Source organism: Mus caroli, unplaced genomic scaffold, assembly GCF_978045245.1.
Source record: "Mus caroli unplaced genomic scaffold, Mus_caroli_1 scaffold_3, whole genome shotgun sequence".
In the NCBI taxonomy this organism is placed as follows: Eukaryota; Metazoa; Chordata; class Mammalia; order Rodentia; family Muridae; genus Mus; species Mus caroli.
The window spans coordinates 123,495,533-123,567,621 of NW_028227258.1; the positions used below are offsets into that span (position 1 = coordinate 123,495,533).

The following is a 72,089-nucleotide window of genomic DNA, read 5'->3' on the forward strand; positions in this document are numbered from 1 at the left end:
TGTGATGCTCCTGTGTGCAGCTCCTACAGGTCATGGTTGATGCTGTGTGGGTGCCAGAAAACTTTGCAACAGATGTGCTGTGAACTCCTGCTATACTTTAGGGATCCTCTTGGCCTTTTAATACATCAGTCTCCTTCCCTAGTGACCAGTAAGGACCTAGTGACATTATTGTATAATGTGCTGTGGAGATCTGAATATACCAGGATGTTCCAGTCCCACCAGGAGCAGCTGCTGCAGAACAAGTGACTTAATCATGGGCAGGAGGAGATAAATTCTCTGGCAATCCTTGAACACATGCTAGTAGGAATGGCATATTAATTTCTTGTTATGGGAGTTGGAGGTGCAGAGAAGTACAGATGATCTGGGAAGAGGAGCTCCAGTAGGGAACTGTGACATTGGAAGACTCTGGAAGCAGCTATGAAAGGCGCTTCTGGGTATGGGGATTATTGGAGGTGGGAAGACCTGCACTGAAGGAAGATAGCACCATTCTCTGACTGGGATCCTGGAATTCATGAAAAGGAGAAAGTGAGCTCTAGCCACCATTCCCTCTTTCTCTGCTTCCTGACCCCAGTAACACATGAGCAGCTGCCTTGGGCTTCTGCTATTGGGACTTCCCCTACAGAGGCTATGTCCTCAAACTAAGCCCAAATGAAAACTTAAATTGCTTTGTTTCAGGATGTTTTATGACAGCCAAGGGAAAAGTAGTGAAGACAGGGACAAAAATCTATGCAAATGTGGAAGACGGTGTTGACACAAAATTGTCTATCTGTAAGTGCTAAAACTCTATTATGCAAGTGATAGAACAAAAGAAAATTCAAAAGCAGTTTCGATCTGTTTCATGAACCATGCTAGAGCTCATGATTCACATGGGCATAAAATCCTACTGCCAGCTCAATGAGCAGACGAGAGTTGCTGTGTCCTGAGAAGGCACTAGTGGATCAGGTCACCAAACAACTGGCAATTCAATCTTCAATTGTGGAATCATGGATGTGACCATCTGCAGACAGGAGATTTCTGCAAGGCTTCAAAAATATGTGGACGTGCTTCTTAGAACATAAAAATCCAGATGTCTAATGTTAGCAGATAACACACACACACACACACACACACACACACACACACACACACACACTGCAAAATAACCTTAGTATGGATTTCAATATTTTTGCTCTTGAATGAGTGAGGGTTTAAATTTTTAATTCAAAAGGCATTCATAAATAAGCCCCATGAAACAGCATTTCCATGTTGTTTCTTTCTATTAATGGAAATAAATTATTTCCTCATATAATGTATCCTGATTACAGTTTACCCTCCTTCTACTCCTCCCAGTTCCTTGAAACCTCCTTTTCCCTCTGGATCCACTCCCTTTCTGTCTCTCACTAGAAACAACAACAACAACAAAAACAACAGCAACAACACCAAGAACAAAAACAGGCTTCTAAGAGACAACATCCAAACACCACAAAGTAAAATATAAAAAGATGGAGCAAAAACGTTTATATTGAAGAGTTACAAGGGCAAGTACTACAGTTAGCTAGAATTAAAGACTCACTTCTTCTCATTGGCAGGAATCTGATAAAAATACTAACGGTGTAATATATATTCAAAGGACTTAGTAATGATCCATGAGTGCCCTGTGCTTGATGCTTTTGTCTCTATAAGTTCATACATGCCTTTTTCGTTGATTTAGTTGTTGTATTGGTACCCTTCATACACTGTGGCTCTTAAAATCTTTTTCCCCCTCTTCTGAGAGAATGCCTGGACTCTGAGGGGAGGGATTTGATGAAGACCTCCAATTTAGACTGCCTTTCCAAATAATGCCTGACTGTGGCTCTATATTTGTCCCCATCTGCTGACAGAGGAAGTCTCTCTGAAGATGACTAGTTAAGGCACTGGTCTATAAGTATAGCAGAGTATCATTAGAAATCATGTTACTGATTTTTTTTCAAGATCAGTCATGTTTGGTTTTACCCTACATCTCTCGGTTCTATAGTCTCTTGTTCTTGGTTACCCAAGCAATGTTGGGTATGGGTTACTTCTTGTGGAGTGGGCTTTAAGTCAAATCAGGCATTGGGAGGCTATTCCTGTTATGCCCAGATCACAAGGTCCCCAGAAACTACCAGAGACTACCAGGTGTCCAATTCATATGCAAAAGCAAAGAGTCTTTATTCATGCTGGATTTTGGACCCTTCAACCTCTTCAGCACAGTGGAAAGTGTGAAAGGTCCTGAGCAGGTCCAAGCTTTGCCTTTTTATCATGGTTTCTGTAGCAGGGTGAGGGACTTTGCAACTTGGCAGTTACATGATTGGTTGACATTTGCTTGGTGTACTTCTATTGGCTAGTAATGATTTTAGCTTGGTATGAACAATGGTTATTAGCTTAATCAATCTACTCTAATAAATCCCTTCTACAACTGATTGGTTGCTGCTAGGCATGGAGTAGCTATTTGCTCAGGGGAAATTTGATTGTTACCAGGGTGACATGGCTCCTGGAACTAGTTGGAATTTTTCCAGTAGCTGAGTTCATTCAGAGGGCAAGTTAATCATAAAATGGAATCTGAAAGCAAAATGGAGTTTGCAATGTTAGGCTGGACCCTTCAATTCCCACAAGTACTGTGCCACTATTGCCTAGAATATTTTGCAGGCAGGATAGATTGTAGGTCAAATGTTTTTTGCTGGGTAGTGTCTATGTTTCTCTTTTGGTAGCCTGCAGAATACCTTCCTGCATAAAATAGACTAGAATATAAGGGTGAAGGCTCCATGGAAGCACCAGCTTTCTTCTCCATATTCAATGGAGTTGTGAGGGTGTTGTCATTGGCAGTGGGGTCCCGCCATCAGTTTTCAGAGAGCAAGACTCTGACTTAGCATCACCCTGGATGGTTTGGGGGTTTCCATGGGACCCTCTTGGAAAACAACTCAACTGAATACAACCCAGTCCTGCCACTCAAAACCTGTCCTAGAAACAAGAGATGGCCAGCTAAGACTCATCCACCATCCCCAATTATGAGGAGTCCTCACTAGGATCACCTTCACAGACTCCAAAAAGGTTCCTCTACACTAGGGTTCCACACTGGCCCCCCAAATGCCCAGTTCCAGAAATCTTTCTCTGCACTCCCCACTCTACCCCATTTCCCCTCAGAGACTAGATCCCTCCTGCTGCCATTCCCATCTTCCACAAGTCCACCCCCAAATTCTATTCTATTTCCTTTTCCCAGGGAGGTCCATGCATCCCACCAAGCACTCCCTCTACCTAGCCTCTCTGGGTCTACGGATTGTAGCTTGGTTATCATTTCTTCTGTTGAGGCCTGCCCCAGCCCTCAGCATAGCTGTAGCCATTTGTTCCACACCTGCCAGCTATTTCATATTGTTACTATAATATGTCTGACAGTTATTAACACAAAAAAAGAACTTGACCCAGAGCAAGGCCATGCTGGTCATATATCCTGTTATGTGCTGTATCAGATTTGTTAATCTTTTTTTTTTCCTGCTCTCTTTTTGGTTTTTTGAGACAGGGTTTCTCTGTGTAGCACTGGCTGTCCTGGTACTCACTCTGTAGACCAGACTGGCCTCAAACTCAGAAGTCTGCCTGCTTCTGCCTCCCAAGTGCTAGGATTAAAGGCATGCACCACCACTGCACAGCAGTGAGGTTTGTTAATCTTAAGAAATTCCATAAAGCTTTATGAAGGACCCATCAAATTAAAGGTGAATATGAACTGTTATGCTTAAAATGGCTTGAGTCAGAGCTAACCACCAGGCAGCACTTCCTGTACCTGTATATAAGCTCATTGTGGATTTTGAGGTTTTAGGCTTTATAAGCTGACAGGGAAAGATGTTCCATGACTTCCAAATTCTGAGCTATGACCCTGATCAATCAGCTTTAAAGGTGTGCATCCAATAAAGCATCCCTGTCAGTGTTTGTGTGGTTTGTGGGCTACCCTCGGACTCCAATAGTTTAACGGCTAGTGTCCACTTAGAAGTGAATACCTATCATATTTATCTTTCTGGGTCTGGGCTATCTCACCCAGAATGATTTTTTTTTCTAGTTCTGTCCATTTGTCTGCAATTTTCATGATATCTTTTTGTTGTTTTTATTTTCAGTTGCTGAATAACATGCACCACATTTTCTTTATTCATTCTTTAGTTGAGGGACATTTAAGTTGTTTCCAGTTTCTGACTCTGATGAATAAAGCTGCAAGGCTTAGAAATTTTCCTTGTGGTAGGATGGAACATGCTTTAATTATATGACCAAGAACATTTACACAATGGAGTACTACTCAGCTATTAAAAAGAATGAATTTATGAAATTCCTAGCCAAATGGATGGACCTGGAGGGCATCATCTTGAGTGAAATAACACAATCACAAAAGAACTCACACAATATGTATTCACTGATAAGTGGATATTAGCCCAAAAATTAGGATACCCAAGATATAAGATACAATTTGATAAACGCATGAAACTCAAGAAGAATGAAGACCAAAGTGTGGACACTGTGCACCTTCTTAGAATTGGGAACAAAACACCCAGGGAAGGAGTTACAGAGACAAAGTTCGTAGCTGTGATGAAAGGATGGACCGTTTAGAGACTGCTGTATCCAGGGATCCGTCCCATAATCAGCTTCTAAACGCTGACACCATTGCATACACTAGCAAGATTTTGCTGAAAGGACCCAAATATAGCTGTCTCTTGTGAGACGATGCCGGGGCCTAGCAAACACAGGAGTGGATGTTCACAGTCAGCTATTGGATGTATCACAGGGCTCCCAATGGAGAAGCTAGAGAAAGTACCCAAGGAGCTAAAGGGATCTGCAACCCTATTGTTGGAACAACATGATGTACTAACCAGAACCCCGGAGCTCTTGTCTCTAGCTGCATATGTATCGAAAGATGGCCTAGTCGGCCATCAACGGAAAGAGAGGCCCATTGGACTTGCAAACTTTATATGCCCCAATATAGGGGAATGCCAGGGCCAAAAGAATGGGAATGGGTGGGTAGGGAAGTGGGGGGCGCTATGGGGGACTTTTGGGATAGCATTGGAAATGTAATTGAGGAAAATATGTAATAAAAATATTAAAAATCAAAAAAAAAAGAAAAACAAAAGAAAAGACTAAGTGCACAAAAAAAAAAAAAAATTATATGACCAAGAGTGGTAAAGCTGGCTCTTGAAGTAGATTGAATCCCAATTTTGGAAGAACAACCATATTGATCTCCATAGTGGCTGTACAAGTTTGTTCTCCCACCAGCAGTGGAGGAGTGTTCTCCTTGCCCCACATCCTCACCAGCTTGTGCTGTCACTTGTGTTATTGATCATAACCAATTTGACAGGTATTTGATGGACTCTGAAAGTAGTTTTGATTTGCATTTTCCTGATGGCTAAGGATGTCGAACATTTCTTTAAATGTTTCTCAGCCATTTGAGATTTCTCTGTTGAACATTCTCTATTTAGATCTGTACCACATTTTTAATTGAATTATTTAGTTTTTTAGTATCTAGTTTCTTGGGTTTTTTTATATATTTGAATATTAGTTTTTTATTGGATGTGGAATTGGTAAAAATCCCCCTCTGTAGTCTACCATTTTGTACCATTGATGGTATCCTTTGCCTTTCAGAAGCTTTTTAGTTTTGCTTTTAAGTCAGGTATGGCTGTATGAGGTTTTAATCCCAACTCAGAGGAGACAGCGACAAGTAGATCCCTGGTGATCAAGCCTGATTGGTGAGCTCTTCAGTTTTACACACACACACACACACACACACACATACATGCCTCCACACACATGGACTCACACACATACACATTAATACAAAAGCACACATGTAATGTACACACACACACACACACAGGCACCTATGTGCCTACTCACAAACACAAAGGAAAAATAAATCAAAGAATTTTGCTCATTCACTCCTTTTGTATTTTCTATGTTGAAGGTACTGTGGGAAAGGCAGAGAAGACATAAGTTTACCTTTGATAGCTCTCTTGTCTAGTGAGAAAGAAAGGATTTTTTTTTAATTGATGTATTACCACATCATAGGGTGCACATTACCAAAGAGGTATGAGCTATGTTATGAAAATACAATGTGGAAAACAACAAGGTCCTTTTGGAGAAGTCTCCATGTGCCCAAAGAATTTTCCAGATATATCTTAAGGTATGAGGAGGAGTTGGTCTTTCAGAGAGAAAAAAACAAGTGATGGTGATTGGAAGGTGGGAAGGGACTTTCTGAAAAAGGCCAGTGTGAGCACATGCCAGATGATGTTGTCCACATGTTGGCTTCCGGCTGACAGTGATCAGACTACTAACCAGGGAGAAAGGTGTGTGTGTGTGTGTGTGTGTGTGTGTGTCCCACTACAAAAGTTTTTATAATTAAATATTTTTAAAATTCCAGCTTCTTGTTAAACTTGTTAACTATTTAAACGTTCTCTTTTTTCCCCCCACAGCAGATCCAAGCCTTTTCAACTCTGTCCCCACATTGTACTCATTGAGAATTGCGTGCAAATCTCTTACCACATGTCACAAATTGCAAGAGTAAATAAGACACCAGAAACAGTTGGGCAAGGTCTTCAGGCTGTGTCAGAGAGAAATGGGTTCCGTCAGCTCAGGTTGGAACATGTTTCCACAAGAGGAGCCTTTAACCATTTAAGATTTCACTCATCATCATAATTACAATTCTGCCCGCTTCTGAAAGCTTTATATTCCAGCCCTACATTTTGCTCAAGGCTGACACTGGGGTTTCCTTCAAAACCTCATAAGAACTAGAATCGGGTTAAACCAGTTTAGCGGGCTTCTAGGAGGCTGAGTTACATGCTCCCACACTGCCCTGTTCTTCAGACACTTGCCTCTAAATTGATGGGTGCTTGGGCTGCAATGTAGACATTCTCAGAAACATCCTGCAACAAGAAGTCTGGCCTCTGGGAACTCAAATGTGCAACCCAGTGAGCTGCTGCCCTGCAATAAGACTTCTCTAGAGCTGACTTTGGAATGATAACCATAAAGCCCTGTGTGATCTTTCTCATCTGGCCTCTCAGAATGGAACCTCTCAGAGCACTCTGCATTGATAACACAGTACGTGTTTCTTAAATACTCTAAATGTCATTGGCCAAATGAGATTGATTAGGAGAGAGCCTTGTGCCATGGCAGAGGCACTGGAATGCCTTGAGATGGGAGAGTAAGCTAAGGGGACTGAGCATCATGTAGCAGATAATATGATGAGAACCTAAAGGGAGAAAGGAATGTTTCCTTTCAAAACTTAAAGAGAGGCTCAACTAAGAGAAATGATTTAAAGTACATTGTAAAAGAGACTGCTTCCATTATAGGGCAGAGCATCAGCATGATCCATTATGGCCAAGAAAGGCTTTGATTCAAATACCCTCACGCACACTCAGAAGCTTCGAGACAGGAAGATGTGGCTAAAACACAGTTATGCACCACCATTGAGGAAGGACCAGGGAGGACAGGTGTCACTTTCCAGCTTGTGCAGCACAAAGTGGCAGTGATTTCTAAATGTCATGGTATCTTCAGTGGATGGAATTCTGTAACCAGAGCCTAGGTGTCATTGTCACTGCTGGTGACCCTCTTGGGGAACTGTGGGAGTGTTAAGAGTTCTAGCTCCTCAAGACATAATATGTGCCTTGAGTCAAGGACTCTCGATGAGGCTGTCACATCTTACATGGGAACACTGAGGCTGAGCAGCGACTGGAGATCAGTCACATGATGGAGATAGGGAGAAATGGGTCTCTAAGAGTCATCAGTCTGGGTAATTCTTTGCATTCCTGCACATAAAGTCCAGAAAACAGAGTGAAGTCTGCAGCCACAGCTTGAGCAAACCGATCCACGGGGCTCAGATTTCTCAGAAATGATGGTTAGGTCAGGTATCCAGGGGTTACTAACTTCAGATCCAAAGACTCTGAGGAGAGAACAAGAGAGCAATGAGTGTTGGGTTTGGCCTACAGTCAGTCTCAAAGGAGCATTTCAGAAGGTTAAAAAAAAAAAGGCAGGTAGCTGAACTACTGGTTCATCTACTGGTTGACAAGACACAGCAGTCAAAGTCACTTAAACTGGAATTTGTTCCTGTGTTAGGTGGCTGGAATTCTGATCTCTGGAACAGGACTGCATCTAAAGTTTGTGGTGGAAAGAAAAGTAGGCATGCTTCCATCTTCTACATTACTGAGGGTGTTAGCGTGGTAATAGAGTTGCAGCCATGCGTGCTTGCTCATATCTTTGTCTGTCTGACTGGGGAATCTTCAACAAAACACACACTCTATATTGTCCCAACAATCAAAAGGACACCCACACAAAACTGTTGTATTAAAAAAAATAAGCTCACAGAGTTCCTCTTTTCTTTCAAGTGTTTTTTTAAGTGTGTGATGAAAACAAAACAAAAGAAAACAAAACAGCAGATCACATCTCCAGGTACTACAGAGGTCAGCACGTTGGAAGTAGAAAGGACTCCAGTTCCCCAGCAGAAAGCTCTTACCTACAGAGGCTGAGCTGCAGAGCGCTCTGGCTGTCATGAATGTTGCTGCTCAGAAAATTACCTTAAATGTCCTAGAGCTTACTTTTTATCTCCCTACTCCTCCTCCCAAGACTCCAGGACCATTACAGAAGACAGGTCAGAAAGATTGTAGCAGCCAGAGTTGGGTGTGGGGGAGGCGGGGTGGGGGTGGGGTAACAAGCAAACTATTTTTCAGACACAGCAGGACTGTTGCACATTTAAACTCAGAGTGGTTGTGACATTATGCACAGCACCTGCACACACTCAAGCCAGACCCACAGCACGGAGTGGGGAGGTGAGAGGAAAGTCCTAGCTGTGTATAAGGAACTATTGTACCTGATAGGTGCTGGGAGATGGAGCATCAGTTAGTTGTCTTTAAAAATGTGGACTCTGGAACACTCCTCCATTGTTGGTGAGATTGCAAGCTGGCACAACCACTCTGGAAATTAGTCTGGCAGTTCCTCAGAAAATTGGACATTGTACTACCTGAGGACTCAGTTATACTATTACTGGGCATATACCTAAAAGATGGTCCAACATATCACAAGGACACATGCTTCACTCTGTTCATAGCAGCCATATTTATAATAGCCAGAAGCTGGAAAGAACCCAGATGTCCTTCAACAGAGGAATGGATACAGAAAATGTGGTGCATTTACACATTGGAGTACTGCTCAGCTATTAAAAATGATGAATTCATGAAACTCTCAGGCAAATGGATGGAACTGGAAAATATCATCCTGAATGAGGTAACTCAGTCACAAAAGAACACATGGTATGCACTCACTGGTAAGTCAATATTAGCCCCAAAGCTCAGAATACTCAAGATACAATTCACAGACCATATGAAGCTCAAGAAGCAGGAAGACCAAAATGTGGATGCTTCAGTCCTTCTTAGAAGGGGGAACAAAATACTCACTGGAAGTAGAGGGTGGGAGGGACTTGAGAGGAAGGGAGGAAGAGGGGGAAAAGGGGTGCAGGATCAGGCATAGGAGGAGACAGTGATGATATACAGAGGGATGATTTGAACAGAGGTGTGTAGCAATGGGGGATGGCAAACTCCGGGTAGCCACCAGCAAGTCCCAGATGCCAGGAAAGCAAGAGGCTCCTAGGACGCAACAGGAATAAGATTAGTTGAAATGCCTAACAAAGGGGAGGGAGAACCTGAAGAGACCTTATCCAGAGGTTAGACCAAGGCCCCTGGTTGGAGGATAGGACTACCCACTCATCTCCAAATTCTTAACCCAGAAGGGCTCCTGTCTAAGGAAATACAGAGACAAAGTGTGAAGCAGAGACTGAAGGAAAGGCCATCCAGAGCCTGCCCCTCCTGGGGATCCATCCCATATACAGTCACCAAACCCAGACACTATTGCAGATGCCAAGAAGTGCTTGCTGACAGGAGCCTGTTATAGCTGTCTCCTGAGAGGCTCTGCCAGAGCCTGACAAATACAGAGGTGGATGCTCAAAACTAACACTTGGACTTAGCACGGGGTCCCCAATGAGGAGTTAAAGAAAGGACTGGAGGAGCTGAAGGGGTTTGCAACCCCATAGGAAGAACAACAATATCAACCAAACAGACACCCCAAAGCTCCCAGGGACTAAACCACCAACCAAAGAGTACACTCGGGGGGGGGGGGGGACCCATGGCTCCAGCCACATATGTAGCAGAGAATGGCATTGTATGATCCCAATAGGAGGAGAGGCTCTTGGTCCTGTGAAGGCTCGATTCCCCCGTATAGAGGAAGGCCAGGTGGTGAAGTGGGCATGGGTTGGTGGGAAGGGGAGCACCCTCATAGAGGCAAGGGGAGGAGGATGGGATAAGGGGAGTTCTTGAAGGGAAACCGGGAAAGGGGAAAACATTTGAAATGTAAATACATAAAATGTCCAATAAAAAAACCACTGGAAAAAAAAAGAATATGGAATCCAGTATTACTAACAGGGAGTATTTACTTTACAGTAATAGAATTTGATGTGTTAAAAAGAGTTGGCACAAACAGGTAGTGTGGAAATAGGGGGGGTGGATTTGGGAGGAGATGGGGACCATTGAAAATAAAATGTATAACAAAATCAGATAATTAACAAAAATATTTTTGAAGAAAAAGTGTAATAAACAAGATAAAAGTAACTAATAAAGTTTTAAAAATTAATAACAGACATTGTCCCCTCAATCTTAGGATCCCAGTAATAAAACTACCAAGACAGCTGAGAAATTAACACCACCACCAAGCACAAGGCAGTCCAGCATATCTGTTGTCAAGAAAAAATATAAAAGTCATCAGAGAAAAAAGACACTTCACGGTATTCAAATGGCAGATACTGTATCCAAGGCTATGCAAGACAAGAGGACAGGACGTGGGCTTACAAATAATGATAGAAAAATTACTTACACCCATAAAGCATGTTTCAAAATGAATCTTAAAAAAAAACATTTTCTCAAATAAAAACTGAGCGAAAACTATCATCAGAGATGTTCTAAATGACAAGCAATGTTAAAGGGCACATCTTAGAGGAGGCCTAATAAATAAAATAAAGAATCATGAAAATGAGTAAAGAAAAACAATTATAAAAGTTGCTATTCATTTGAATCTGATTTAGAGTAAAACTGACTATCTAAAGCTGAATAGGCTGATCACTAAACAACTGTTGTACACACACAGCAAGTGTTAGCATCGCTATGCTGGGCTTCTAACAAGAGCAATGAGAGAAAAGGAAAACCAGCAAGCAGGGAGAGCGGGCTCAGTGGGAAAGGTACTTGCTACCAAGCTTGAGAGCTTGGGTTCTGTTCCTGGGACCCACAGAGAGAAGGAAAAAGATGATACCTGAAAGTTGTACTAAAACCTCTACACATATGTTATAGAACACACACACACACACACACACATATATATATACAAGTAATAATTAAAATGTAATAGATTTTAAAAAAAACAATATCTTGACAGAGAAAACTAAGTAGAAAATCAATGAAACCAAAGCTTATCCTTTGAAACAATTGATAGAATTTACTAGCTTTTATTCAGGTTAAACAATAAAATTAAAAATAAACAAAGCTTATTAATGATAAGAAGGGCAACATCACATGGTCTACAGATATTAAGAGGATAATGAGATATTATGAATCTCTAAACAACTGTATGTCACCACCTAACAAGAAAGAAATAGAAAAACTCTTTAGAATTGTGGCAGAGAAGAAAGCAGCCTCATGTCAGCAAACATGGGATTTTAAGGGGACGAGGAATTCAGCAAATAATATACTTTTCTTTCTGTTGCATTTGAGATCACTGAAGATAAGGGTAGCCTGGATACATGGAGGGCTGGTGGCAAGATGATAAAACGAAGGGTCTTAAGACTATTTAAAAACAAAACGAAGAGCCCTAAGGGTGGAACATCTTTTAATTTGAGATGAGGATGAAGCAGGATGGTCATAAATTCGAGGCCAGTCTTGGCTATGTAGTGAGACATTGGCTCAAAAAGATAAGCACAGGGGCTGGAGAGATGGCTCAGAGGTTAAAAGCACTGACTGCTCTTCCAGAGGTCCTGAGTTCAATTCCCAGCAAGCACATGGTGGCTCACAACCATCTGTAATGGGATCTGATGCCCTCTTCTGGTGTGTCTGAAGACAGCTACCGTGTACTTAGATAGAACAATAAATAAATCTTAAAAAAAAAAAAAGATAAGCACAGATCACAAGATGACAAATTTTAGATTTCTGAATTAGGTAAACTGATACATGTAACATTAGTTACAGAGGTCGTGAATGTTGACTTTTCAGTTATGATTCCATTGAAGTTAAGCAGCAGAGGGATGGGCACAGCTGCCTGTGATTACACATAATTAAGCTGATAAGAGAGCCCAGCTTCTGTCGGCTGAGTGCAGCCAATGAGGAGAGCTGTGGGCAAAGCACAGCCCTCGGGTTGGGCCCCAAGACAGTCATAAAAAATGAGTAAGACAATATAGTTTCTGGTTACCTGTGCACTGTAACAATTTTGTGATCTTCATTTTTTTCTCTATTCAGCTTGATACAAAAATATATTAAAATAAACACCTTGGAAGTTAATTTGATATGTGCTTATCCTACATCCTTGCTAGTTTAGAAATAGCACCTGTGTGTGTGTCTGTATGTGCGTGTGCGTGTGCCAAAAAAGGATGAATGTTCTATCCTTCCCTATCTTACTCTCTAGAGACAGAGTATCTTACTGAACCTAGAGCTAGGCAGGTAGCCAGTAAAGCCTAAAGGTCCACTTGCCCCTGCTCCCCACAGCCCTGGGGGTACAGGCACACATGGCCACACCCTGATATTTTTTATATAAGTGTGGGAGATTTGAATTCAGGTTCTCCTACTTGAGCAATAAGTAAACACTCTTACCCACCAAGCCATCTCCCAAGTCCCATCCCAAAATATTTAACTATGTTTGGCCAACAATAATATAATATGCATCATACTAAAGCAGCTGCAGGAAGTTGGTGAAAAGCAGATTCTTATAAAAACATTATCATACTTATGACTATCGGAGTCATTGGTGGCAAAGATAAAATAGATCTTCCCTTCAGCAGAAGTAGAATGCTGGTGGAATTTTCGAGTTCACTCAGACACTATTAATCTTCTCTTAATGTACTTAGGCAGGATTACAAGGCAGAAACAGACATGAGCACCCGCACACATACCTGTGCACACACAGGCAGGTACATCAAACTGTTCTGTCTTTAAAATCACACATTGAGATTCAATTCAGTTTGTATTCCATTTGGTGGAATTCCTTTAAAAGTTGAAACAGCCAGTTTCAGTTCAGATTCCTTCTAAACAGAGAGGAAGAAATTGTATCTATTCACAAAGTGCACACCATACCATCAAGAGATAAGAGATGCTGGTTTGCAATTTAAAAGTTCTTTTGAAACAATCTAGAAAATGGGCTGTATTGAAGTCACTCCCATTTATGGTGCATTTATATTTCAATATTTCCAGACAGTAATGATAATGTTAAAACACTGTAATTTAATTCTCTGTTGGATTATTCTGAGGAATGGAGTGATGGGCGTAATCCTGAAGTCATGTGTTTTCATGGAAAGAACATCTAAATCTTAATCTCTGTAGTTTGTTGAGCTTCTGAAAACATACTGATTCAGGGGAAACTGGGGCCTCTTGGGGTTCTTAGTCTCATTAATAAAAGAAGTTAATAATGGACCCAAATGGAAGCTCAAAGAGAATTTTATATAGTTTAAAAGACAAGCCCCAGGGCAGGCAAGAAGTGAAACGGCAGCTGCTGCCTGGTGCAGCTGTTGCCTGGAGGAAGAGGACCAGGAGTCAGGAGGAAAAGTCAGACAGTCTAAGCTGGGTGGAGGGCTCTAGAGAAAACGTCAGCAAGTCCAAAGGTTAGGGTGAAAGGCCAGAGGATTAAGGGAAGTATGCTCAGAGGTAGAGGACTTAAAGGAAAGTGCTGCTCTTGTGAGTAATTCAGAGGGCTGAGCAGACATGACCTTTCCATAGCTGTTGTAGGGCTTCTACGCTTCCTAAGCCTCTGTTCTGGGGCTGGGGATTCTGGGAAAAAATGGTGTAGTATCTCATTTAAGGACTAATTTTTCCACCCATCTTTCTATCATGGCTAAAGGAGAGCGTATCTTCTTAAGAGACTGAATGACTCAAGTGGGATGTTAGGTCTCCACCCAGGTGGACAGTTTCACTTTTGACCAGGAACTTTTCTACTCTAACAATACAGTGTAGAAAGGTTTTTTTTACTGGAAAGGAGTGTCTATTGATTATAGTTACAATCTGATATAAAACGTTACAGAATCAATTGGCAAGGTGAAGTTCCCATTAAGACCTTGACTAATTTAATGTCCAGAGTACATGCCTTCATATAAGCCCCATTTTAGCTGAAAACACAGGGACTCAAACCAGGTCTCCAGTGTTCCTCAAATGATTAAAAATCAAGCATTTGATCAATATAAGACTCCCTGTTCTTACAGTTTAAAATTATATCACAGCCTGTAGAGTCATTAGTTAGCATCACGAAAGAATGACTTTCCTGATTTTCTATATTTCAGAATTATAAATTCAGAAAATAAATGTTCTGATTTATACACAAATATAAAATATACATTTGAGTAACAGCCTCTAAATTCTCTGTGGAAAAAAAATGCTGAAAAGCATTACTAAATACATGTTCGCTGGAAATTTACAAATTCTCAAGGAAATTGAGGGTAACTTTTGCATCCACTGTAAAAGATGAATATAAATTAAATTAATTAACAGATTGTTTTCCAGCCCAAATCCCTAAGCACTAACATATTGCTCACTGATTAATTCTCTTAGTGTTCAGCGTGAAAGCAGGTATGACTCTAGTGAGGAATTTTGCTCAATTAAATTTTTAAAAATTTTTTTCTTTTTTTCAATTAAATTATTAAACAAACTCACTTTAAGTACAGCCTTTGGGTATGCAGGTAAAAGGTCAGGGAATAGTCCACAAATGTGACTTGTCAGTAAAAAGTAAAATGTACATGCTAATTAGGTGACAGAGGTTCAACCTATCCCAGGAGGACACAAAGCCTTTCCCTGTGCTGGGGTGCATATAAGCAGACCTCCCTGGGTGCCCGGGTCCCCGTAGCAGGATCAAGGCGTTCCTGCAATAAAGGCTGTTGAGAAGAATCCGACAGTGTTGTGTCTTCCTTGCCGGCCGGCCGAGGTGGGCACAACAGATGCTTATAAACCATTCCATAGAACAAAGTACACTCAAATGTTTTAAAACCAAACAACAACAACAAAAATCCTTCGTGTATGGTGAGCCCTCTGGAAAATGTGGGATACACACATACAAATAAATGCTTAAAAATAACTATGTGCATTCCAAGGTATATAGTACCATAAATGTGAACAAGACCATGAAAGAGTGGATGGGATTTTGTTTCACTTCAAATATTCCAGTACATATGAAAAACTACTGAAAAGGAAAATTGTCAGAATATGACAGAAATCTTGAAAAGTAAGACAAATTACAAGCAAGTAGTTTGCAGTCAAGGAAGCGCAAAATTAACTGCGGCCAGAAAAATGCAGGTTAACAATAGATCTCACTTAGCCATTTATTATACAGACAAAGAACAGGTAGGACTTGTCTCATCAAGGGAAGAAGGCACAAGCTAGGACGGAGCTGATCTCTTCCAAAGAACCATGACTTTGCACAACTTGGCAGCAGGAATTCTCCGCATATTTATCTGAATGTTACATGTAGCAGCTGTGAGTTAGAGGCAACCTGAAAACACAATAGATAAAATATGTAGATGAACACTGGAGCGAATACAATAAAACAGAGACGTGGGCAGGCACGTGTCTATCTCATGACAAAGGTGGATGCCAGAAGCATGATTTTACTTGAAAACACACTGAGATGTACATTGCAACCTTTAACCAATACACCTATATACACTCATACACATACACACACACACACCACACACGCACACACACAGACACACACACACATAAACATGTGTACACACACACACACATACACTGCAAAATATCTTCAATTGAAACACAACAGTATTGTGTCTGTGGTTTTTGTCCTCTAACGATTAACAAATCGCTCTGATACTGAACACTTAAAACAGCATTCTTTTTTTTTCCTCTGTCAAGAATTCAAGCCTGGCCTGAGTAGATATAGTCTCAGTTGGCCACAGAGGTCATTTGTTGGGGATTGACTTGGTCTCTCTTCTGAGACTTCCCCATTCCATTCCCCCAGTCCTGACATCACTAATATGCTGGGGTCTCCATAAGCTGCACCAGGGGCCTCTTGGCCTCTCTTCATTTGCCCTCAATTGGATACCTTGGCCGCTTGTACCCTAAGGCCTCAAGTTCACGTTCTAACTTTAGTGGGGACCCATAATTGTTTCCCAGGCAAGATCACTCCAGGAAGCCATCATCTGTGCTAACATATATGTCCCCTGTGCTAACATATATGTCCCCAGGGCATTGTTCCTTTTAACAAGTAAGTGGGCTCTGGACTAGACTCTTAGTCTTTCCATTATCCTTTACCAAGTGCAGAGACAGAAGGGAACATTAGGACTGCAGTGACTGGATCGTACCATGGACTGACCACTAACATCCCACTCCTCATCCAGGAGAAGAATGAGGCACATCAGTTATTTTCCAGAGTAGTGGACTTTGCACCTGGAAGCATCGGTCTGCGAATCTTCCAGATCACAAGCACAGAATTCAACCAAGGATCAGCTTAAGGTATGTGCAGGGACTAAACCAAGGTTTCCCAAGTTCTCTAAGATTACCCAAGGCCAAGAATACTGGGCTGTGCTTGGTCCAAGGATTAGAATTGCCTTTTCTTTCACTCTTGCAAGTCATTTTACTCTTGAACTTATATCCAGTTCTAGTAAAGATGGTAATAGCTGCCATTACAAAATATTCTGCTGGCAAAATATAAAATGTCTAGGATTTTAATTAAGCAGTTTCTAGAATTTCAAGGAAGAGTGGCTAATATAGTTTAAATTGTCTTTAAAAATAAATCAAAGCAGAGCTATGCTTTGTGAAGGACAGTCAGTGGTTGGCATGCCTCTTCCCTGAAGTCTAACATGGAATGTAAACACATACCATTGTTTTGTGTTTGGCTTTACTTTTGGGAAATAAAGCATTATTCATGATTGGAGAAAGATTATAGTTTATAAATACCACAACACAAACACAGCTAAACCCAGACGTTCATGCTGAAATGTTACGAAATCACAATAAACAGCCTCACAAAGGAATTCATTGCCATGAAAGATACTTAAGAGTAAATCAGCATGTGTGTGTCTAACACGTATCTCCCTGAAGACAACCTTTCAAAAGCTCTGGAATCTGCAACTATGATATTATCTATCACATTAAATGCAATATATAATACAATACATTATAATGTTAGGATATGTACTTAAGCTTTTCTTTATAAAAAACTATTTTCTCATGTATGTGAGTGTGTGTGTGTGTGTGTGTGTGTGTGTGTGAGAGAGAGAGAGAGAGAGAGAGAGAGAGAGAGAGCTTATTGCTCACTGAACCCAGAAGAGGACAGTGACTCCCATGGAACTATAATTACAAGTTATGAGAGCCTGATACGGATGCTGTGGTCTTCTACAAGAGCCTAAAGCACAGTATCAATGAGCCATGACTCTACTTCCATTCAAGTTTTTAATTTATAATTGAACTTTGGGTTATGAGTCTCCTTTTACTGTTTGAATACGAAGTGTCTCCTCCGTGATCTTGTGTACTGAATACTTGGTCATAGCTGGTACTAATTTGGAAGGCTCTGGATACTTGATGAAGTGAGTCTTGGCTGTAGGAAGTAGGTGCTGAGGGTCATGCCTTTGAAGATCATGCCCAGTCCCAGTCTGTCTGTCCTGCCTCTCTGCAGTAAGTCATATCTGCCACAGTCTTCTGATGTAACATTTCTCTATCTCACCGTGGGTTCTGAATCAATAGAACCAAGGACTGTGTACTGAAGCCTCTGAAACTGAGCTTGTAACAGGCTCACAGACCTCTTCCAACTGACTCTATGATGAAAGTACCACTCCGATCTTGGAAGCCAGCATGTAGGCAGCACCACCTGCCAAAAGGAGAACAAAGATCGAATCCATCAAAGTCATAGTTCTGGGAAAGTCCCTACATGTACCAACTTTGCTTTTTGGCTTCTGTAGTTCTGCTTCTGGCTAGCTGTTCTTAATAACTGAGGTATGTCACCCCAGGATGTGCATTTTGAGCTTAGAAGTGCACCCTGAGAAAAACTTGGGTCTGCACTCCCGTCCTGAATACCCACTGTAGTCACTGACCAGCTAGTAAAGACTTACTATTGAGTTGAACCCATGTCTGAGCAATCTTCTCTGGTGGCTACCTCATAACAGGCTGAGGTACGTAACCCACCTCCTTATGTTGTTTGTGTGAAATATTTGATCAGAAGAGCAACACTAACAGGACAGCAAATGATGTAGAAGAAGTGGAGCAGCCATCGTGACTCCATTGACCTAGCAGGTTCTTAGAGCTTTGGAACTTTTTGTAGGAAGACTTTGGAATAGTTTGGGATGCAGGATAGAGAAGTCCTCCTGATTCTGAGAGGATCTCAGGCCAGAAAGCTGACTGAGCAAACACTCCACTCTTGCTATTTCAGATAGGGATAAAGACTGTCAGGGGTCGGAATAGATACAATTCCTCACAGTGCTGAGGAAGATGTCTTCACTCTGTTTACATCCTGAGATGTAATGGGAGTTTACAAGAGATAGACTCAGAATGGGGAGAAGGCTTAGCTGGTAAAATGCTTACATGATATAATCCCAGCACTGGGCAGGCAGAGATAAGGCATTCCCAGAGCAAGCTTGCTAGCCAGACTAGTTAGCCAGAACTAGAGATTCTGTGAGAAACTCTGCTCCAGTGTGTAAGGTGCAGTGTGATTGAAGAAGACACACAATACCAAACTCAGGTGTCCATACACACATGCACACATACCCACAAACACTCACATGGGTGTGTCCTGCCCACACACATGCAAACATCTATACACAGATACACACACACACACACACATGGCACATGCATATACTAAAAGAAAATAGAAGTAATATACTGGAGAGATGGCTCAGCTGTTAAGAGCACTTGTTGCTCTTGCAGAGGAACCTGGTTTAAGTCCTAGCACCCACATGTCAGCCACAGCCCCCCATAACTCCATTTGAGGGGATCCAATGCCCTCTTTTGAACTCCATGAGCCCCAGGCATACACATGGTGCACAGACACATGCAATAAAAAGTAAATAAAATAAAAATAAAAAGTAAATGGAAACAAAAGGATGCAGTAATTAATTCTAGCATCAAAAATGTTTGAAATAAGCTGGGCGTGGTGGCACATGCCTTTAATCCCAGCACTTGGGAGGCAGAGGCAGGCAGATTTCTGAGTTCGAGACCAGCCTGGTCTACAAAGGGAGTTCCAGGACAGCCAGGGCTTTACAGAGAAACCCTGTCTCGAAAAAAAAAAAAAAAAAAAGTTTGAGATAAACTGATATAGCAGACCCCTAGCTCCCACCAACCCAGTAGCTAGGAATGTTGTTAGTGTACCTGATAGAGAAGCAGCCATTTCCCCACTTTGCTGCAACTCAGCTTCCTGCTGTCCCAGCAAGGTATTTGGTAAATGCTTTGGTTTATACTTGAATGTTATTCTGTGACTATAAAATCCACATGACTTCTTCCATGGTGGAACAAGTCATTGGGGCAAAAATTAATTCATTTTTTCTGGGCCATAGTTATTCATATTTGGTTTCAGAATAAGCCATCTCTTATCACCTGTGGAGTGAGGCTTCTGTCAACTTCAGTCAGTGTTACTACACTCCCCAGAACCTAGCTAAGTCACCCTTCTCCACGCATAGCACACGGTCTATGATTTCCTCTTGTTCAGAAGCTAGAGAGGTTTCGGGGTGGACGCTTTCACCTAGGAGCTCTGTCCTTCCTTCAGATTTAAAAATGCCGTATGAAAAGGAAGAGATAAACGTACCAGGGCTATTGTGGTCAAAACATGTATTCTACCCCTGGCTCTGTATGGACATGACATTCTGAACTTCTCCAAGTTCTCTATGACTGGCCCCTCTCCTAAGAGTTACTCTTGTGGGTTTATCGGTTCTCCGGGGGGGGGGGGGGCTCCGTGGAGGCAGTAGCTCTCAGCCCCCTCCTAACCCTGCGTAACTTTCCTTCTTCCTTCAGATCCCAGCCCAGTCCTAACAGACTTGTCCTGACACTTCAGATTCTCAGTGGTCTCAGAAGCCCAGTCCCACCCCCCACCCCCCATACAGCTGCTCTGTGACCTCTGCTGCGGAACGTGCCTGTTTTCTTGGGCACCACTTCAAGGGCATGGCTATCTTCCTTTTACCCTTCTCCCCCGTTCCCCCCACCTCTGCCACCCTAAGTTTCCAAGATCTACAGCATGCCTGCCCAGATGCTGGGCTTTACCCCACTCTAATAAGATGCCCCTTCCCAGTTTCCTTTTGGGTCTATTTTTAGATTCTTTTACAAATGAGACTAAAGAGCCGCGATTCCCATGTACCAGCTATCTCTTCCTAGATGTCCTTTCTCCTTAAACCTACTGAAAAGCTCACAGGAAATGCTGAAAGGCCTGCTGGGAACCCTGCTTCTGAGGACCTTCCCCTCCCTCTGCAGCAGCTACTGTTCTTCCTTAGGGAGCTCTGGGTCTGGAGTCACTGGAGTCCCCATGCACAGGCACGGCTTATGCAGAGCAAGTGTTTCCACTACAAAGGAGACAGGTTGAGAGTCACGTGATAAACCCAAGCTCATCACCCCATTGAATAACAGAAGGGGGTTTTCCCACTGAGACACCAAAAGCATCCACTTTGTTGTTCAGAAACAGTGTATTGTTCCTTTTGAAGACTCAGCCGCTAAAAGGTAAAAGCATCCATTCTTGGTCTTCGAATATTTAAATCTCAAGTGTGACTCATGTCTAGGATAACTCTGTTTCGTTGATCCCTTTCTAATTATTTTATTTAGAAGCATATTTATCTGACTACCAAACATGAACACACACACACATACACACACGCTGCTGTTTTAAATTCAGCCTGTCTTCATCCTGACTGGCTATGCCTGAATGTCAATGTGCTTTCTTGGGACCCCAGATGACTCTGTTGCACTGTGTGTAGCTGACAGCTAGTTGCTAGTTCAAATTTAAATTCTCTTTGCCTGCTCTATTTAAATTATAATTGGCCCTGGCAGCCAGTGGTCACAAAGAGACCCTAGTTACAGAATGTGTATTCTTTAAAAATAATAATGGGGCGAAAAATCACTACAGCAGAAACACCCGGGACCAGAGCTATCATGGTCTGATGAGCATCTAGACACACTGAACGTGACAAAAATTTTATCTTGCCTTGGAAGCAGAATTTGTGAATCTTGCTGATCTTACCAGTGAGAGGGCAGAAACATCCAAGGAGCACGGCAGCTCCTGATGGGGCCTTCAGCTTTGTGGTTACCTCACAGATGATTGGTCGGGGGCTTGGTTTTGATTGTCTCACGGATGATGGAGGGGCTTTGTTTTCATTTATGTAGATTTGGGCAATGCTCAGAAAGTGTTTGGAATTTTGAATATTTGATATGAATGAGCTTCCTATTGTAATAGAAATAGTAACATGTTCTGAACCCATGGTCTTTTATGCTGTGCCTTTTGTGCTGAATTGCGTGTCTTTTATGGAGTGGTCCCTGCACCATGACTTGATTCTGTTCATCAACATTGAAGGGATCCTGCTCCATCCACCCTCCAGGAATTCATCCGAGTTTACTGGAGACTACTCATGCAGAATAAGATTAAGATGAAATGATTTTACTTCTTGTGATAATCCAAATGAAGAAGAGCTGGATTCTGATGAAGGCTCCAACCATAGTCTTTAATTGCAACCTTTTAAATAATTCTGCAGGATTCCAGACACGCACTGAGAAACCTTCCTTCTGCCTCTAGCCATTGTCTGTGCCTTTACCCACAAACATGTGCTGATCCCAAGGAGAATTTTTCTTTGCATGTTGGGATTCAGAGACAAAACAGACAGACATTTAAAAAATAAATAAACTCAGCAAGCTCTTCCTGGCCAGGAGAGAGGCTTCCCTTAGAAGTCTTGAATCTTTGATATGAATTAGTTTTCTACTACTTTGTCTCACATACTGCATAAGGCAATCAATATGTTGTAATGGCTTTGGTAGAACTATCTAAAGGCTATATCAATTAGTAACAATCTGGGGGATTGATAAAGCATTTTGTAATCAGATTATTTTTCCTTTATTATTTGCATAGAAAATTTTATGCTGAGTGTACATTTCTAAGGTCAATGTCTTTTGTCAATGAAATACCAAAGAGTTTTATCATGGTCCTAATGATTAAACTGTCACTGGAACAGTGAGAGGTATGCGTTGAGGAGATACTAGCTCAGGAATATTTCCTAACACCAGGGTAAAATCTGTGTTTCTAGATTTTCACTGCAGGGTAAAGTGAACAGAGTTAATAGCAGCATGGCATAGCATGGCATAGCACCGTGCCGAGGTACAGCCATAAGTACAAGGTCACAAGTGACATCACTGGGACCCAATCAGACTTCAAAACTGTGGCTATCTGAAGTCTGGGAATGTACTCAGAGTTGTCTGTTTTCCTGAGGTGATTATATTACAGCCAGAACATTTCCAAGCAATACATCATCCCAAAGGGCATTCATTCCTCCTTGTGAGATTCAGCACTTTAAAATGAGCCACGCATTTTGACTCATCCTGGAGTCCATTTTGTTAGCATCTGTGTCAGAAAGATGGGGCTGAGGGTCAGTGGACAGCAGGGAGAATACACGTGTGCTTCTGCTTTAAGCTTAGAGATTTAGCTAGCACCAATAATTAACTTATTATCGCAGTTTTGTTTCAAAGCCAAATGCAAAGGCTGGTATGTTTGAAAGTGTTTCTCAATGCTAAAAGCTTTCTTCTCTCCTGGACTCCCCTATACCTCCTCCCACTGCATGTGTGTGATCAAATTCACACACACACACGACACAATCTCTCTCATATACACATGCACACACATGCACGCACGCTTGCATGCACTCACACTTAAGAGTCTTACAGACACAGATCTGCAAAGATAAAACCAGCCTCTGTCTTAGTTAGGGTTTTTACTTCTGTGAGCAAAGCAAGTCTTATAAAAACAATATTTAATTGGGGCTGGCTTATAGGTTCAGAGGTTCAGTCCATAATCATCAAGGTGGGAGCATGGCAGTATCCAGGCAGGCATGGCAGTATCCAGGCAGGCATGGCAGTATCCAAGCAGGCATGGCACAGGCTGAGCTAAGAGTTCTACATCTTCATCCAAAGGCTGCTAGTGCTATGTCCCCTCCCAAATCCCAAAATCAGGACCAGGGAGGACAAAGTTTAAGTACTGAGGACATCACTTAACCCTGATAGGCCTGGAGGTGATACCTGAGTACCTGAATAGCTTTTATCTGTTATGTTTGTCTTTATACAAACTGCTATCCCCACAGACTCAAGGTTCTTTTCTGTTGCCTCTGCTCTCTGAAGTTACTGCTCTTTGTGGAAATGGTTTCCTGCAGTGTCAGGATCATCTCAGGTGCTGGCTGGCTGATATGTGTGTGCAAAACACACACATTCATTCACTTCTGCTTCTTTTCCTCTTGTTAGTCTATCTTTAGTTACAGAGTTCTTTTCTGACTGAGAAACCGTAGCAAAAAATATATATGCATATCATTATATAATATAGAAATAGTAAGGTTTTTAAAAATAATTTGTATTATGTTAATTGAGTGTGTGTGCGTGCCTGTATGTGTATGCTTGTGTATGTGTGTGTATGTGTGTGTGCTTATGTGTATGTGTGTGTATATATGTGCATATATGTATGGGCAGTGCATGTGGGTGTGTGTGTGTGTGTGTGTGTGTGTGTTTGCGGGTGCACGTGCACTCGAGTGTGTTTTTGTGTAAGTTGCTGGAGTCTCTCCTTCCTGTCTGTATACCCTAGGGAGCAAACTCAGGTTGTCAGGCTTAATGACAGCACTTTTATTCCTGAGCCACCTCAACAGCCCTATTTATGTGTGTATGTATGTATGTATGTATGTATGTATGTATGTATGTATTTCCAGAAAGACAGATTTCAAAGGTAACACAGGACTCTGAGCAGTTCACTCGTAAGACAAGTGTCTCATCTTGAATGGATGAGTTATTACCAGGGAGCTTTGCTGTATCTGTATGAGAGGAAATGCATCCAATTTGTTCTTTCGTTTCATTAAGTCCTGTTGGGTGCTTGTCAGGTACTGAGGGTGAAGTTCTTCACAAAGTCTGGGTTCTGGCAGGCTCAAGTTGGGCTTGGCCACCCTGCTGACCTGACTTGCCAGTTAAAGGAACTAGGAATGGTAAAAACTGGGGGTAGGGGAGAAGTTTCACTGTGGTCACATAGGGAAGAGGAAAAACTACAAGGGTCTAGTGACCCCAGGGTGGCTTTGGAAGAACTGGCATGAGTTTAGGTCTAAACAGAGGGCAAGTGGTATGCATATTTGGTCAAGGAGTGGCCCCATCCATGACTGATGCACTGTGTCTCCGTTCTGGTCCAGCAAGATGGTCCAGTAGGCATTAAAGTGTCTTTCTGCTCCCCACCGAGGATGCAGCCTGCCCTGTATCCTGGGAAGATTCGCCCTTCCCTGCATGCAGAATGATTCAGGAGAAACAAAGAAGGCAGAGGCACCTGGCTGCCTTAAGCTTTCAGCTGCCACCTGGGCCCAGGTGAGGGGTTGACTCACAGTGTTATCTCTATCAGATGAACTGTAAGAAAATGAGTAACATAATCTGTGGATCCCAGCAGAGATGGGCTGATTCAGGTATTTATTTTCTGGGATCCACCTGGCACTTTGTTTGTGTCACCTTAAACTAGTTCATGCTATTTTAAGGGATTGGGGCTGGCCATGCTAATGAGGTAACTCTGTGGGGGCTGAGGGGGCTGGCCATGCTAATTAGTGCGGCTTTGAGCTGGCTCCATCTGTGACAAAGAGAGGGGTTGGAGCTTGTGATTCAACCAAAGATGCCTACATCCTACATCATGGAATCCCAGTATATCTGTTTGATGATACTCAGCTACATTTCCTATATTAGCAGTGCTCCGAGCCAAGAGAAACACACATACACACACACACACACACACATACACACACACAGACTGCAGTAAGGCTTTACCTCTGGTCCTCCCTTCTCCTATTCTAGCCTGTGGTTTTTGTTTTTTGTTTTTGTTTTTGTTTTTGTTTTTTTCCTGTGTGTTCTTCGATCTCAATAAACACATCAGTAAACGTAATTGGGTTCAGTCATTTCCATGAGTCTACCTAAGTTATGAAACTGAAACTGGTTTGGGAAGACATAATTTTCTGCAGAAGCAGTGGGGCAGGAGTCAGAAACACGACATGGCTGCAGCAGTTTATTAAACAAACAAACAAACAGCCCAGAGACCTCTGTGCTAGGGTGAAGTCAAGACTCTTCACTCCACTGCAGAAAAGAAGTTCAGGACAACTCATTGTGAAATAGAGTAGGAGTTTATTAAGAAGAGGTTTTAACACACAGGTAAGCACTAGGGTTAAAAGAGAGGTAGGTACTAGGGGAACGATGAGACACATCCAGGCATGGTGGGTTGGGGTTTCTGAAAAGAAACTCTTTACGGTTTTTAACCATAAACACACCTATGATATGGATGGATGTTGAGCTCATAACTCAAAGAGTGGCTAAGAAATCCACATGAACTCATGCAGAGGCCCCCGTGCCACACTGAACAGGTCTGTAGCTGATGAGGTAAAATCCTATCTCAAAAGAGTTTCATGGAAGGTTAAGATATGCCTATGTTAGCAAAAGTCTATCATCTTGTTTGTAAGAGTCCCAGAAAATCAGATTTACATCCAAGAAAGGAATAAGTCATACTTGAGGATCATATTTGTTCAGGCTTCAAGCCAATTCATTGTAATTTTAACATTTTTTTATTTGAAATCTTGCTATATAAAAATAATCTTATCTCTATATAGGTAAACTTCATGGCAAGTTTTGTTGATTGTGCTAGAATTCTTGTCTCTAAGATGAAGTTTCAGCTGACTCCTAGTTTTATGTCATCTTGACACAAAGTAAAGTCCCCTGAGAGGAGGGAACCTCAACTGAGAAAATGCCTCCATCAGACAGGCCTGTGGGCAAAGCTGTAAGGAATTTTCTTGATTAACAATTGATGTGCCAGGGCCCAGCCCATTATGGGTGGTGCCCTCCCTGGGCTTATAGTCCTAGTTGCTTTAATAAGAAAGGGGGTTGAGTAAGCCATAAGGAGCAAGCCATTAAGCAGCACCCCTCCATGGCCTCCCTATCAGGTCTTGTCACCAGGTTCCTGCCCCAGTTTGTGTTGCTGCCTTGGCTTCTCTTAATGAACTGCAACTTGCGATATATAAGCCAAAGAAACCCTTTCCTCCCCAAGCTGCTTTTGGTCATAATATTTCACCAAAGCGATACTAACCATGACCAAGACTCCTGGTGAGGGACTCATTACTTTCCCGACATCCCCTTAGATTTCCTTGCCTTACCTCTCAGGAGCGTACAACTGGAGTCTGACCCTTGAGCTGACACACAGCCATACGAGTGCACCAAGAACTGTGTGTGTCGATCTCTAGAAGCCTGACAGCCTTCTTTGATCAATTACTTGGATTTTGTTTTGCTTTGTTTTGTTCTGTTTTGTTTTTAAGACTTGGCCATCATTTTTTTTTTTTTTTGCATAAGGAAAATAGAATTACCTAAATTGCTGGCCATCATAAAGATAAAATGATTATTTTATAAGATATTTATTATATATTATCAAAGTAGGTGCTCAGTTAATGCTTGATGATTATTGACTGAGAAATCCCACTGTGTTATGACTGACCCTGTACACCACAAAGGATGGAGCAATGTCTGTGTAGATGGTCTACACACAATGTTTCAGATTCCAGGGCTCTGGCTATCTCCAAGATCAAGCTGAAACCTCCCTGCAGACCTTTTGTAGGTGACTAAAGATTAAATCGCCATCTTTGAGAATAAAATTACAAGAACCACAAGATAGAACTCCATTTTAAATATTGAAATTTAAAGGCAGGTAAATCCTTACATAAAACCTAGCTGAGAAAACAACCTCGACGCAACAGGAAATAGGTGGACCAGAAGGAGAGATGCTGCTCAGAGCTTTGACTCAAAGAGGCCCTCCTTCCCATGACCCTGGAAGAAGTCTCCATCCTCTTAGGGAAGGGCATCATTAGTCCACATGTGAGAACAGGCTGAACACTACACAAAGGGGAATATTGCAGAAGTGCCCACTGCTTGACTCAGTAAGGACAAACCAGCAGGGTAAATTCCAGCCATCAGTAAGAAGTGAACCCCTGCAACTTGAAATTGAGGTGACTGAAGCTTTAGCCCCAGAGAAGGAAAGCAAAGAACCACAAAAAGATGCTACAGCTCAAATGAGCCTGAACACCTGTACTGTTGACTGGGCTAGGCCCATGTTCTTATGGGAATCCCTTTCAGCTGGGAATAAATCAGCTATTCCCCCTCCATGTTTCTCACTCAGGTTCTGTCATGACCAAGTTGTTTTATCCCCTAGGAACATACTCATAGTCAAGGAAGTATACCTGAAACTATGGAAGACACTGACCTATGACTCACAGACAGGCTCATGCTTAGCTCACTTCCTCATGCACCCCAGGATCGCCTGCCCAAGGAATTGTGCTGCTCATAGTGGGCTGGGCTGTCCTATACCAATTAACAATCAGGGCAATCCCCCACAGAGATCTGGTATGGGTATCCCCTCAATTGAAACTCCCTTCTCAGGTGACCCTAAGCTGTGTAAAGTTGACACTTAAAGCCAGCTCGAACAGTGGCCAGATGCTTGTCAGTGTTAACTAAGTAAGTAACTGGCAGTTAGAATTGTCACTGTTTGTACAGGAAGGGCCCTGGAAGTGGCCCCTTCTCTCACTGTGACTGGATGCATGTGGGAAAGCCAGGGTCATGCTGATGGTCAGCATGGCCCAGGGGTTGGCGGGAAAGCTGTTGGTTCCCAAGGTTGTGATTGATAGTTCTAAGGCTGTATTTTACTGTAAGGGACAAAATAAGGATTGCATTTGCAGTTTCCTCCCAGCTCAATAATTTATTCAGAAAGTAAAAGTTTATCAGCCACTATAAATTTGCTGACTCCTTTAAACTTTGCAATCTTAAAGCTAAAGGCTAAGCTTACTAAGAAAACAAAACATGCATTCCTAAAAATCTATGCAAACCTTTCATAACTGAATAATGAAAAGTTCTGGGGAGGAGCATGTTGGTACATGATAAAGCCTAGCACACCTGAGGTCCTAGATTTCATCTCCAGAATGAGAGAATGAAGGAAGAGAGTATATCAGTCAGGGTTCCCTAAAGGAAACGGATAGGAAATCTATCTATCTATCTATCTATCTATCTATCTATCTATCTATCTATCTACCTACTTACCTATCTATCCATCATCTAATCTATACATACATATTTATACATAAATGTATAAATATACATGTATACATGCACACATGCACATATGTATGGGATTCATTGAAGTTGTACACAGGCTAAAGTAAAGATAGTACAACAACTGTTGTCTCCTGCAAGAAAGGCCAAGAAACCTATGTCAGTTCAGTCCAGGAGAATGGATGACTCAGCAGTCCCAAACAGGTGCTGGAGTCCCAGAGAATTCCTAGAAAGCTGCTAGTTTTCAGTCCTCATTGGATTCATGAAGGAGTAGGTTCTAACACCAGTGAAGGAATGCCTCAGCAACTGGGCAGGTGCACTTACCAGCAAGTGTGAGGGCAGGAAGGCAAAGGGGAAAACTTCCTTCTCCCAGGCTCTTTATGTGGGCTATCACCAGAAGGTATGGCCCAGATTTAGGATGGAACCTCCCACCTCAAAGAATCCAATTGGTGTGTGTGGAGGGGGATGTCTCTCAGAGGCATGTCCAGGTGCTTGATTTTTATTGGATCCCAGAAGTAATCAAATCAATAACCAAGAATAGTTATCACAAGGGGGGGGGGAAGGAAGGGAAGGAGGGAGGAAGAGAGGAAGGGAAGGAAGAGAGGGAGGGAGGAAGAAAGGAAGGAAGGGAGGGAGGGAGGAAGAGAGGAAGGGAAGGAAGAGAGGGAGGGAGGAAGAAAGGAAGGGAGGGAGGGAGGAAGAAAGGGAGGGAGGGAGGGAGGGAGGAAGAAAGGGAGGGAGGGAGGGAGGGAGGGAGGGAGAAGATATGGAGAAAGAACAGTGAGGATGAAGGAAGTCGGGAGGTGATAGAAGATCAGAGACGAGGGATTACAGACTGAAACCACGTAAATTTCCAAAGAAGACAATGGTTCTGAAGTGGATCCTAGGGAAGTTCCTGAGTCAGAAGCAATGGGGGATGTGATCGCTAAGCCTTTGCTTCCTGCCCACAGCTTCTTATTACCAAGGACAAACCTGGACTTTAGATCCACTCACATCAAAGGTTGAGAATCTGTTTTTAAACTCCAATAGTCTTATCTGTGACTGATCTCTGGATTTTTCAATCGTTCAAACTGTGCAAAGTATTTACAAGCCTCCAGTCCAGAAGCCAGTTCACAACCTTGCCTGTGGGAGTCAGAAGTTCTGCGTACCACACCCTGGAACATCTGCTTAAATGTCCACGTGCATGCAAAGTCTGTCTTACCTCAGAGTCACCGGAGAGAGTGGACTGGCCCCCGCCCTCAGTGGACAGTAGGTGACAGGTAGAAGAGCCCTTGGCTTTGGGTGGGAGATCAGGACTCAGTCAGCTCCACCGATGACCTCTGACTCCTCAGATGACAGATGGCTGACTTTCCTTTTGCATGGATCACACCTGCCATGAAGAAAGCATTCCCTTGCTCTACACCAGGAAATGGACTTTAGGTCAGAAACCATGCATTGCTCGCCTCTGTCACCATAGCTAGGGGATGTCACCTTTGCCAGCTGCTGTCACTCTCATACATCTGGAAGCTCTAAGCTCCGCAGGAGCAAAACAGCTATATTCCCAAAAGCTAGCACAGCGTCTGGGACATTGACTTTACTAGATACCTCTTGAATAAATTAATTCATCATAAGCAACAAGACTATTTTCTGGGTCAGTGTACTCATAATGCAGAATACTAAGTGTGCTCAGAACTGTACATTGAAGCCAGGCTCTGGAGTATGTTTGACTCAACACTAAATTTTGTGTATCTTGGCAGAGGTCATTAACTACAGTTTTTATTTTTTTTGAGTGTAGGACAATGATTATAAATACGGCTTGAAAATTTCTATGACGACATTTTTAAACTGGAAAAGAAGAGTAGGAGCAAGTGGCACTTGCAGGATCCTCCGTGATTGCAGCATGAAATGGAGATGAGAAGTCACCCACTCTCTGCACCCCATTCCACCCTCCCCCCCAGTCTAGGGGTGGCTAGTGTGAAAGATTAGTAAGGCGGCAGTGTTAAGCAAGGGAGATACTTGCCACTCTTTGGTTCTCAGTCTCCAAGATGACCATAATACGCAGAGGAATTCAGAAGTTTGACATAGGGGTTTGTTACTGTCTTAGTTTCCTTTCCTCTTACTGAGATAACACACTCAAACAAAACAACTTAGGAGAGAAAAGGGGAGAAGAGCACCTTGAAGGTCCTGTGGATCAACAGTGTTTGTACAGAACAGACCCGGGGACTCCCAATTTCTTAGCTTCCAGCCACCTTACAAGTCTCTCCAGTCGCAGCCTCCAGGACGATCTCCTTGCTGCCTTCGGCCCCTGGGACCAGCCTGCAACGTCTTTGCGGTTATCACCATACTCCTGATCAGCCATGATCTCTCAGGATCATCAGAATTATTCCACCGAAGTGGAACCATGAACCACCTGGTCAACGTACATCTGCGGGCCTCCTACACCTACCTCTCTCTGGGCTTCCTTTTTGATCAGGATGACGTGGCTTTAGAGGGCATAGGCCACTTCTTCCGTGAATTGGCCAAGGAGAAGAGCGAGGGCGCTGAGCTTCTGCTCAAGTTGCAGAATGATCGATCGTGGAGGCCGTGCACTCTTCCAGGATGTGCACAAGTCGTCTCAAGATGAATGGGGTAAAACCCAGGAGGCCATGGGAACTGCCTTGGCCCTGGAGAAGAACCTGAACCAGGCCCTCTTGGATCTGCATGCCCTGGGTTCTGCCCGCACAGACCCTCATCTCTGTGACTTTTTGGAAAGCCACTTCCTGGTTAAGGAGGTGAAGCTCATCAAGAAGATGGCCAACCACCTGACCAACCTCCGTAGGCTGACAGGGCCACAAGCAGCACAGACTGGTGTGCTCCAGGCATCTCTGGGTGAGTATCTCTTTGATGGCCTCACTCCAGCATGATTTCCAAGGGTACTCCGCTTTGCACCAGCCTGCCTCAGGACCTCCACCTGAATGAACCTCTCAAGCCACTAGGCAGCTTTGTAACTAACTTCCTGGAGCCTCTCCCAAGTCCTGGACGAAACAGAAGGTGGGGGAGGGAGAGGGGAGGGAGAGAGAGAGAGAGAGAGAGAGAGAGAGAGAGAGAGAGAGAGAGAGAGAGAGAGAGATAGTACTTGTACACACCCAGGTGCTGCGGCATGCTGGGGAAGTCAAGGTTGCAGAAACTCAAAGCAGCCAGTCATACCGGACAACATGAATCAAGACATGTTTGTTTGCTCCCAGCTAACATCCTCTACTTTTATGTAGTCCAGTGCCCAGCCCAGGCCAGAAAATGATGCCAGGAACATTTACAGCTTACCTTCCTTCTCAATTAACCCAGTTAAGAAGATCCTTCACAGGCTTGCCAGCAGGCCAGCCTAATCCGGACGATTCCTCATTGAGATTCCTTCTTGATGACTCCAGATTGTGTCAGATTGACAATTAACGCTAACCATCACAGTTACTACCTTGGACTGACAGTTGATACTGGGCAGCCAATAGAAATGTCTGGCAAGTGAAGGGAGGAACCACACAAAGGTCCTTCTGTGAATGTTCTGAGTGCTTACTCAGCACCAGACAACTAGGAAGCTCCTGGGGATTTGGAGCAGCCAGGGGATGGGCACCTAGCAAGCAGGCTGGAAGCCATCATTAAAGCCACATGGGATAGTGAGCGCTTATGATGTATGAGCTGTTGATACAACAGGAAAAGGAAGAAGCAACAGTCCCTGGGGGGTTCATGGGACATCCCAGAACTGGGAGACAAGGGCTTCCCAAGGAGATGACTCTTTCTATCCTACGGTCTGAATCTCACTAGAGATGGAGACAGAATGCTTTATGTTGAAGAATAGACATAGAATGTTTCGTAAAATTCTATTGAAATGAGAAATGTGTATTTGCCAGACAACCATTGAAAGCGAGGGAGCCACCTAGATCCACCCCACAGACTGCATAGCTTGATCGTTTCTTAGGACCACATGAGATCCTGAGATTCAGACTTACGTCTCCCAATAGGGAGACAAAGGACCTTATGAGCATCTGACGTACGCTGCGGATAAACTAACTGGAAGACACGTACGTCATCTTTGCTGCAGCTTTCCATTTGAGGTTGTATTGGGACCCCTTTTCGGTTCCTGGTTAATTTTATTTATTTATTTATTTATTTATTTATTTATTATTTATTTATTTATTGTCAACTTGACATAAGCTAAGGTAGTCTCTAAAGAGAGAGCCTTAGTTAAGAAAATTTTTCCATCAGATTGGCCTATGGGAAAACTTGTAAAGGCTTTTTTTATTATTGATTTTTTCATTTTTTAATGCTTCATGTGTGTGTGTGGGGGGGTGCAACCTACAGCAGTGGCACTACCCATAGGCTGGTGGTCCTGGGTTCCATAAGAAAGCAGTCCGAGTAAGCCATGGGAACAAGCCAGTAAACAGTGCTCCTCCATAGCCTCTGTTTCTGTTCCAGCCTTGTGTTCCTGCCTTGACTTCCCTCAGTGATGGACCAAAGCCTGTAAGCCAAGTATCAACCCTTGCCTTCTGAAGTTGCTTTTGCTCATGGTGCTTATCAAAGCAATAGAAAACAAATGAGGTCATTCAGATTTTGGGAGAGCAGTAATTCCGATTATCTGTCTGTGTTCCAGCCATGAGGTGGTCAAGCACAGACTTGTGAACAGAGAGACAACTTGCTGTTAGAATCGTATCAGGAGCTGGTCTCTATGCAAATGTAGAGGACATTATTTTCGGTCACACTCTACCATCCATTATAGAGCAACTGCTTGGGATTTACAACTGTAATTATCAATATTTGGCACCTTTTAATACTGGGATATGCTAGTTAAGAATCTTTAACCCTTGTGGTAGAGAACTTAGTCTTTCTTTGGAACTTACTAGTCATTCCTAGTTGCTCGAAAAAACTATTTGAACTTACAGAGTTTCATTTCTGCTAAATCTAAGTAAATGCCGGTTTTAAATCGCAGTCAATCGCCAAGTTTTAAAAGCTCAGAAGTCCTTGATGAATATCCTAAGACTGAAACAAACAACCCCTAAGGCTTCTGCAGCTTGGTTTATAGGATGCTTGAAGGAAAAACAATGAAGGTGTGCAGTGACTGTACTCAGGGCAGAATCTGCAGGAACCAATGCATATCCAGTACCTAAGATAACTGCAGAAGTACTTCTCCAACTGCACACTGATCTGTAATTAGTTTAAGGTGGATGAAAAAGAAAGGTAAGTCAGTGACACGCCGTGTGGTAGATGATTGTTTTAAGCCTAAGAGACCCGGGGGATAACAGAACAGCCAGCCGATTCTAGAGAACATCATGTATCACATAAAAGGAAACCTTATTTCCCAGTTTGCTGTAGCATCTTTGTAGAACAAACTCCCTCCGACTGACTGTGCTTTTACAACACATTTATTACACCACAAGGGTTTGAAAATAATGGGATTTCTGAAGAGAATCTGTTTTGCTATGTATGAAATATTTCTCTACATTGCACTTTTCAGAGGGGGGGGGGGAATGGCATAGACATTGTTTTAGATAACATGTAGAAAATCCTAACACTAGGTAACCACTAGTTGATCAAGACTTTCAAGGAGGGTATAAATTTCAGTTTTTCTTCTAGGTAGTTTTTTGATTGATTGATTGATTGACTGACTGACTGACTGACTGACTGATTTAGAGACATGGCCTCCTGTCTCTCAGGATTGCCTCCTACTTGCTATAAGGCTAAAAACCTTGAACATCATTCTGTCTCCACCTCTAGATTACAGGCTGGGATTACACTCACACACCAGCAGGCTCATTTTCTATTCATCAAACTCCCCTTGTACAGGCTCAAAGAACACCCTGACTGAGCTAATCCCCAGAGAGACTGCACTTCAGTTTCTAGTGATACAGTTTGGAGTATAGAATCAGGTATTGTACCCAAGAGATCATCCATGGGCCAAAATTTACCAAGGAGCACTGAACAGTGACTGCATAATAAAACCGGCAGGAAAATTGTATTCCTCTGACCTCTGCTAAACTCCTCAGAGGGGAAGGCCTGCTTGCACTTACTAGCCATTGCAACCATGGTTGACTTGGTTAAGACAGCGAAAGTTTCCTAGCTTATTTGAGGCTTATCCATCGATCATTCCTTTCTGGACTCTCCAAGTTTTATTCAAGAAATATGATTATACATTTAAATGTATAAGAATAAATTTATCATCCGGGTGTGTGTGTGTGTTTGTGTGTGTGTGTGTGTGTGTGTGTGTATTTAAATTGTAATCTGTGAAACACTAAAACACAGTTTTAAACTATTGAAAGAGTATGTGTTGATCACTGATGATTTTTCTTATGCTTGTTGAGTGGAGCAAACATTCCTAATTGGAGATTACAAGTTGCCCAAGTGGCTGGAACCATGGAACTGGAGACAGCAAAGGCTGCAGCCAGGAAGAGAGGAGGGCAGCCATACCTATAAGTCTAGGGTGAAGGCATGCAGGGCTTTAAGCTATAATGGGACAGAGATCTGGGAAAAGTCAGTCTTGTGTAAGTTCTCTGATTCCCACATTGCTTCCTAATACTTAGGGGTCCATGGATGCTGAGCAAGAATCCTTAAAATCCACCTTGCTACATGTCTCTCTGTAGTCCAGTCTAGGAAAGGATCATGGGGTGCACACTGAAAAGCAAAGCCCTTTTCCACTCAATACCTGCACAGAGTCACCAGACCCTTGCCTGACAGTATCTTTATCTGCAGTCTTGAGCCATGATAATTACTACAGCACCCCATATTACCCAGCATTGCTCTTCTGAGGGAACATGGGTTCCAAGTGGCATTTACTGAGCAAGCAGAAAACTAGGGCAATTACTGAAAATTACTGGCTTTTATGTACAATGCACTGAGCCCTCTCCCGCCCTCCACGGATCACACTGCTTCAGCACCAAGAAAGCTAGATTTGTGAAGCTGGAGCATTGTATTTTTTAGTTGCTATTTGTCCCCCTAAAAAAAAAAAAACCTGTATTCATTTGTTTGCCCTGCTCAATAAAAATCACATCATGGATTGAAAGTACAACCTTACAAAAGTGAGGCAAATGTTCTTCCACTTAACTAAATCTCAGCTCTCTTTTTATACTTCATTTCTAGTCCCATTAAATGGTACAGTCTGCACTTGAACTTGGGATACCCTGCCTTCCTGTGGAATGGTGGGGTGACAGGTCTATGATACCTAATTCAGCTTTAGTCTTCAGTATTGACCAGTTTTCTGAGCTTAACAAACCCTATCGATGACTTTTCTTGTTGAAATTGTGTCTTAAACACTGTGGCTTCCAGATTTTTCTTCGTTTCCCTAGGGAAAACCTTCTTTGTTATCCTTACAATACTTTCAAGCTCTGCTGAGCATCTAGTGTGACTGTTACCATGGTTACTTATTTGTAACCATCCTTCCTACAGAATGAGCACATGGCGGGTCTGAGGCACATCTCACCTCTGCTTCCAGCGTCTGCACCATGTGTAATCAAATCCAGTTAAAAGAATTGAGATACCTGGTCTTCATGATACCTTTAGAATGATCTCTCTTCTCACCAATTCCACAAAACAATTTATCCCTTTGTTTATCTATTTCTTTTATTTTTGTTGTTGTTGTTGTTGTTGTTGTTGTTCAGATTTCTGGATGTGGGGATACATAAATATTGAAATGATTTTTGTAAGCATGCTATTATAAATGAATTATATTTTTACCATGTTTTCTAAGCCAATCTATCCTCTGATCTGATGCAGAATACCAATCTACATAAATTTCTCTCTTGTCTTTAATTTTTCACTAAACATGATCTCATGCTACTTGAAATACCACCCAACCTCTTTATAACAATGGAACCTCTCCCTATGTGTACTAGATTCTAGTGCCCTAACCAGGACATTTCTATCACCCCCTTGAAGTACCAATAAACATCAAGGAAGAGGAGGTGGAAAGCATGTGAGATACAAAAGATAGGAAGAAGGGCTATGAGATGCTATCTGCTAGGCATGGTATGGCCATTGCCATCATGATCTCCGCAGGTGTGGTTGCCTATACTAAGCCACACAGACTGGCACAGTCAACAGTCAATCATAATAAGGGGAAGGGGCATGGGTCCTACCTCTCTCTGCTGACCTGTTGACTACTGATGGACTCTGGAGGAAAGGCAGTCATTTTCTTCCAATGAGTTCCCATTGGTGAACCCACTAGGCTCCACTGGACCATTCCACACCCACAGTCCCAGACCCTGGTTAAACTCAGCAGGACACAAAATAAAACAAAAAGACCAAAATATGGGAAAGGGATCTGTAGGGAAAAGAAAGGTCATAAAAGAGGATGCTGTCTGAGGGTATCTGTTGCTGTGAAGAGACGCCATGAGCACAGCAACTCCTATAAAGGAAAGCATTTAACTGGGGCTGAGTTCAGAGGTTTAGTCCATTATCATCGTGGCAAGAAGCATGGCAGCATGTAGGCGTTCATAGTGCCTGAGGCAGCTGAGAGTTCTGCATCCGAATCAGGAAGACAGCAGGTAGGGAGTGAGACACTGGGCCTGGCTTGAGCATCTGAGACCTCAAAGACCACCCACAGTGACACACTTTCTCTAACAAAGCCATACCTACTCCAAGAAGGCCATACCTCTTAACAGTGCCACTCCCTATGGGCCTAACCAGAATGCATTATACATATGTATGAAATTGTCAGAGAACAAATTTAATAAAAAAATATTTTAAAAGAATTTAAAAATAATTCTGTGAACTTAGCATATTCAAAGTTGGGTTTCATAGGAAAATTCTATATGTGCATACCAGAAAGATGATTCCCAGATTCTCTTTGCCAGGAATTTTATCTTTATAGTCTCAGGTCACTGACAACCCATCAAGAGCCTTCACAGCATCGAGCTCTCATCCTGTCCATTGATTTACTAAACTTTGTGTTTAGAGAATTCTAAATGCTACTCTTTTTATAAAAGTTTATTAATTTATGTGTTTGTGTGTGAATTGTGCAGAGGTCAGAAGATACCTTCTTGGAGTCAGTTCTCTTTCCAACATATGGGTCCCCGGCGATTGAACTCAGGTCTTTAGACTTGGCTACAAGTGCCTTTACCTGCTGAGCCAGTCCTCTGAAGCAGTAGAAGGAAATAAATGTCCACCGGTGGTCCACCAAAGTTCAGCAGGATGAGGAGCAAAGGACATTAAAAGTCCTCATTTGTGGAATAAGACTCAAGTATATGCAGGAAACACTCTCTTTCCAGATGACTCAGGACTATGTAATGACACATTGCATCAATGAAAGCATTGTCAGTTTTGTCCTGAGACTATAGAGTTCATAAATATTAGAAAATAGATGGTCCAGGTGTGCATCTAGTATTCTGAATATTCAAATTAGGTAACTGCCAGGTGGCAGGCCTTGGGTTTAGCACTGTATTGAGTTACAAAGGTACATAAGACTTGGATTTTGTCCTAAGGAAATATCACAATGTTAAGTAAAGCACATGAATTTTATAAGTTAAACTGTGTCTACTAAATTAATAAGTTTTAGCCTGGATATTCTGAGCATTGTAGACACTCAGTCTCCATTACCCACAAATGATAGCTTCTCCAAGCACCAATAGTGAGAGCATGTAAGAAAAAGCAATTAATTTTAATCGGAAACTAAACAATTAAAAGTTTATATAAAACTGTAATTTTCATATATATATATGAGAATTACATATACATATATGTATATATATGATTCTATTTGCCTATATGGCTAATATAGTCTAAATTGTATTGTTTTCACATGAAAAGAAGCTGTCACATTTTCAGTACAAAGGAGAATATTTCTTATGCTGGCCAGTTTGACTATTATAAACCAGAACATACAGATCTATGGCTATTAATTTAATTTTACTTGTCCAGCAGGTGCTATGGATACAGCTTGGTGATTTGTTTCATACCAAATGTAGTTATTTCTGTACCTGGAAAGCACATGAATTCTAGAGCCTGGCTTGGGGTGGGAGTCAAGACTGGGTGATGCAGAGGGTGCTATCAAAGGCTGTTACTTTGTGGTTAAAGAAGAAAGCACTGCTCTTGTGTATCTGAGAGAACAAGAATTCACAGCAGACTTTAGTGCAATAGAATTGATGGAAGGTAGAATTCTAAACAAATTGCTTTGTATAAAATTTGAAAACTATCTCAGCTGGGGAGATATATGGTTAAATATCCTCATGTACACACACACACACAAGTATCACATCTGTCTCTGGTACTTATTAGCATGAATTGAATAGAGGCTTTACGTTATACCATGCACACTTCCTGATTATACACAATTGCATGATAATGGCTGGTGTGTGTCACATGGGTGTCTGAAAACCCTGGCTGAATGCATAGTGGGCATTCAGCTAGATGGATTGTTCCTCATTTGCATGCCCCGTTAGATTTAACCAATCAATTTACATAACGTTCTATCATTGTGCTTTGCACTGAGAAAGCAGCAAGCTTCCAAGCAAAAGGACAGTCAGCAAGCAATGGTGACAAGGCCATGTTTGTACTTTGATAACCGTGGGTCCCACCTCATCTTGGCATTTCATCCCCAGCTTTACAAGAGAAGGGTAAGCATAGTATTGAGTAAGACATCTGCCTTAGTGTTTCCTTGCTGAGAAACGACACCATGACCAAAGCAACTTTTATAAAGGACAACATTTAATTGGGGCTGGCTTATAGTTTTAGAGGTTCAGTTCATTATCATCATGGTGGAAAGCATGGCAGTATGCAGGTAGACATGGTACTGGTTTACTTCTTGATACAAAGGCAACAGAAGGGGACAGTCTTTTCAGGCAGCAAGGAGGGGGATCTTTCTTCCACTGAGTGGAGCCTGAGTATAAGAGACCTCAAAGCTCACATACACAGCAACACACTTCCTCCAAAAAGGCCTCCTAATAGTGCCACCCTATATGGCCAAGCATTCAAACACATGATTTATGGGGACCAGACCTCTTCAAACAACTAGAAGATCCTTTTTGAACACAGCAAGATTATTAAGTCAGGTAAGATGGCTTAGTGCTTGCTGCACCAGGCATGCTATTGTACACCTTAAGTTCAGCACTTGGGAGGCAGCAGCAGGTAGATCTCTGTGAGTTTGAGGCCAGCCTGGTCTACAAAGTGAGTTCTGGGACAGCTGGAGCTATTACACAGAGAAGCCCTGTATGGAAAACCAAACCAAACAAAAACAAAAACAAACAAAAATGCTTGCTGCTCTTACAGAGGACCTGAGTTCAATTCCCAGCACCCACACTAGGCAGCACACAGTCCCTATGATTCCAGCTCAGGGCATCTGTCACCCTCTTCTTGCCTCCGAGTGCACCCATGTGCATGTGCCCATACTCACACATACACATGTACATCAATACAACTAAAATTAAAATCTTTTAAGAGATACATTAGGAGTTGGAGGGTCAGAAAGGAAACCACTAGCTCACTAAGACAGGCACATCCAAATCAGGTGTTTGGATGATATTTAACTCTGTGCTGGATAGATTTTGTCAACTTGATACCAAACTCAAAAAAGCTAAAGTCATCTGAAAGGAGGGATCCTCAATAAACAAAATGCCTCCATTAGATTGGGTTGTAGACCAACCTATACCGCATTTTCTTAGCTAGTGATTGATGGGAGAGGGCTCAACCCACTGTGGGTGGTGCCATCCCTGGGCTGGTGGACCTGGGTGTTATATGAAAGCAGGCTAAACAAGCTATGAGGAGCAAGCTAGTAAGCAGCAATTCTCCATGACCTCTATCAGTTGAGCTTCTGTAGCCTGGGAAGGTGTTTATTTAAGGGAATTAAGATCTGTGAAGTTTAATGGCACAGAAAGAGGCATTCTGCATCAGCTCCTGCCTCCAGGTTCCTGCCTTGTTTGAGTTCTTATCCTGACTTCCTCTGGTGATGACTATCAGTGTGGAAGTGTAAGCCAAATTCACCCTTCCTCCCCTGCTTGCTTTTAGTCATGTTGTTTTGTCCATGCAATGGAAACTAAGACAGTCTCCAACTGCAGGCTACTGGGCTTTGATGTCAGACTCAATGTAACAGATTTAGATTTGAACTCCGATCATAACTCCACACTCTTGACTTCTAGAACACCGAACATCTCATCAAAACTCCTATACACTGCATGAAGCAAGACCAAAGTACCTTACCATTTGAAACATATGGCTTCCTCCTTGTGCCTTAAGAAAGCCTGGATTAGGCCACCAATGCAAACCATTTGGCATGTCCTGAGATACAACCTTATTTAACAGGTATAAAATATTCATTTAAATATTACCATGAAGAACAGCCTGGGTTTTCGTGTACTCAACAACCACCGCTGTGCTTGCCCACTTACCCACTGAAACCTCATTCTGGACTTTGGTGAACAGTTGGATATCACAAAGCTGGCACAGCTTCCTACAGTGATAGGCAGATGCCTTCTGTCCTCATTGTCTTGTTTTGTACACATCAGGTCATGTTGCCTTTGTATTAGATGTATTTTGCCATGTCCAATATGCCTTCTGTCTGTGGTTTACTAACCTCCCAGGACCCTAGCTGCATCAATGCTGGGTCATCTCTGAAACTGATTCTATAACATATAGCAGTGTCTGTCTGCTGTGAAGTCTGTGCTTCATGAATATTAATATATGAAAATATTGCTTGAAAAGTAGAACAGTCTAAAAGTAGATTTGACTTCCAGTGTGGCCTGGGGCTTTTGGTGTTAGATAACAGATGCACAAATGCTTCATGGATGGGTTCTACGATGAATGGTCAATTCTTAGTATTATTTCCATACATTACAATTGAAAGTGTTAGACTCCCCTGGGAAGAAAGAAGTAGCGCTCAAACTCAGTCAGTGAGCTATTTAACACCCATCAAAAGAATGCAGTCTTTGGAAGTTTAGCTTGTGGTTTAAGTAGCCCGATTCATAGGATTAATTTCCGAAGAAGAAAAGAGGTCCCATACTGACTCTTTTGTTGTTTAAACATGTAATTCCTGTTCTGATTGAGACTCATGTATATAAATGCCAGAGGAGACTTTCATTACTAAAGGCAACATAAAGTATGTATCACCATGTTTCCCTATTGAATCAGGGAAGCAGGAGCCTGAGACCTAAAGTCAGGCTATCGGTTGGTGGTACCCATCAAAAGCACGCTAAATGCCATCAATAAAAACAATGCTATACATAACAGCAAGATTGTTTTTATTTGCTTTGCACTGCAGATTTCCTTGATGTCATAAAAGACTCAGATCATTCTAGTTTTCAAATATTAAGGAGACATGTCACAAGAAAGGGGATTCTCTGCATGGATATTATTTACTTCTGGTTTACTATCTCCTTTCCTGACCTGCAAAATCAGTTCACGTACCATGGAGTTATTTTATGCTTGCTTGAATGATGGAAGTGCTATTTTATTACATATTTTATCAAAGAAGATGCTGGTTTCTTGTTTTAAAGATTTATTATTATTATTTATTATATATTTGTGTGCCTCTGTGCATGAGTATGTGCATGTTTCCTCAAGGCCAAAAGAGGGCGTTGGCATTCCTATGTGGATAGGAGATGCCTAGTGTTGATGCTGGAAACTAAACTCAGGCTCTCTGAAAAAGCAGAAACTCCTCTTAACCTCAGAGCGATCTGGAGAGATGTCTCTAGTCCCAAGTAGGCTATTTGCTAATATGAGCATTATTCATTTGAGACCAAATGAATTTCTTCTAGCCACTGAAGGAAAAGTCATAAGCTTAACTTCATGTGCTGCTGTGTCCCTGAGCACCAGTTGACTTAACTATCATCATTCTGCCATCATAGGAGCATAGCTGTAATGGCGCTGAAGTCATGTAAAGTGTCCTAAACACATCCCGACTCAGCAAGCTGGTAACAATAAATTCTAGCTGCAATTCTAGGGACCACCCAAGAGCAGCTGCTCAAGAGTTTTGTTTTGACTATTGGTCTTAATTTAAAAGTAGAGATGTTTACAAATGCAAGATGAAGATGTTGATTGCTCCCCTGTGGTTTCTTGCAAGAAGGAAGGGAGGCAGATGGGTCAGCAAGAAGGCTCAGCTGCTAACAGCACTTTGCTACTAAACCGGGTGACCAGATTGTACCGTGGAAGCAGAGAGCCAAACCCACTCCTGGAAGTCATCCTCTGATGTTCACACACATGCTGTGGTACAACACACAGACACAAACGCACACACACACACAATTTTTTTTAGGAATAACAAAAGAAGGGAATACATTCTTACAGTTGAGATAAATAAACTTAAATGAATAGTTTATTAATAATAAGTAGACTTAAAAGAAGTCCAGAGGAGTCTTCCAGTTACTACTTTAAGAGGAAGCCACCGAATTTTCACATCCTAGGGTTGTGGGGATTGGACATAGTTTCCTCAGTTTGTAACTTCTTAATTTATACTAGTTTTTGATAATTTCCTAGAAGAGGAGTATGGACATGCCATCCTAGTGAAAGTAATTATAATCTCAAGATACCAAAGAAGAGAATGGGGACAGGCAGGGTGAGGACAAATGTCCTAATGCTGTAACTGAAGAGGCGGAGTTGGTAACAGTCAACATCTCAGGACTTACCATGGTGGGCTCGGCCTAACCATCATATGATTCCCCAAAAAGCCAGGGCTCTGAGAGTCTAATGTTTAAGTCAAAAGTGACACACATGAGGCTTGGCCTCTGTTTTCTCTTCAGCCAATCATTTACTTAAAGAGCAGTAATTAATCAGTTCCAACACCCATCGGTCACTGAAGCTGGCAAAGGAGCAGGAAGGATTTGTTCTTTCCCTTCCTGGGTCTAGAACTCTACTGAGAATAGACATGTAAGTAGTTATAACAAAGCATGAAAGGTATTATGACAAGAACAGCAGAGAAGAAAGCCTACCCCACCTGCCCAGGTGAGAAAGCTCCTTAGAAATGAATCTGACCTGGCCCTCCAATTTACAAAAGGAAGGAAGAGAAGACACTTGGAGGAGCTTGAGGAGAGGGCAGGGGCTCGTCGGAGAGAAAGCACAGTCACTGAGGTAGAGGGAGGCTCAAGGGTGGAAGATCATATTTGTATAGAACTCTGGGAGTAGTCTGTCATTACAACATCCTTTGTACTATTACTGATACTGAACACCAGGGGATTTATAGTGACCAGTTGTTTTTTAGCTCACATATCTGCAGACCAGAAGTCTAAAACAAACATGCCACCACACCAGCACACCAGCATGTGGCCAGGTTCTCCTTGATGCATCGAAACATGGTAGGGCATTACATGGGTAGTGAGGAGGACTAATCCTTTATAAATAACCCTAACTGTTCTGGGAAGGTGGTTCTGTCTATATATTGCTGCCTTACGAACATGAGAGCTGAGTTCTATTTCCAGAACCCACAAGAAAACTGTGTGGGGTGGGGGATACCATGTGCTTATAGTCACAGAAGTGAGTGATAGAGGCAGGTGGATTTCTGGGACTCACTGGCCGGCCAGCCTAGCCTAATTGGTGAGCTCCAGGCCAATAAAAATCCTGTCTAAAGAAGTAAGGCAGATGGCTTCTGAGATAGAACATCCAGGTTGACCTCCGGTCTCCTTAGACATGCAGAGGGCAAAGATCTGGGAGCCAATGAACCCAAAAAGTAGGTTTGTTATTTTTATTTATTTGTGTGTGTGTGTGTGTGTGTGTATGTGTGCATGTGGTACAAGTGTAAGAGTATACTTGCTACAGTGTGCTTGTAGATATCTGAGAACAACTTTATTAGTCAGTTTTCTCCTTCCCCCTTTAAGTGGATTCCAGGCATGCAACTTAGGTAACCACCATTAGCCTTGCTAAGCAAGAGCTTTGTCAACTGAGTCATTTTGCCAGCCCATGTTTACTATTCTTGTAGGAGTGTAGATGTATATTTATGCTATATTCATGAGATGGTTAACCCTTTCCCACTCTCTAATCATGGAGGATCAAATCTTCCTTTTAGCGTACTTCCCATGATCCTCTTCAACAGTCCCACAGGGAGTGGTTAAAACCCCAGTGCTGATGGCATTCAAATATAGTCAGGGTCCTCTGAGGACACAGGGTTTCCACTCTGTGAACATGTCATAGCTGGAAAAGCCCTCTTGGCACCTTTGCTCCTGATATAGAAGTTCCACAAACAGGCACGTTTAACCATCATAAAATACAGCTGCCTTCTCGTTGGCTATTGCATGTCTTACTCACAAGACAGCTCAGCTAGTGAAGGTGCATGCCACTAAAGGCCTGATGACTCAAGTTCAATGTCCACTAACCTTATGGTAACATAATTTTTTCTATCCCTCCAAAGGTGCCATGTGAGTTATGAAAGAATACTAACAGTTCACACTCCATGGAAAATAGGATATGTTTCCTTGTAAATGAAACTGGCTTATTATAGTTGCCAGAGTTGGATGGTTTCATATACAAAATAATGATGCCTCACCAGCTTAGAGGAAAAGATTCTAGATATTTAAAAGATGCTAAAGGATGCCCCACCCTTTGCTGCACTAGGTCCTGCGATCGTCAGTCTCTGTGTTTTGTGGCTTAATTCCATCCACAGAGAAGTGAGGTTGGATGCTTGTTACGTGGGGAGCTAGGCCAGCATCACCACTGAGTGCCTGTGTTTTCCAAAGACTGAGTGATTTGCCGGTCTGGTTTGTTTCCGTGTCTCCATCTGTTGTGTGGATGGACACACACCTGCATCTAATTTGAGTTGCAACACATGTTACAGAAAGAAGAGAATGTGTGGAGAAGGCTTTTCTTGGTAATGCTAGCTGTCTATTTTTACCATCTTGAGTTTGGGGCTAAGGAATATTTTAAGATTACAGAGCATTATAGGCAATATTGGTTGACTGATTAATGAGTCCTTCCTTCCTTCCTTCCTTCCTTCCTTCCTTCCTTCCTTCCTTCCTTCCTTCCTTCTTTCCTTCCTTCCTTAGTTCCTTCTTTCCTTCCTTCCTTCCTTCCTTCTTCCCTTTCTATCTTTCTTTCTTTCTGTTTTGCCAACTTGAGTAATCAGAAAAACAAACAAACAGAATAGCTAAAACTTGAGGCCTTTTAAGAAAAACATTCAATGTACTTTTCTTTTTATAGGCAAAGAAAAAAGTTTCAAGTTTATTTTTTCGTGTGTGTGTGTGAGTGTGCATGTGCACGCACATTTGGAAGTCACAAGGCAACTTTCTGTTCTCCTTTTCTACCATATGGGCTCCAGGAATCAAACTCAGACCCTCAAACTTGACTGCAAGCACTCTAACCAGCCGAGCCATCTTGGCAGCTCTAGTATAATGTTTAATGGTCAAAATTAAATTCTGAAAAATGCAACTACATAAGAAGGTAACTATTATGTTCTTATAAAATATGATACTTTCTGATAACATATTAGTCACGAAAGCGCACATTAAACTCAAGGTGTCTAGAACATCTAGTTCTGAATTACCTCCCTCAGCAGCACACCTACAGGATTCCATGCGACATAAAAGGTTTCAGGACTCCTACATCATTTTGTTTTAGAGTCTCCTTAGCATCTAGGACCATTATTGTCCTGAGGTAAAATGGTGTCTTTCCAAAATGTCAGAATGTAATGACTAGTGATGAATTCACATGGATCTTGTTAACTCCAATTTTCTGAGTAGTCCTGACTCCACTTGACAGGCAAACTTGGTTTCTTTTATTCCAGATTCTAATATATAAGTACATGTACAGGCTAAAGAACACCTGCAAAAGGTGTAAAGAAATTATCCTGTTCAAAGAGTCCAAAGGAGACTTGGTGGAGGCTGAGGACTGATAAATGGCAGAGACAGCTCAGTGATGGGCAACTGGAGAACAAGTGAGTGCACCTCAGAGCCAAGCCATATGGTGGCAGAGTTGACTCAAGCTGATGGGGCTGAATCCACTTGTAGATGCAAGGGTTGGACCACAGAGCCACAGGGCCACAGAGATAAGATGGAAGACAAGGTCCAGACGGATGAGTGGATGGACACAGTTCAGGAGGACCATGTCAGTTGCAGGGCCTGTACTGAACTGGGTACTGGGAACACTTAGGAGTTCTCAGCTTGATGGTCCCTTGATGTGCTCACCAGGTGGTCACATGACAGGTTGTAGGGTTGTCAGCACTGCAATGTCAGGTGTCCTCCTCTTTGTAGGGTCTTGGTGGCTGGTTTTCCTGATAGAATTTAAATCAATTTGCTTTGATAGATTCGTAGGGCAACACTGGTTTCACCTTTAGGACTATGTTGTCTGCCAGTCTGTGCCTCCTGGTGATTCTTGACATGGGATAGAGTCTATATACACAGGGAGGCACTGAGTCCTCCTACCTAGGAGTCAGCACTGAAATGGAACCAAAAACTGCTACTCAGCCAATTGGAGCCAATGAGATCCATAGAGCCACAGGGGCAAGGTGCTACCCAAAGCCGTTGTTCTGCACAATGTGAAGTAACTGTAAGTGAGACACAGCCTGCTCAACTGTTACTCTTTCAAGGTCTGGCTCTGTGCCTAGCTTTTCTGAAGTAAACTATGAAGTCTATGATATTGTTTGAACATCATGCTAATATTCTCAATCATTCTAATAAAGGAATAACTTACCATCTAATTAAATTAGCAACATAGAAATACTATAACTCTTAGAAAGCAGACAACTCTGACTTAGCCTAATCGCATGATACTATCGATATACTAAAATCCTTCATTGGCATCTCCAGGCAGAGTATAAGGGTATGGCCCTGGCTTGGGATCACTCCTGATATCACTGAGTGACATCGCCTAGGAGTCAAATTCTCCTTCATTGCTGGGTCTCATCTCATTGTGGTCCTAGGTTCTTTCTTTCCCTCGCTCTTTAAATATCTGTCATGTTTTCCACAAAAAATGGGTTTCTCTGTTTAGGAATTTGTAAGCCTTCTGTTACCCAGGCTCAAAGAACAGAATCTCTCACTGTGTCCTCAAGTCTTAGTGAAGTATTTTCTGTGGACCTGCATGCCAGTCACTACATCTATAAGCACTGACTGCAATCCCACCCTCCCCTCTGTTCTCTCTGGGAAACCATTCTCTCATCCCTTAGCCCCTTCCACTCTGATCTGACTAGGGACATTGTTCCTCATTGACTAGGGCTGCGTTCCGTTCCTCTTCTCTCTTCAAAGAGGCTAGATGGGAACTGGTATTCTACATGGAGCCACCGTCCAAGATACCAAAAAGCATTCAGCACATGAGAAATGTCTCTTTTTGGCAGTGGGGAGGTCCTGTGTACTCTCTAGCTCCTGTTGGCCCATCACAGGGAGTCTTGCAAGCATGTTTATGCACAGATATGTGGTTAGACTGTTTCATCAAATGTAACAAACATATGATCAGAGTCAAATGGAAAACAGACTCTCAAGTTGTATAAGTAGCACAATAATTCTTCAGTAGATAATGAATGAATGAATGAATGAATGAATTGATATCATGGTCTTGGACTGGATGAACACTCAAAATAATTCAGTGGTCAGCAATAAATTTCATTGGGTTTAGATATTACAATTTTACATTAAAAACTAACAACAACCTGTGGGCATGGAGTGAAATACTATTAAGAATTTACAGTGTCCTGAACTTCCCTACCTCTTTGAACTGTCACCCTGAGTTGAAACTGAACCAGTTCTCTTCATTAATACAGGGAAAATGCATGAATACGGGTCAGAGGTCACGATCTACTGCAAGGTCAAGAGAGACCCAGACAAGACCATGAGGTCACTCTGGAAAAGCTGAAAACATCTTTTATATTTCCTGTTTTCAGAAACAGCTTTGCCAGCACAGCAAAGGGGCCGAAAATAGAATTAATGAGAGCAACAGTTCAGCTGCTTTACCATGTATTCAGTAAAAATTGTGTATAAAATACAAGAGTATATATTAATAAGCCAAGAAAAGAGCCATATGGTAATAATTTTACTATTTCCAAGGATACTGTGCTGGCTAATCCTATGTCAACTTGACACAAACTAGAGTTATCTGAAAGAAAAAAAACCTCAAGCCAGAGAATGCCTCCATACAATCCAGCCTTAAGACATTTTCTTAATTAGTAATTGATATGGGAGACCCAGTTCTTTGTGGGTGAGGTTTTGGGTTCTGTATGAAAGCAGGCTGAGCAAACCACGAGGAGCAAGCACTCTCCATAGCTTCTGCATCAGCTCCTGCCTCCGGAATCCTCCCTGTTTGAAGAGTTTCTGTCCTGACTCCTTCAGTGATGAACAGTGCTGTGGAAGTATAAACCAAATAAAGCTTTTGTTCCCTGACTTGGTTAGAGCTTTATTTCTGTAGAGAGATACCATATCCATGGCAACTCTTCAAAGGAAAATATGTAATTGGGGCTGGCTTACAGTTTCAGAGGTTTAGTCCATTATCATCACAGGGAGAAGCATGGCAGCGTGCAGGCATACATGGTGCTGGAGAAAGAGCTGAGCGTTTTTATATCAGATCTGAAGGCAGCAGGAAAAGACAGTGATCTACTAGTCTATGTTTGAGCTTCTGAGACTTCAAAGACCACCCCCTAGTGACATATGTCTTCCAACAAAGCCACACCTACTCTAACAAGGCTACATTTTCTAACAGTGGCACTCCCTATGGGGACCATTTTTATTCAAACCACCACACTCCCCAATTTGCTTTTTGATCATGGTGTTTTGTCCTAGCCATAGAAACCCCAGTTAAGACAGTAGCACACAGTAAATGCTATTCAATAAATACTAAATAAATTCAAGACAATCTTTTCAATACATGGGTTGAAATCAGAAAGTGGTGAACTAATATTCTCATACAGTCTAAAGAGACAATAATATTTATTCTTAAAATGGCACATGGATGGGAACTGGTTGGAATGGTCTTTGGTGGCTCTGTCAGGAATAAAGATGCTTTGTAGAGACATTCTCACCCCTCCCTTTGACTGTCAGACTTAGAGACAAGCCACCCAAGGACCAAGATTTCTCCTGGAGTTTCATGCTGGGAGAAGAAAATGGCTGAAGCCTGATGCCAGTCAGAGAGAGGGAGGGGCTTATCTCCTGAAAAAAAGATTTCATACAGCCCTGACAACTGGTCAGACCACTTATAAGGTGAAGGGGACCACACCTTGGCCAGGACTGCTGAGCTATGCATACCCCTTGCTCTCTGTTTAAACCTGAACCTCATGAAACACTAAGAAGGACTTGGTTTGATCATTGGAACTCTTTGCTCCTCTTCCCAATGTGGGGGCCACATCTATCTTCCTGGACCTGCTAGGACCCTGGATCTGACCTTAAACCTTGGTAACACCTCTGCTGTAGATTTTTGAGACTTGAATATTCTTACTCATCTCACACATCTCTAAATTACTTCTTTACCAAAGAAAAACCAACAAAAAAACAGTGCAGCAGAAATTGGAGGTAGCTAAAATTTGTGTTTAAAATTTTCTGTCTGAAAACAATGTGGTCGTTACATCCATGGCTTCACCTACTGGCTTTGGGGGAATGTTGCCCATCAGTGTTCTGGGTGCGTGCTCTTACCTACCCAGCCCTTGTGCTCTCTGCAGAAGAGACTCAGAGCACAGTAGAGGAGGCTGGGTTTACCACAGAGTGATTAGAGAGGGAGTGGCTGAAGGAAGCACTCAAATGAAACCATTCTTACAGAGAGAGAGAATAGACAATGGCCAGAGAGACAACTGTGTTGACCTTCATGGTAAGGAAGGCTTTATTTTGTTTCTTAGAGTTTCTGGAACAGCTTTCCTGAGGGGTGTTTCATGTCCAGGAGGTTGACACTTAGAGTGACTCTTCAGAGAGGGGGCAATGTTTGTCTTTGTCCTTTACTGAATGACTTCTACTGGATGTTAACCTCGCAATCCTTTGGGGAGTATGTCTGCCCAGGACCAGAAATACAACTCAGATCACATTCTTTTGACCAAAAGTCAGGTAAGAGACATTGAAAAGAATTAAAGAGAGCCTGGGGAAGAGAGGTCAGGTGGTAAAGTATTGGTCTTGCAACAATGAGAACCTGGGCTCACCATCTAAAGCTCAGGGTTTAAAAACAAACAAACAAAAAAGCAAACAAACAAACCTGTGGAGGGTGGCATGTGATACTAATCCCAACCCTATGGGAGAAAGAGACAGGAAAATCCCTGAATTATACTAGCCAGCCAGTCTGGTCTACCTGGCAACTTCCAGGCCACCAAAAAATACTGTCTCAAAACAAATCCTGCGCACACATATTGGAACAGGCACATAGAAGAATTAAAAAAAAAAAAAAAACAAGAAAATAATCTATATGTAGCCAAGCTTTACTGAGAGAAATAACTTTCCCATGGGCTTCATAAAACCTTGGTATCCTACCCTTCTCCTATCTTTCTGACCCATAGCCATTTCTTTGAGAGGCATTTTAAATCTTTAAAAGCAGATATCCTGAATCTTTCTCCATCCTCTTACTTGCTATTTCACATTCTAAGAAGAGACAGCAATGATACTTTCCTGGTAATTGAGAGAGGTCTCTCTCTAATGAACTTCAAGCTTGCTAACTTCTAACTAGCTACATAAGCAAATCAAAATGATAAAATGTATTAATAAGAAACGTGGCATGCTTGTGAGGCCAGAGGTGGAGAGTACAGAGTATCCATGTCACCATCAACTGGCAGACAGAATAGAGACTTGTGTGGCTCTCAGCCACAGCTGTGTTGTCTCCTTGGGACCAATCCATCACAAGCATTCTTTTCGGTGCAATTTTCCTGACTTGTGTATAGACTAAAAGAGTATTTCCATCCTACAAAGAAAGTACTTCTTTGTGATCAAAATATAACTTATCCAAAATTTTTCAAAAGGCAAAATATGTAGACAGTCAGTGTAAAAGCTAACTCACTACATCTCCAAAATAACATAACAGACCCCAGAAAAAACATAGAGCAGAGCTGAGTACAATTCCAATTTCTGTCTATGCTATAGGGAAACATTTTCCCCAATAAATAGTACAGTGATATAAGGAGCACAAATTGATAAAGAAATGTCAAGGAAGGTATTCTTGCTTTGGCCAAGGTGGAGAAGGGTTATGCTCTCCAGTTCCTCTAGGGCCCAGAGGAGAGAGGGGGCTCCTGCACTGTGGCTATGAGAGCCATAGCACCTAACACCCAGAATCACAGGAGAGGCCAGCACAGTGTAGGAGCCCATGGAGGATGTCACCCATGCCTCACAGGGGCACACAGACCTCATGCTCAGTGACAGGTCAGCAAAGTAGGAAGTGCTTTGGAGTATTGGGCAGGAGGGTGGTGCTTCATAGCTCCCCAGGAGAAGGTGAGGGATCTCCTTGAGTAATCTCATGAACAGCCATAATTGAACCAAAAATAAATAGAGGCTATGCCTGGTCCCTTTGGCAGGGGTTTAGTTCAACCTGGAACTAATATCTGTAGGGCTAAAGTGGAAGAAACTTTCAGTTAGGTCATTTGAGACCCTCTTGGTTGCAATTCTCAACATAACTTATAATTGCCTTAACCTTACCCTTCCTGCCATTTACAGAAGATGGAATCAGTGAAGACTACATTCAAAGGGTCCCATTGGACTCTACACAGGTGTAACTCAATTGGCTGAGAAGGAAGAGGATGGGAAAGTACCATGGATGAATGAAGCAGGGGAAGAACTGGAAATGGTCCATCAAAAAAGTTTGTATTTGTTCATTTGTTCCTTTGTTTTAAGGAAGTGTGCCTTTCACCCTTGTGCAGGAGGCTCTTTGACATTCTTCATACTGTGACTTTAGTATCCTTGCTCTGTGAAGCAGTGTCAATAAGAAGATCTTTCAGATATAGAGTGTGAAATCAGAGACAAAATTGACAGCATATTTGAGGCACGGGGCAAGGCCCTTGTGATGATGAAATGATGTAATGAGGGTAAGAAATAAGCTCTAATGTTGAGTACACTAGCCTGGAAAAAAAAACAAAAGACATTGCAAGCCACAATCATCTCTTGCTACTGAACCCTCATATCTTCCTAAGTGGGCAACTCAATGAATCAATCTCCAAAGCCCACAGCATCAAACCTGGAAACCACGTGCAGCCCTTTACTCTCAAAAGCTGCATTGTGCTAATTATTGAACTTCTAGTACAACGGATCTCAACCTGTGGTTTCAACCCTTTGGAAGGTCCAGCAACCCTTTCACAGGAGTCACCTAAACCTATCAGCAAATACAGGTATTTATTTACATTACAATTCATAACAGTAGTGAAATTACAGTCATGAAGTAGCAACAGAAATATTTTGTGGTTGGGGGGGTCACCACAATATTTATTCAATGGTTGCAGCATAAGGAAGACTGAGAACCACTGTTCTAAAACATTCCTTTCTATACCGTTAATATACTATAGCCCAGTATCAAGATTTGAATCATTATAAAGAGTATTGTCTGTCCTGTGTGTGATCGAGAAAATGAACGATGACACTGTCAGCTTAGAGCTGGAGTGGGTAGGAATGCTAGGACAATATTGGGCATAGACTGGGGGGTTGCAGTGCTGCAGGAAGCATGCTGGGGTGGTGGGGTCTTGTGAGGAGTGAACCAGGATGCTGTAGTGTTCTGGAGAGTGCACTGGGATGCTGGATGTCACCCACTGCACAGAATTCACTTCTTTCTCAGTTATACTTGGGATGGAAAGCAGTAGAGACCATGGCTGGAAAAGCTTGAAAATCAGATGCAGAATTCTAACCTGGATTGGTAAGAAACAGAAGCCACCCTCTAAAGGGGTAATTCAGACCAGTATTGAGTAGCAAGGTTTCTAGTTTGCGACACTATTTTAAATCCTTAAGCTTTAGGAATTACAAAATGCCCCAGTTGTAGCTCTGAATTGACCCTTATCCATAGTAGCCTATTTTTCTGCAGACCCTCAGGCTGTCAGCCATGCTTTCTGTGCTATTTTATGAACCTAAGACTCTTCCTGAATTTGGAATTTGTGTTATATTTAGTAAAAGACAGCTTCCTGCCCCCCCCATCTGCTTCTCAGAGAGAGCAGTCTTCACCCATCTACCCTTCAAATCCTATTGCAAAAACACAGCCTCTATTGTGTTGAGTAAATGGAAATTCTTTGATTTATGTGAATATATTTGAAAAGACTTTGGATGCAACTGTCTGTCCTTTAGGCTATTATGAATCCACCCTGACTAAATCTTCCTGCAACAGACTATACTTTCTATAGCCTTGAGTTACGTATGTGCAATCTTAACTATTGCAATGAGAACCATTGTGTGTGACAGCTAATGTAATACATAATAATACTATTACATTTTATATGTAACTATTCATATCACACACTCACACACACTTACTTATTGGTTTCATGAGAACTCAAGAGATAGACCTAAGAGCTAGCCTGTTTTCATACTGAAAAAAAAAATCTGTGATAAATTAATTTTCAATAAACTGTAACAAGAATGAATGAGTTCACACTTCCAAAGTATTTTTGAGTTTTCAAGAAAAATATTAGTTAATTTTAATTGAAAATTTCTAAAATCTAGCTTATTTGCTTATCACGTATAATTTGCTTATAACATGAAGAGGAGTCTCTGAGGAGGCACCTCCTGGAACCTCGATTCAGATAGTATGCATCTATGTAAACAAATGTTGCCCTTACCAGGGACTTATGCCCAGTGCCACTAATAGAACTTATTAACAGAAAACCAATAGATGCCACCCCTTGGTTAATGTCTTACACCCCCTTTTCAACCTTAGTTTCATTTCTATTCAGAGTTTATGTACGATGAATGCTTCCAAATGCTGCGTGGTTTTAAAACTTTCCATGTTGATTTGCTGATGCTGTTCTGAGCTTCACTCTAGTCACCAGACTCAGCTCTTTTATCATACATAATTGGTACCCGGCGCTGGTTGGAAGAGCTAGAAGAATTTCCCATTGGCATCTTTACGAAATCTCTTTTGGTGTGTTATCGGTTCTCATTCGTCTAAACTTTTGGTGTTCTCAGCTTTTCCTTCCAGTTTATTGTCTCCTGAGATCCACCCGTGTTTTCTGTTTTCTGGTTGTCTTTTAGCCCTCTCTTCTTTACAAAGGACATGCCTTCCTCAGTAGCACATGCTGATGACATTCAGTCCTGCATCAGGGCCTCCTCTTGAGCCTACTTTTGCATCTCTGCTTTCTGTGTCTCATCAGTTGGAATGGTTCCCGGAATCTCAAATTTTGTTTATCTGTACTAAATTAAATTCACCCTCTTTGTCCTCAGATTTGTTTCTCTGTGGCTTCCATACTTCGGTAACAGCAGGCACCACAGTCGATGTGATTGCATCAGTCACTGCGATCACATCAGCCCCAGGGCTAAAATCGGAGAGATTTACTTATACATATCAAAATATCAAATGGAAAAGCATCTAGAGGAATGGAATCGACCGTCCCATTTCTTAATGCATCTAGCAGTTTAATTTGATTTTCAATTGATTAAATACATTCTGTTCCTAATAAAAGACATACGGTCTAACAAATTGTCCACAAATGTGCCAAGATGAAGCAGGAGAGATGGGTTCTACAGTTTGCACAGGTCGAAATCTAAGCAAGGAGGGGCCCGGAGTCCACTTAATATCTGCTGAGGGTGGGCATTGATAGAGATTCTAGGTTCTTGTGCTCTGGAGCAGAGAACTAAACAGAGACATGTCGACAGTAGCAAAGGTAGGAACAGTGGATTAGACACGCTTCTAAAGGAGGACGTGGGCCAGGTCAGAAGGAAACTTGAAGAGTTCAGGGCTATGCTGTATAAAGGCTAAGGCCTCCTCAGAGTCTCCTCTTCAATTATAAACAAACCATATATGGTATGGATATGTGCTTAACATGCTGTGTAAAGGATATTTTAAAATACAGGACAAGGCCTGTGTGTCACACAGCCTTCCCCCTTTACCAACAGTCTTTCTCTTCTTCACTCTTCTTTCTTGGGTTTGGGGTACATCCAGTGGAGTTCAGGGTGTTGGGCTAGCTCCTTCAAGCTTTGGCACAACCCATTACCTGGTGACCAGAGGACAAAGACCAGGTCTGTTCCTTCCCCTAGTCATTTTTTCACAGTGCATCCCTCAGGGATTCTATCCTTCACCATTCAGGATATGGCTGCTGGCTTTCCTACAGGCCAAAGCTGCTGCCCTGACCTTTTCATCGACCAGCTGCTGCAGAGCTCTGCCTCTGCAGTCATCACATGATTATATCTGGCCCAGGTGCGTAATTCCCCCTCAGTAAAGTCAGCTGACATGGAGCCCTAAGGAGGCATGAACACCAGGTGTCACATGTGTAGTCCAGCTTTCTCTTTTTATCCCACCCCGATGTGTGTCTGTCTCTCTGTCTGTCTCTCTCTCTCTGTATCTCTCTCTGTGTATGTGTATGGATGTATGTATGTTGTTTCTAGGTATAATTGCTAAATTTAGCACTTGTCAGAGCTTTCTTACCAGAGTCAGGCCATGCCTGGCCCACAGCTTGTCCCAGGGCCGGCCTTTAGGGGAAGGGGTCCTCACCTATCTGGAGTTGGTCTTCTTGTGCCTTGCCTTCACCTCAGTTGGACTTTATCCTGAGCTATCCAGCTTTCCTAAACTTTATATGTGTCATCTACCTGTTGGCAATGGTGAATGTCTTCAAAATTTAAACTGGCTCTAAAATGTATTCAGACACAGCTCTGTCTTCTCAGTCCAGACTTGGTTGCTCTAGAGCTATGGACATCCTCAGAATGACTATGTCACAGTACTAGCTGGGAAGACGCACATGGATACGGTTCCTTTTAGTTCAGTTCTCTCTGAAGTTCTGCTCAGCCACCCATTAGCAGGCTTGGTATTCAAGCCAGAGGCTTGTTACTAGTATTATTAATAAATAAATAAATAAATAAATAAATAAATAAATAAACAAACAAATAAATAAATAAAATTCAGTGTCACTAGTTTCGGAAATGCTTGTGTCGATGTTGTGTTTGTGTGTCTGTTTGCATGAATTTGTGTGTTATACTTGTATGTGTGTCTACTGTGTCTTTGTGGTTGTTTTTCCTTACAGTGTATCTGTGTGTGTTACTGTGTTTGTGCGTGTATGTTTGTATTAATGTGTCTGTTTGTGTTAGTGTGTGTTTGTGTGTTTCTCTGTCACTGTGTGCTTGTGTTTATGTGTGCTTTTCCTGAGCTATCGCTTCATATGAGATCACTAGAAAAGGTTAGTATGTACCTGGGTGGCCAAGGCTATGAGGAGACAGCTCAATATGTCTGTTTTATATATAGTACAGGATGCACAGTGTTCTCTTTGCACATACAGAATCAAAGGGGGAACTGTGATTCCTTCTCCTAGATTTAAATCATTCCTCACATGAGGACATTTTGACAGCCTTGGCCAATGGGAAACAAGACCCTCCTTTCACCCTGTGAAAGAACTCTTTGTAGGCTCTCTGCCTATGAAAATTTGCCATTGTTGTTGTTTCCTTTGCTTCTTGCTGTCACTCTTGTTTTTTTCCTCAATATGTAATATAGCCCACAACATAATTTCCCAAAATATCATGAATACAATTGAGATTTCACTCAAATTTTTCTTTTCTTTAGTGCCTGTCATTTCTTACAGCAAGAAGAGATGGAAGTTGCTGAGGACTGGAGGCCAGGGTGGCCTGTGTCTGAGGATGCTTGCTTCCTTCCCAAGGGTGGTTACATCATGCGATTTCCTTAGAAGTCCCCAGGCACAGCTGTCTAGTTCATACAGCATCCAGGACATTTTCATGTCCATTTCCATCACTCTAGTATTCACCTCTTTCAGTATTGTTTTATTATAGGTGCCTCCAAGAAATGATTTTACTAATACCTAAATCAAGTTGAACTCTACTGTCTGGCCTTCACCAATGTCCTAGACAGTCCTTAAGCTGACCCTGGGTTTAGAATTTCATAAAAATGTTATTCATCCAGACGAAATGCCCCAGTGTTGACAGTTAGTAATCAGGCATCTCAGTTTGCTGTATAGGAGCTAGCAATCTCAGGGCTAGTTCAATAGTAAACTTAGAATTCTCATTACAGACATGAATGACAGCCTACATTACATAATAGTAGAAAGAAGGTGGGTTGTAGTTTTAGGAGGAACTGAAGTATTGTATTATTCATGAAGGGGTTAGTAGAACAGAATTCCCCTGGTACATGTTTTTCACTAGGCCCAGAGGAATAGCATAATTAAGTATTTACTAGGGGACCCCTGGTGGTGGGTTTAACAATAGACTAGCATTGAATCAGACCATTCACCTGGCTCCTGTGTTTAGCTGATCTTAGATAGGACTGTTCCTATCTCAGTTGTAAACACTGCCTGGCCCTCGTCAGCATTTTATGTATGCATTTTTCTTTGTGTAACAAACCATTATGCATCTTGATATACCTTGACTGATGTATTTGCCTAGCTTTCTTGTTTTTCTTCTGTATTATAAGTCTGGTGCTCGCTTTGAGAAATTACATTCAAATACAACACTCCCTTGTGTCTGCGTTTGTCACCTTTTCACCGACTCCCTGCCCACTTGTACCAGGACTCTGATTCTCCCATGGATTGAGGGGCCAACTGAGGCCAGTCCATGGCACATGACACCATCTTTACCCACTAAGCTGTCTTAGAAGCTCTTAAAGCAAATTTAATAATAAGAACATATAATATTTCATTTCTGGAGCATTATGTGTGCTAAGTAATAGTTGAATGAGTTAAAAAAAATGTTTAGTTCCTTACAGGGTTGGTGTATGGATTAAATATTTATTGTGTGTGGGTGGTAGCAGTTGTAAATACATAGCAGTTGATGGTAATTTCTGTATCTGTTTTTTAAGCTCAGTTTCCTTTTCTAGTGAAGCAGGTACATGCAACAATGGGATAAAGCATATCAAACATTGTTATCCTGAATTAATTAAAATGCTGTGATGCAGAGAAAGTGCTGTATAAGTCTCATGGAATTAAGTGATATATTGCTTCTCACGTCAGGAGATCTTGGCTGTCTCAGTCTCTCTTCTTACTAAGTCTTGCTGAACATTGCATCAGTGTGCCTTTCTTACCTTGAACTGGGCACAAACCATATGAAGTAGTGACCATCAATTATATTTATTCTCATACAATGAAGTCAAAACTTCACTGTTGATAGTACACATTTGTCTAAGCTACGTGTATATGATTACTCAAATAAATATATATATATATGAATACATGTAGTATATAGACAATCTCACAATATGTTTACATGTATAATAAACACAACTATACATTTACATGTATATATGTATTTGTTAGGAAAGAAGGCAGAGAGGAAGGGAGGAGAGGATACAAGTACAGGTGTAAAATGTCAGTCTAGTATCCACATTTATAAGAGTCTACAGTTAAATTTCAGTGGGATGCTGGATATTTTTCTTTGTTGTCTCAGTTACAAACAAGGGAATCATTTTCTAAAGTTATAACAATACACTTTTCCATTTAGGGGTGGTGGTTTGCCTGAGAATGTCCCCTATAGACCTATGTATCTGACCACTTGGTCCCCATTGGTGGTTTTGTTTGGAGAAGTTTGGAAGATGTCACAGTCTTGTTGGAGGAAGTAAGTCACTGTTTGAAGATCTGTGTCATTTCCAGTTTCTCTCTCCACTTTGTGGTTGTGTGCCAAAATGTCAGCTTTCCATTTGCTACCATGCTTCCTGCTTTTAAGGTTGCTGACACTCTGGAACCTTCATCCTTTCTTCTGCCAGCTACTTCCAATCAGTGTTTCATCACAACAATAGAAGAAAAACTAATGCAAGGCTCAGCTACATTTGTCCATTTAGTATTGTTTATATTACTAAATAATTAAACATTCAAGTAATGGGTTTTCTACACATATAAACATACTTAACAATGAGGTTACTTCATAATATATCCCTGAATGCATATTGGAACAGATAAAACATCAAGCAATATCATAATATACAAATTGTATTGCCACATTAGAATAATATTACTACCCTCTAGAAAGCTGTCTGTGAGTCTGAGCCCAAAGAATTAGACAGGCACTAAATTTGAAGAAATTCACATTTCTGATTTAAAAATCAGACAGTAAGATGACTTTGCTCAGAGGTTCTGTGATGGTAAGTTATCCACAGGACATCACACAGAGCAGCTAAAGGAAGCTCAATGCCCCTACATAGGTGACTATGTGCACGAGTCTCTGTGTTAGCAATTGACAGAAAGTCTAGGTTGCTTTAGCTATGTCAAAGTGAGCTCTCCCACACACCACATAGCCAGGAGTAGGAAGCTGAAGTCTGGTCCTTGCTTCCCCCATCAGATCCATTTCCCCACCATTATTACATTACAGAATTCCATCTAGGAGAGGCTGAGCTCTGAAACTTCCAGTTGGCTCTTCCTGTCACAAGTCACCAACACCATGTCTGTCTTAGTTAAGGTTATGTTGCTGTGAAGAAACACCATGACCACAGCATTTCTTATCAAGAAAAAACATTTAATTTGGGCTAGCTTAAAATTCAGAGGTGTAGTTTGTTGTTATCATATCATGAAGCATGGTAGCATGTAGGCAGATAGGGTGCTAGAGAGGCAGCTGAGAGTTCTATAGGTGGGTCTCCATAGAGCAGGAAGAGACGGTGGACCACTAGGCCTGGCCCACCCACCACCCCACAGACATACTTCTTCCAACAAGACCACACCTAATCCAACAAGGCCACAGTTCCAATAATGTCACTCCCTATGAGTCTTTGGGAACCATTTTCATTCAGACCACCACAATCTCAAAGTCTTAGGGCCCAGTGTGATCTTCCTCTTTAATTTTCTTTACAAATAGCTGGTTTCAGGCCAAAGCCTTAAAATGTCAGGGCTTATTTATTACAAAGACAATAATTCTTATTAAAAATACTTGAAATTTTAAGTTCTCAAAGTTTGGAAAAAGTCACAAACATTAACAATAAATAGGAGCTCAGCCATGGAAACACCATCTTTGCTATGACTAAATTTACAATTTTTATGCAAATGTTTTTCCTAGGGTAGGAATATAACATAGTTTTATGATTATGCTTCAATATCTATAAACATCAATTTCTCAAGATCTACATTTCACAGCTTATCTCAACATCTCCTACTTCCCAAACCCTATTTGAAAGCATTGTAGACTTAATGCCCTAGTCTCTGTCATTACAGACTTTATAATCTAATGAGGCAAAAGAATACTAAGAAAGGAATATTAATATGGGTGCTGAATATTAAGAAGAGGAAAGGAATGGAAGTCCTGTGGAGAACTAGAAGCTTCTGGAAAGCCTGCTCATGTGGAGTCTATAGTTAAATACAAGCAGACACTCTTGACAGGTCTCAGAAGATGAAGTCAGGGTAGATGTGTGTGCACTGTTTTTAGGTGCACCCACTAAAAACCTACACAAAGCTATAGCAGGTCTGTATTGGTTACCCCTCTCATTGCTGGGACCAAATACCTAACAAGAGGCAGCATACAGGTTATAAGATGTAATTTACCCGGGTTTGTATTTGGGGAGATACAGTGCATGGTGGTGGGGCAGACATGGCAGCAGGAGAGGGAGGCCTCTTGGCACACAGTGTCCACAGTAAGGAAATGGAGAGAGACAGACGCTGGTTCTCAGCTGAGTTCCTCCACCTTCCCAGTTCCATTTAGCCTAGCACCCCAATTTGTGGATGATGCCACTCACACTTAGGGTGAGTCTTTCCTGCTTACTTAAGCCTCTCTGAAACTTCCTCTCATACAAGCCCAGAGGTGAGTCTCCTAGGTGACTCCAAATGAAGCCAGGCTGATGTTGAAGATTAATTGCCACACATTGACTTATATTGGAATGAGTGCTTTCCTCCCCCTAAGTGAGTATTCAAACTGCCTTCCTTAGATTCCCCCTCTCCTTCTTTTCCTCACTTCTGTCTAATTCTTACATATGACCTATAAATAATGTTAAGCCTGTTAAAGAGTCATAGTTTGAAACACACACACTCAAGAAAACATTGAGTTAATTTCTGCAGGATTGACTAAACTATGATGGAAACCCCTTGGAGGGTTTATAAAAGATCCAAATTTCTGGGCCTGTAAAATTATTGTTAAAAGAAGGTCCTAGAAATGTTTGAGACATGACAAGCTATTCTACCTAAGATCAGCAAGCCAATGGTTCTGTAGACAGTGTGGCGTAAAGCTTCTTGTCTCTGATTCTTAATGACTATGAAGCTGTTCCTTCAAAGACTTGCTTGGTCTAAACTTGGAGAATGGAATTTACTGAAATTTCAAGAAAAATCGGGCCAAAGTTGTATCAGTATTTCCTGTATTTATTTTACTTTCACACAGTTTAATCCATGAAAGACCACCTACCTCACACCAGGGACACAGTTGGCAGAGTTCTTCACAGTTTGTATATTGAAGCAGGAAGTGTCCACTATGTGCAAGGTGCTCTGTATTCCACTTCTGTGCATACAGATCTGATGCTGCAACTCTGTCCCCATGCTAAAACAGAAGAAAGAGCAGCAGAGAATCTGCAAAACCCTTGCTTCTCTACAACAGGAGGCTCAGCTCTCTAATCTGGAGCAGATTCATTTAACAAAGCTGCAATATAAAATGTGATTCATCACAGTAGAAGCATGTGCCAAGTCCTGAGGGGTCATCAGGAAAGCCTCTATCAACAGTGATCAAGTGACTGCACTTAGAAGATTGTTTGATATAAAGAGAAGCTGGGATTCTTTTAGAAAATAAAATGTGTGTGTTTTTATGTTTACATTTTAAAATTTTAGTTTGAGATTTTTCATATTTACATCTAATGTATTTTGATTAAACTCACTCTCCTCCCCCTTTCACCTATATCACCTCTTTTCCCGCCCAAATTTATGTACTCTTTTCTTAGCACACTTAGTGCCACCAAACATGTACACAGGTATAGGGCCATTCACTATCCAGGCTCACATCCTTGAAGAAAATTGACATGCCCCCTCCTCCAGCAGCATCCATTGCTAATGACAGCTCCTCAGCTAGGGATGGGATTTCATGAGTCCCTCTCCCACAAATGCTGGCATTTGGCTGACTTCATCTTGTGCTGTTCTTATATGTACAGTCACAGCAACTCTGAATTCATGTGTGCAATGCCCCTGTCGTGTCTGGAAAATGTTTGGAGCACTCCTCTCCTATAACTGGCTCCTACAATCTTTTCTTCTGCCATCTCTTACCCAGTGATCCCTGAGCATTAGGGCAAGAGAGGTACAAATGTTACTGGAGCAGCAAACCACTTTCTGATTGGATTAAAGGCATGCCCCAAAACCCAAACTCAAGTCTGGTACTGTTAACTGGCCATGGCTTTAGGGAAGAATTTAGTGCTCTTGGTATTTTGTGAATGATAATTGTAAAAATTACCTGCAACTAGTTACTAAGTACACTAGCATAGAGAGTGTTTGCAAATAAACATGTACATAAAAATCCATAGTGATTTTTCCTTGTATTCAAGAGATCGTTTTACATGAGATAAACAACTCTCCTTGTAATACTCTTGCTCTTCCCAAGGGGCAATCCATAGAACCTTCTGGAGAACATGAAGGACTTAGCCCCGGGACCAAACATGTGGTAGAAAGCAACTGTGAAGTAATGGACTATGTGAGGTTCTGTGAGAAAGGAGGACTGTGAGGAGGAGGAGGAAGACTGTGAGGAAGAGGGAGACGATGAGGAGGAGGGGGGCTGTGAGGAGGATGGACTGTGGGGAGAAGAAAATGTGAAGAGGAGGCAGAATGTTGGGAAGAAGGGGCACTGTGAGGATGAGGAGGGTTTTGAGAAGGATAGAAATTGTGAGGAGGGGTCTGTGAGGAGGAGCAAGACTGTGAGGAGGACTGACTGTGAAGAGGAAAAGGGGAACGGTGAGGAAGAAAAGGGGGTCTGTGAGGAGAGATGGACTATGAGGAGGAGGGGGACTGTGAGGAGGACTGACTCTGAGGAGGAGGAGAACTGTGAGGAGGATTGTCATGAGGAATGGCAACATGTAGGGGAGAGCACATAGGTACACTTTCCTGAGCTCTGTGCAGTTATAAAATGTTTTGGTGTCTGCCTGTGTTGCAGTTACATTACTACCCAAAGAGCTTGTCTTTGTAAATATTTCATGCAGCAACTATTCCTAAAACACTCCCCAACCTTCAGTAGCCACTTGCATCTCACCATAGCCTGTAGTTAGTGTGTGACAGGCTGAGTGACTCCTCATAACCCAGAGTATAACAATGCTACTAGGGACACACCCTCTCCTCTTGTGGGTAATAAAGCTGTTAATAGACTGCTCAGGACCAGGGGCATTAGCTTGAGAAAATTATATCTGAGTCAATAGATCCTCAATTCATATGTCAGACCCTACACAAGTTTTTACATACTTAATATGTCTTATACACTCCAAGGCAGCCATCTTGTCTTTGTTTTAAAATTATTCAACCCAGGTCACTCTTATCAGCCACTACTATAGAAAACCTTGTCAATGCCACTCCAAGGGTTCTTGAAGAAAAGGATAAAAAGAGTCAGTATTTCAGTATATTTCAAACAGAAACATGGGAACGAATGAGAACAATTCCGAATGGGTACATTTCTTCTGTTTACACTCTGGCTTATTGGCTAATCCTGGTATGACAGAAACCTATATCAGGACTCTGGCTACTTTCTTTAAGAAACACGGCCAGGTCCTTACTAACATTCAAATTAAAGGGTTTTCTATATAGGCAGTGAGTTGGAAGTAATTGGAGGGATTTGAAATGGAGGCGTTTGGGGATCCATGTCAGTGTCTGGCCACCATGTTATCCAAAGTGAAGCACATGCTTAGGCAGCCCTCCTCTTCACTGGGCCTACATGAGCCAAAGGGTGTCTATGAATTGGCCAACAGGACACGATGTAGAAGACCAGGACTATCAAACACAGGCACTGAGCTGCTGGGAAGAGATGATCAAGCATAGGCTTCTGGAAACACATACTCTAGTCACAAAAATATTTTCCCAAGTATTTTCCATAGAAAACCATTGAAGCCCTGTGATAAAGTCCTAGTTGAAGGGAAGGTTTAGAGGAGACAGAGGTGGGGCAGGAAGAGGCGTGGGAGTGCAGGTACAAGAGAGGAAAAATGCAAGCAACATTTTTGTTGGCACATCCCCAAATCACTTGAGCTACCCCACTCACAAAATCTTTTTTTTTTTTAATTTTCAAAAATGATTCTCATGTTTGCTTCTAAATTTTGTGGTTGAGCTGACAGGGAAAGGTTCAACCACGAAATGGATTTAGCAAACACTCATCATCCTTATAACAGACTTTAATAGGAATAGGCTTGAAAAATGATACATTTAGAAATTGTCATAGTGTGTAACAAAATGAAGTTCAGGCATACAAGGGAACACTCCCTTCCATATTCTATCTGATCCTATTAATTGTTCATTTCAAATAACGAAACAATGTGATTCATATACAAGGTGTATGTATCTTTGACATTTTAAAGATCATATATCCAAAGCTAAATACAGATTTGTTTTTTATACTGTAGTTGACAACTCCTTCAGTGATTCCTATTCTTTTGTGATCTCAATTACTAGACCTACAAAGATCAAAGAGACCCTATGGGTAATGAGGAAGACACGAGCCCCAAGATTACTCTCTGATCTCTGTGTCCCCCAAGCTATACTGTACTCTTTGATAACACAGCACAAAAAAGCTGCACCCTGTTTCTGTCATATGTTACATGATGCTACCATCACATTTAAATAGAATTTCCTCTCTCACCTTCAACCCATCCACACTAAATGCTGAATAACTTGACATTTTCTGTCACCTTGATATTTGAAGCCTATTTAATTAAATGTCAAAAGAGATATAAAGAGATACACATGGTAAGAATATGCTGCATTCATTTTTAAAAGGACAAATGATATACAGACTCCTAAGAGGAAAATACATCCAATTTGGGTCTAGGTAGATAGCTCAGCAGTTAAGAGTAGTGGCTGCTCTTGTAGAGGACCAGGGTCAATTCCCAGCACCAACACTGCATCTCACAACAATCTGCATCTCTAGTTCCAGGGGATCTGAGGCTCTCTCCTGGTCTTCAAGAACACCAGGCATACAACCAATACACTTCCATGCATTCAGGCAAAAATACCCATACACATTAAAAATAAATAAGGACAAAATATATCTAATTCACTTAGGAATTGGACTAAAGATTTTGATGAGGAAATAAGAACTGAATGGGCAGTAACAGGAACCAGGATCAAGAGAGACAGAGTGATTTAAAATCCAGTGGTAGGTTCTAGTTGGACCTTCCAAGCCCCTTGCAAACAGGGAAATTCAGGATACTGTCCAGAATCATTTGGACTTCTGACCACTTTTGTGCCTTCATCTTAGCACAACCTCACTCTGAGGACCCTGTACTTAACACACTAACTACATGCAGTTCCAAAAAAGAGACATACATCTATGATTTGGGAACATTGAACTTGCAGCTCTTAGGACTCAGCATACAACAGTGTTCTTTTTCTGGTCAGATTTTCTTCCTCTTCACCTAGACTGGAACCTTCCTACTCATCCTCACAAAATCCATCTGTAACATCTCTTCTGATGTGAGCTCCTCCATACTAGCTGCAATCATCCATCCATCTACCTGCCTACCCATCCATCCATCCAACAGCCAGACAGCCAGACAGTCAGCCAGACAGCCAGACAGCCATCCAACATCCATCCATCCATCCATCCATCCATCCATCCATCCATCCATCCATCATCCATCTATCCATCCATTCATCCATTCAAAGCTATGATATGCTCATTCCAAGTGGTCACAAAGAATGGGGAAAGATATTCTCTGTGTCTCACACTGTTTCCTAGGAACTTGGGGACAGAAAGCCAAGTTATACCTTTCAGCTCACACTATGTTTTCATCACTGTCTTCAACCTTTCAGGTCCTTGCCTGTCCCCAGCTAGACTCCTTTTGTGGGCAGCCACTCATTTTCCTTAACAAATTTGCTTCACTTAATAGTTTCATAAAATGTGGATAGACTAAATGAATGCATGCATTTAAAATTTTATGTAAATATGCTATTTTAAATTTCTCATTGCTTTTATTCTTACCAAAAACTATGTATTTAAACTATATTTTAAATGTTTAGTTATGCACCATTTCTTTTTAAACTTCCACTGACATGTCAGTAGACATTTATGAAACACTCACCACCTGTCACGTACCATTCCAGGGAGTGAGGGTGTTAATAAGCCAATATGAAACCTCAGAGAACATAGGCACAGAGCTCTATGAGATTAAAGCTGGAGCAGATTAATGGGGCAGGATAAGGCTTATGCTTTGTTGTTAAGCATTGATCTGCATTAAAACAACAGAATTGGAGCTTAATTGAAGGTATTTTAATAACAAGATGATAGTAGCCTCTTTTAATTAAGGATACATGCACTGAGACTTTCTTCAGGCCTTCTGGGCAGATAAGAAGACAGTGAGGATGAGAGTTCTTTCTGAGCTCAAGCTGAAGATCAGCCTTATTGGGATAAAAATGCTGAACAATTAATTCAAGGAAAAATTCCACAGGGAGCCATCCCCTTTTCTACCCGAAAGCATGTTGAAAACAGTGCATTTTTCAGATGTTTTCTGCTAGATTGATGATTTTTCATCGGAGCCTCTTTAAGTTCCCCCACCATTCCCTGCTGTAACATGGTCTTGTAAGCAAGAAGCACATAGTGATGTCGCGGCCAGGGTTGGGAAGGCTTTCAGAACAGATAATGAATATGCTATGCTACTTCATCGCAAGTTCACCATGATACAGTCCTTCCAGGGAGGAAAGTCTTATCATCTAGACCTTGGTTTGACACACTCCCCCATGCTTCTCCCTAATTCTTCAGACCCAGCTTTAAAATGCTCTTTTAGGATAAAACCTCCTGGGAGCTTCCCACAGAGAGTGGGTATGGGCCATCTCTCTAATAATTCTATGCTTCTCTTTATTAACCACCATTTTTCATTGCATGATAGCTCCATTGCTTATTTCAAGCCTTCTTCTTCAACTCCATTACAAGCTCCAGAGATTAGCAGCCATCTGCCTACTGACTACTAGGGAAGCAGTAGATCGGCAGATGCTGCCCCGGTAGGATCGTGAGTGAACAGATTCAGACATGTGGTTACCATCTGCATTCCATGTCTTTGATGAAAGTTGTCTTCTGGAGCTTCAGGACTCAACACATGTCCTTAGGCAATCAGTCTTCCCCAACTGAAACAGTATAGCACAAAATTGTGTAAATTGGCCATTCCCAGAAGTTCTCTAGAAGAGTTGTATTATTAATGACATTCATAGCTGGGCATGGTAGCTAGCCTATGACTACTTTAATGCCAGAATTAACTGGACTGGTTAAATTAATATTTTGAGAAGGGATTTTTATAAATTCTTTAGTCTGCTCAGCATCAGAACACAGAGAGAATACAGGCACCAGAAGGCTAAGAGCTGGAATTAGTTGTTGTCTGGTACTGACAATGATGGCTCTTCATGGGATTGCTCACCAGTTCATGGGCTATAGCTAATGGGTTGGCTGCCTAGGTAAGATTCTGGGGAAGACATATGTGGATAGATCTGTCTAAATGGGTCAAGGATGTGATAATACTTGTGCCTTATGTAAATTATCAACAATAACAAAAATGACTTCAGCTGTGAAGAGTTCAATAATCATGAAGATAGAATGACCCATTCTGTGGACAATCAGCCTCTTTCCCCAGTCTTTTCTGTCAATGGCCAGTGGGATAGACTTCCACTCACCCAGGATGACTAGGCTACAGCTACTGCTGAGTGCCAGACCTGCCAACAGCGGAGACCAACAATGAGCCCCAGATATGGCACCATTCCTCTGGGTGACCAGTCAGCAACCTGATGGTAGGTTGACAATATTGGACCACTTCCTCTGTGGAAAGGACAATGTTTTGTCCTATCTGGAATGGATACTTATTCTGGTTATGGATTTGCCTTTCCTGCATGTAATGCCTCTGCCCAAACCAACATCTGCGGACTTACAGAATGCCTTTTCCACCATCATATTTTACACAGTATTGCTTCTGACCAAGGAACTCACTTCACAGCCAGAGAAGTATAACAGTTGGCCCACGATTATGGAATTCACTGGTTTTACCATGTTCTCCACCATTCTGAAGCAGCTTGAATCTGATAGACAGATGGAAACTTTTGAAGACATAGTTATAGTGGTAATGAGATCGAAGCAGGAGGGCTGGGGCAGGGTTTTCCAGATGACAGTATATGCTTTGAATCTGCATTCAAATATGGAGAAACCCTGCTAATTAAGATTGAAGTCTACCATTGTTCAGAGAGCCTTCTGAAACCTTGGCACAAAATAGTGAACTCTGTTTACCAGCAGGGCTTCTCCTTTTCTGACCTTGTCCAGGAGCTCAAAAGCCCCACACACCTACCTACAGAATGTCAAATAGCCTTGGTTAGATAAGAACCATTCAGTTAGCACCTGAGCTTCCTGGAATGCCTCTTTCTGTTAATGAGGTATCTCAGTACCTTAGCCTTCAGTCAATGACCTTCGCCCACCCTGGATACTCCCACTCTCTTCCCCAACCTTGATTCCCTAATAACTAACCCAAGTAAAGTTGATCCATCTCTCCAAATCCTGTTGTGTTATTTCCTTTTGTGCTCACAGGCTATCTAAAACCCTGCTCATCGACTCTGCTGCCTTCTTCCCTGTGGACTTGTGGCCAGTGAGCTGAGCGAGAAGAGAAACCCACATTCAATGTTTAGCATAATTTTTCCCATAGCCAAGATCCATGGGTCCAGAATCAAGGAGTGGGAAAGGAAATAATTTCACTCATTATTGCTCCCTATGGCACACTAAGAAAATGTTTGCTTCCTGTTCCTGAAACCTTAAGTATGACTAGCCTAGAAGTTTTGATTCCAGAGAGGGAAGTGCTCCTGCTAAAAGGCACAACCAACATCCCATTAAACTGGAAGTTCAGACTTCCACTTTTCCCTGCCCACTTTGGGCTTTAATGCCCATAAGCCAACAGAGTAAGAAAGGAATAACTGGGTTAGGAGGGTTGATTGATCCAGAGGAGAATGCTTCTACATAATGCAGGAAATTCAGAATGGCTAAAAGAGGTGGTTGTTATAAATACCAGTTAAGGCCACATGACAAGTTGCAGAACCAAGGATTACAATTAACATAAATATTTCTGTCATATTTTGGTAAGAATGTATTTGTGCAGATATGTGTTTTCTTACTCAATTTATCATGTAAAATAATGTTAGTTAAGAGAATAGCAGTGATTATATGCAAGTTTGAGATACAGAAAGCATATGCTTCAAAGGATTTGCTACCTATTCTAAAGTTTATAGTGTGGTGTGGTTGTACAAGGGATGGCTATAGCACATTAAGCATCATTACAACTTCCTTATGACATAAGGAGATATGATGTCTACCAAGTTGACAAGGGGTAGACTTGTGATGGCAATTCTTGGTGTCACCTTGACTACATCTGGAATTAACAACTCAGCCCTAAGAACACCTATGGGCTGAGAAAACCTATGAAGAATTTTTTTAATATAATAATTTGAAGTAAAAAGACCCTTTCCCTTCTTCATTTTTTAAAGTAGATTTTTACACAACAATACATCTAATTATGATTTGTCCTCTCTCAGTTCCTTCCAGTTCTTCCTCACCTTTCTTCCCAGCCAGATCTACTCCCTTTCTGTTTCTCATTAGAAAGCAAACAGGCTTCTAAGGGATAAAATAAAATTAAATTAAATAAAACCACATTTTAATTGAATAAATAAACAGAAGTAAAAGAGTTCAAGGAAGGCACAAAAACCAAATCCATTCATTTGCACAGCCAGGAATCCATAAAAGCACTAAACTGAAATATATAAAGGACATGGTGTAGACCTATGCAGGCCCTGTACATGCTGCCCCAGTCCCTGGAAGTTCATATGTCTATTGATCCTGCTAATTTAGTGGACCTTGTTTTCTTGGTAGATTCTACAACCTCTGGCTCTTACACTCTTTCTATCTTCCCTTCTGCACGGTTCACTGATCCCTAAGAGGAGGGCTTTGATGGAGACATCCCATTTAAGACTATGTGTTCCAAGGTCTCACACTCTCTACATAATGTCTGGCTGCAGGCATCAGTATTTTGTTCCCATTGGATGCTGGAGGAAGCTTCACTGATAATGGCTAAGCAAGGCACTACTCTATGAGTATGGCAGAATGACAAGACTCTCTTTTAATACAGATCCTTTGAGGAAGGAAGATGTCTTAGTCATTGTTCTAGTGCCTCAAAGAGACTACAGATCAAGGTAACTCTAATCAAAGAGAGCATAATTTAGGGTTTGTTTACAGATTCAGAGGTTTAGTCCATTATTATCATGGCAGGGGGCATAGTGACAGGCAGGTGTGATGCTAGAGAAGTGTCTGAGAGCTAAATCAGCAAGCAGAAAGAGACACTGGTTTGGACTTTTGAAACCTCAAAGTCTACCCCCAGAGACACAGTTTCTTCAACAAGGCCAAACTTACTCCAACAAGGCCATACCTCCTAATCCTTATAATCTTAGTTTCACTTTCTCGTGACTAAGCATTAAAATATATGAGCGTTTGAGGGACAATGCTATTCAGAAGCACCTTTGCTTAATCTGGGAGCACCTTATGTGGGCAGCCTATATAAAGTTCATGGAAGAAGGAAGGTTTTGCTCTTTCTTTAACTGCTGGCTCTCATTGGCAAGTTCATTCCTTCAATTACATAGAAGCCCTACTTCTTCAGGATTTCAGCTGATACTGAAGATCAGTTGAAACATCTAGCTTCATGGATTGAACAACAACTGAATTCTTGGACCTTCCATTAGTAAACAGTCATTGCTGGACCAGCTGGGCCACAGCCTGTAAGCCATTCTAACAAATCTATCTATCTATCTATCTATCTATCTATCTATCTATCTATCTATCTATCTATCTATCTATCCATCCACCCATCTTATCATCTAGCTATCTGAAATATATAATATATATAATACACATATTACATAATTATATCTATAATATATTAAATCATATTAGTTCATTTTTTCTAGAGAACCCTGACTAATACACTGATTAAATGACCAGTTACTACTATTCTATTCTGATATTGCAACTCATGCATTTAGTTCTATGAATGATTTCTATTCAGTTCTACCCTCCAGGTCAAGGCTATTTTCTCCACATTTATCTGTGTTGAGAATAAAAGCTCTCAAGGAATCTGACACACACAAATACAGTGTTATACAAAGCTTAAATGGCCTGGATTTTATCCTTGAAGTTACAATGTATGAACTTGAATATGTTACTTTACAATAGGGCCTATAGGGCCTGTGTATCCATCTACAAGTGAAGGTGATAGTGCATGAGACAAGAGAATAAAAGAGTCTTTTAACTGCAAAGAACTCCAGGAAGATAGGCAGCTACACTGTTACTATATTCCTCAAGCCTGAAATCAGACACATGAATTGTGAGCATGTCTTATGCAACCTCCTGGTAGGGGGACTAGTCCACTTTATTTTCAACAGATCCTAGAACTTGCCAGTAGCACTCTGATTGTGATCTATATTCCCACGTGGTTACATCTCATCTCTAATGCTTTGTTTCCTTGCCCTTTGCCATTCTCTTTTTGCATTAGAAGACTGGAGAC

General features: G+C 41.8%; 1 pseudogene; it reads left to right on the forward strand.

Moving 5' to 3' along the window:
* The first annotated feature begins 30,859 nt into the window (after positions 1 to 30,859).
* LOC110291127 (ferritin light chain 1-like) lies at positions 30,860 to 31,405 on the forward strand (annotated as a pseudogene).
* The last annotated feature ends 40,684 nt before the right edge of the window (positions 31,406 to 72,089 follow it).